The sequence below is a fragment of the Liolophura sinensis genome, chromosome 7 (assembly GCF_032854445.1).
Source record: "Liolophura sinensis isolate JHLJ2023 chromosome 7, CUHK_Ljap_v2, whole genome shotgun sequence".
Lineage (NCBI taxonomy): Eukaryota > Metazoa > Mollusca > Polyplacophora > Chitonida > Chitonidae > Liolophura > Liolophura sinensis.
In genome coordinates this window covers 34,071,223-34,132,170 of record NC_088301.1, presented here as the reverse complement: position 1 = coordinate 34,132,170, position 60,948 = coordinate 34,071,223, and the positions used below count along the sequence as shown (strand labels likewise).

General features: G+C 37.5%; 1 protein-coding gene across 1 annotated transcript; it reads right to left on the bottom strand.

Annotated features, from left to right (window-relative positions):
* Positions 1–6,764: 6,764 nt before the first annotated feature.
* On the bottom strand, positions 6,765–25,187 carry LOC135470863 (orexin receptor type 2-like). Its single transcript, XM_064749910.1, is given in 5 exon segments — positions 6,765–6,825; positions 10,421–10,556; positions 13,117–13,456; positions 24,839–24,913; positions 24,915–25,187. Coding segments are annotated over 5 exon segments (885 nt in total).
* Between the last annotated feature and the right edge of the window lie 35,761 nt (positions 25,188–60,948).

Here is a 60,948-nt window from a genome sequence, read left to right as displayed (position 1 = left end):
CTTGCCAGGTATTATTATAATTTATAATAAAGGTCTTCCCGTGCAAGGACTACACCTATCATCCACCATAAGTAAAAACTTCGAAGACAGCATGCAAAGCACATTAAATAAAAATAGACTTATATCACGGATCTTGAACATTAAGATGAAACAGGCAAATTTGTATTAATTTAAGTGTGAATATGTTGGGAGTTTATTATAGAGAAGAAATAGCTTCAGACAGACAAGGGAACATGCCAATTTCTCAGCATTTAATATGTAATGCCCTTTCTTAATGCAGCAAAACCCATTCTGAGGATTTATTGATTGTTGCCACTTTACACACCATAACCATTTCGACATTACATAGTTATTCTTTCCGAAGTGCCGCGCAAATTCAGTTAGTTGTGCGAAATTGTAGCTAACAAAGCCAAATCTTGTTTAGCAAACATAATTAAAGCAAATCAAATTCTTCGGTTAACAAACAAAAATTAAACAGAACCCCATTATCTTGTTTAAAATGATGTCAGTACGAGTAAATTCCAGAACGTCAAATGCACTCATATGAGGACTTTTTACCCGTTCTTTATCCTGGACTATACTTTGAAATTTACAAGTAAATGAATGAATTTGACGTTTGAGACACCAGCCAAACAAGTTCAGCAAGGGCTGAATCTTACATATATATAAAGCAAAACGTAAATACAGGGCATGGTTTGGGATAACCAGTTAACCAGTTTCAAACATAAGTATACAATGCAAACACACACACACGCACATATATATATATATATATATATATATATATATATATATATATATATATATATATATATATATATATATATAACCAGTTAACCGGATAACCAGTTAACCAGTTTCAAACATAAGTATACAATGCAAACACACACACACGCACATATATATATATATATATATATATATATATATATATATATATATATATATATATATATATATATATAAAACTTATTACTGCTGTATTAAATAAGAGCCAAGCCAAAAGTTAAAACCTAAAAACAAAGCAAATCAATAAATACAAGTGTGTTTCACTGAACCCACTTACTTGTATTTATATGTGACAATTAAACTGGTGGATACGTTAGTGTGATAGTTGTACATGTATTTGTGTTAGATGTGCAAACAGGGGGAATGCTAAAAAAAAACGTTAACCAACCTTATGGAATTTACTGGAAAACTAGTTTCTTGAGAGAGTAAAACATAAGCATAAGGGAACAATACACATACATATTCCAGTTTCTGGAATATATGCTGTATCTGTTGACATGTACTACTCTTATACACTTCGTACACAAGTGGAACAAGAGGGGAATTTCTGCACATATAAAATATCGTAACCATCCAAAAGAAAATTGTAGAAGATTACTGTGTTCAGGAGCAATACTTAAGTGGGTTATTATTTTGATTGTGTTAGGTCAAATAATTTGCCAAAGCAAGCGGTATACTTACTGCCAAGAAGATAAATGTGTATGCTCTGCAATAGAAGAGGAAAACAGCCACTAATAGCCTCAATCATTACACAGTTTTTTATGTTGCTCAGTGTGCGGTAAATACATGTATGTTTACCTTTTGCAACTTCGAATGATAAATATCCAAGATAGCGTCAGGTACAGTTTATTGAGCCTTAATTCAACATTATAGCCTGATCGCATCTGTAGTTAGAGTGTTCGCCAAAATAAACACATTTTATAGTATGCAAATAGGTTTTAAAAGCATTTTCGATACAACACATGGAGCATTTCATTCTTCATTTATACATATCTTTAAGCAAAAGGTCATTTCATATCCTCATTAAATGGTGTTTTACCAGTATTTAAGGAATGGGGTAAAATGAAGTAATAGGCAGACAGGAAAAATAAATTCACGTGGCCTGTATTATTGGTGTAATAAACAGTCTGCCATGATGGTATATGCTGAGAGGGTTAGAGAACTGTCTAGCTGTATCAGGCCTTTGACCAATGAGGTCGAGTGTTAGAATCCGACCCTTACTGTTTCAGCTGCGGCTCAAAGTCAACAGGTTCGGTTCCGACTCTCTGATTTCCTCCGCCAACCTGAACGCCGTAACGAAAGTGAAAGTTCTTGCGGACAGCGTTAAAGACTGATCAATCAGTCAATCAATCAATCATATATGTGAATGAATATATAGGTAGAGCTATAGACATTGCCTACCTGTCGGTGGTGTCTTGCATCGCCTGATGCAACTACATACATTTACAAAACCCGCTCTGAATTTCTCTGAAACATAAAATGCAACATTTAAAATGAGAACACGGTCATATATATTCACGTGTGTGATTTAAGTTTACCGTACTAAATGTGCGTAAAACCGTTAATCTGAATATGACCACATGGTTTCTACCGTGTAAATGTGGCATCTGCTGGCATATAGTGGCTCCAAGAGCTGAACTGGAGATTATACTAGCCCTAGGCCTAGCTATGTATTTAGTCTATACGAATGTTATGCTGCTTGGTTGTTTCGTTCTTGCTGGGGTCGTCATGTATCCTTCATCCACGAAGTATATAGGATTCGTATATAGTAATCTGACCTTGAGCTTCCAGTAAATATCGAACAAAAAGTAAATGATGCACGCAAAACACTAAAGTAGTATGACTAGCGTCATTGCTTATTATGCATGTTACACATTTTTGTAATTATTTGCATATACATGAGGAATGATGACTGACACAAAGGCGTAGCAAACAAAAAAAAAAACACCGCGAATCCATTGCGGGACAAAATGATATATTAGTGCGGAGTAAATCATAACAGTACTATGCCCTGCTTGAGATAAAAACTTTCAGGTGGTAACGTGGGTATGGCAATGTTAGTGTATTACTTGAAGTGTTCCTCTTATTGAACGTTTTTGTTATTATTATTACACACGCTGTTCATACTGGCATAACGCTGTATTGCTTAGACGAAGGAACAATTACAGCCCTAATACCCATAACCAGAAGATAGAAACGTTACCAAATGGTCTCAAAGGCTGTCCCTAAACTTCATTCTTTCACTCAAGAAATAGCAGGAAACTAATTAGCAGTTGAGATATGGGTAATTTATACATATTAAAATGATCATAAGGGAAGGTGAAGATTTACGATGGACAATAATATCCGGTTTTGTATATCCTGAGGTAAATGGTATGGTACAGGAAAAGTTACAGCTCGGATACAGCTCGGAAATAATTTTACGACCATTTTAAAGCTTAATGAAGCGAGTCTCCTAACAATACCAAACTATAAGCACTTGGAAAATAAATCTTTTATCAAAAAAACTCACCGCCCGTAATGTTATAGATGATGGGATTGGCAGCGATTTTAAATTCGTTTTTGAAGCTTGATGAAGCGAGCCTCATAACAATACCAAACTATAACCACTTGAAATATATATATTTTTTTTATTAAAAACTTACCACTCATAAAGTTATAGATGATGGGATTGGCAGCGCTATTAACATATACAAGTAAGTGCCCAGTTGTTATCATTGACACTATAACATCTTTATTCAGCAGAAGAATATCCGAGTGTAACCTGAAAAATCAGCACAATAAACAACATTGCAAAGTCAACAATGTAAGGTATTACGTTAAAAGAAAAGATGTAAGCGTATTGAAGGGTGTTTGCCTACACACGGAAAGCTGGCTATATGAAAACAATTATGTCATTGAATAGCATTATCTCTATTCATGTAAATATGAAGAGGGTTGTTAAAGATTGGGACGAATCTTGGCTTATATCAGCACATCTAGGCTTGTTTAGCGTTGTTTCTAATGCATTTTGTATATTTGTAGTCACAATTATGGCACTTGCCTTTATTGCATGCTTGACAACAGTGTAAATATGACACACAACATTGCAAACCTATTCTTTCTTCTCTGAACAAACACGGTTGATGAAGCTTCCACATGACAAAATCCCCTCGCTAAGAATTGCATTCTCAGTCTCCTGTATTGGCATGCGAGTTCTGTTACTCTTATTGTTTAATATGGTAATATGTGTATAAAAGCACAAAAACAACCAAATACAATTAATAGATCTAACATTTCATCTCAAACAAATATACGTTGAAAAGCTAACCAGCGTCAAATCATAATGATAAAAGTCAAGGGACCGACTCCTTAAAGCCGTTTTTGACCTCAGACGAAATTTGAAATTTCATTTGAGAGATTTTTTGAGGCCCCAGAAATTAAGCTTTTTGTCATCTCTGTGACAGACTGTGTTTAACCAGCTTCTAAGCCTAGATACAACTCCAGAAGTTTTCTTGCCCTGTTTAGTGATCTTGTAGGAGGATGGTTGTCAGAGATTGACTGGCCATCAGCGATCCTCGCCAGGAGGTCGTGGCATTTGATCGATGCGTCGAAGCTTGAGGTGTACTAGTTAATCCATGGATTAAGTCAATCGAGTAATCCAGTTGCAGTGGTGATTTGCTATGAAGCAATGCTCGATCGAGGGTGTCACATGGGTCATGTAAACAGACAGACTGAATCGTGGATATGGCTTTGGGGCGAATCTTTGCCATTCACGGAGCATGCTGATGTTATCGGCATGTTTTCAGAAGGACTAGTTCAGCAGGGTACATGTGTCGCTCACTGGACTGTCTCATAAAACTAGCATTTGACCAAGGAATGGATGTATTCGAATTCAAGCTTAGCTGACAAGGCTGCGATCCTACATCAGGAGGTTCGTCCGCTCAGGCTCTCACGGCGCCAAAAAGCGTTTGCGAATCCTTTTTAAAATACTGCATTAACTTTTCTTTGAGGCACAATAGCGTAAAAAGTATACGATTGCTAACATTTTAGAACTGCAAATGAATCGTGCGTCTGCTTAGATGCCAATTTTGATGTCTTAATAAATAATGTATATCTTTTAAGGGATAGAATGGACGTTCATGTTTCCTCTATTAATTGTTGTTCTGATTCTTAGCTTTAGTTTTCTATATTTAATTATGAAACAAATTGCTCACTGTTTGACAACTTAAGTTTATTTTTGTGGCAGAACAAAAACATAAAAATATATGAAGATGTTTTAGCATTATATTTTAGCATTGTATTAAAACTAGCCGACGAACGTTGACACGGTGTGATTATTCACACTTTGCATGCAAAATGCTTATTAGAAAAGAAAACGTGATAATCATGAAAATGCAATTAAATACTGTTTGTAATGCTTGGTGGTAGATATTGGTACTTTTGGGACAATCACGAGAAATAACTTGTTATTAACGAAAATCCCGCGTTAACCAAACTTTATGCTTTGATAACAATATATACATGGGCGATTCTCGGTAAACGTGTTGTGAGGTTGTAAGCAAAGCTAGTAGAAGGCATGGTCTCAGTGGCGTTTTAGCGCACACAGTGGCCTCATATGTGTCCAACTACATGACGAATTAGGCTATAATAATGTTTTCCACATTAGATTGCCATACTTAAAGCGTAGACAATTAGCCATACCATAGAAAGCTCCCTGCGGTTTGTAATTGAGTAGGGCGTTAGTCATAAGATGACCGATTTCGCAGAAAGATGCCGTGGAGATAGGTAAGCTGATTAGAAACAAAGGCGCAGTGTGGTAATGTCGGACTACTGAAGCCATCTTCACAAACCAAGGCTTTTCTCAATATTAGCGTTTCACTTCATCTGATAACTTTCACTGACATGATAAGGTTTTAAGCCGAATTTAATGAAAACGCCAGAAGACCATTTTGTACAGGCATCGGACGAACCTAGCACAAAATTAGTTTTGCGACAAATGAATTCCTAGAGTAGGATGTCAACTTCATCGTCTTACAATTGGGTTGTCATTGGAACTTCTGGTAATAAGGTACTGCTTTAGGAAATAAATATAAGTTAAGCGGTTTGTTAGAAATTTTTAACTAAGCAAAATATTTCAACATTCTTTGTTTGTTTTGATCTGAAATATATTCTTCTTGATTGATACACTGTGGAAATTCCTTCGAAATTTACTTTCTTGTTGCACAACGATTTTTCCAGTTCCTTATAAAATACACGACAATAAACATACTTTACAAAACGACAACTGTAACAGTAACTGTCTCGTGTATTATTCGCCAAAAGATCTACTTTTGGTTGCTATGTTATTGTCTTATTTTCGGTCAGTTAGCTGTTGTTTTTCTGGTTCTTTTTCTTATGACGTAATGGTTCGTTTATCTTGTCAAAATGGTTCAAAAGCAAGGATGTCTTCGCTGGTGAAATATAAGAAGTTTGTGGATAAATATATTTTCTCTAATTCTTTTCTCATCTTGCTTCCTTCACTGTTTTAAATTAATCTATGATGGTGTTTTAAAGTATCGATAATCACCTAGATCAGTCAGTGATTTTGAAACGTTAAACGAGTCCATTTGTTGTCGAGTCTTTGCTTTGTCAAATAACAAGCCGTCAATTCTTTCAGGCCAGGTTATCCATGAAGGTGTCTAGCAAGGCTAAGGCAATCCGTCGTGAAGTATATGTTGGGCAGTTCACTCGTTAAAACATATCTTCTTACTTGAGGCTTGTTTTCATTGAATAAACTTGTCATTGTTCATAGTGATATCACCTTTCCATATTAATGAACATGTTACTGGACGGGACGGGATTTTGTGTATGTTCACTGACAAAGTTTTTATTTGTTACACAGGCAAGGATTATTTATGGGCAAAGCCAATTATATGTATTCCAGATTCAATATTTTTCAGTTTGAGTTTAAAGGTTGCCATTTGAGCCTGCTTTTTTAATACTCCAATATCGACTTAACGATTCAGAGATTCGAAGCTGATCAACATTTCATTGCCCCCAACATTGGCCTCTGGCCTAACAGGAGCAAGAGACTGTTTTTAAGTGGTTGATATATGAGCTGGGGTGGCATTAACAGCTAGCTCTAAAGGTTTTCGATTTGAAACGTCGATTTGCGTTCCAAAAGACTGGGTACTGAAGTGTTGAAGTTGCTATGTGGGGAAAGAAATGCATCAGACTGTAGCCTTGGAGAATCTAGTAATCGTTACACCAGAGGAAATAATGTTAGGAAATAAGCACGCGCTGGAGAGCCACTCTACTGAACATCTGCCACCGTATATGAAGACAGGATAATGCGACAAATATTCAAATAGCTCCAGGCGTTAAATTTAAGGAGGCCTAAGCGTTTTAGACGATTTCAACTTCTAATCCTCAACCAAGTATCACACTGTTGTCATTGTATTGGATTTTCTCTGTATGCCATAAGTCTTTTGTTATACAGGTCAAAAGATGTGGCTCAAGTTGGTTGTTTCGTCTTTAGTTTCCAGATACCACACATACGTGCATTTAAAGAACCTGACGTTTAATTACAATTAAAGTTGACATTCCTTTTCAGTTACATCCTGGAATTGTGAGTAATAAACTGGAGACTACACGGTTACTGTTTGAAATTGGGAATAGAAGATGTACACTGATTATTTTGTTTAGAGGTCTGGTTATATTCTATAAAGAAAATGTAAAAAAAAGGTCGATGCCATGAAACCATTTCTTATGAAGTCAAAACTTCATACCATACTTGCTTAGGGCACTGCCCTTTGAAATTTTGAGACATTTTTCTTAAGATAGGTCAAACATTTTATTAAAAAAAAAAAATAGCGTGTGAGATTGTAATTCAAAGTTTGAAGTCAGTAATGGCTTTGCCGAAAGGAACCTTTCTATATAATGATATATGCGAGAAACTGCTGGCGGTACGCATAAACGTTCGCATAAACAAAGCGGTTTTAGGGTTTGTCTAAGCAACGGCCTTTTCATGAGCTTTTTTGGACAGGAATTGGATTAATGTGTGAAGTATCAATGCATTAAATGTAAAGGAGAAGTCCTTGATGTTTGTGTATAAGTAGCCTTTCAGTAAATCATGAGAATGGCATTCATACACAATGGGATGTCTCATTATAGGTAGTACTGAAACAAAACTTACAATTTATACCAGTTGCTGTGGAAATCTATATTAATAGGAATGGCAATAAAATTTGTGTCAAAATGGTTCTAGATTTTTACCTATAGTGGAAGCATAAAGTTCAAAAACACTAAAGCTTTACCATGTACATACACGTATGTTACAAAATACGTATATAATAAAAGACGCACAGCACAGAAAGTAAAACCAGAGCCGCGACAACACTGTGATAGCTGGCAAATAGTCAAACGTAACCGGTGAAATACGGCCTACTGTAAATTTACCTCAGTCTGGGTTATATTCTAACTGTTCATGTAAATGCATAAATGGTAGCAATTTACATTTATTGATCAAAGTTTTAAATTCTCGGCGAGAGGACACAAGGTGTGAGATAGTGATGAGGCTGCGAGTGACGTCCCCTTGGCGTCGCTAGGCACGTCTCCCAGCTGCCGGCATGGAAAGGTCCAGATTTGAACGGTCAACCTATGTCAAGATTTTTATGGCTTGTTTCTCACACGCTGGGCCAGGTATGCACCAAAGCTTGTTGGCTAATGTTTGGGACTGAGGTACAGAGGTTAACATTGTCGCTTATGGAAAATTAATGGGGGTCTGAGACCTGTACGGTGATTTCGTCTAACGCTTAAACTGATAGGAATAAACTCCTATGCAGGTATGTCCACGTGTAAATTTCATGTAGTCTTCTCCCTGAGATCACCGTTTACCTTTGTATGTCAAGCTTTGCTAGTGTCTCACACAAAGAAGTGTTAAAGTTCTAATTAAAGTTAGCGTTTATGCAAACGATGAGTACGTCACATGCACCAGTGTGCTATCGAGCGCTCATCGCTTGTTGTTATTAGCTTTTTGCATGTTGTGGTCACTTAAAAGATGATTTTATAATAAAATTAATGGTTTCCTGCAGATAGCAGACAGAAATGAAGAGTTAAACTTCTGTTAATAGTTTAAATTCGATATTTTCATCTATCCTAACCATGCAGTTGTGCATGTTTAAATGTATGGTAGCCCGTTTATGTCCAGAGTTCTTAGATACTGTTTAACGAATTTAAATATACTAGCCTGTAAGTTCGTGTGGTGAGTTACCATTTGATATTATAAACATAAAAGATAAGTGTATTCATGGAATTATACCGTTTCTGTATGGAAGATCGATATAACCATAATGTCATTACATAAAATACAGCGACATGACTATGGAAGATCAACGGTGCCGTATTGTTAATACATTTAAGTCAAGTTGTAAAATATGGAAGTATAGCTGTAACATCATATATATTTTGTACTGCCACACGCAAGGACCGACTCAAATGTTGTACGGTGATTTCGTCTAACGCTGTAACTAATAGGAATAAACTCCTACTTGCAGAGTTCCTACATGTCCTGGAGTTGGTGTTAGTTCCTTCCAACCATCAAACACATACACTAGCACCATGGCTTAAGCAGCATAAGGTTAATAAACACGCAGTGATGTTAAATGCAATTCATTAGACGTCACTGGTATAGTATTACTCAAAATGCTGCGTTGTCACCACAATTAACATACGATCACATTTGAAAAGTGCAAAAGGACCAGGCCTTGGGGATGCTTAGTCCGCCAATAGAATTCTATTTTATGCAGAATACAATATAGTTAAAAGCGCACAGTACATAAGGTAAAGCCAGAGCAGGAACAACAGTGTGATAGCTAGCAAATGGTCAAACGTAACCGGTGAAATACGGCCTCTTGTTGGTTCACCTCAGTTAGTGTTTTATTCTAACTGTTCACGTAAATGCATAAATAGTAGCAATTCACACGCCCCCTAGCACCATGGCTAAAGAAGAATTAGGTTAAAAAAGCATGCAGTGATGTTAAATGCAATTTATTAGACGTCACTGGTCTAGATTACTCAAAATGCTGTGTTGTCATCACATTTAACATTCAGTGTGATTCACATTAAAACAGTGCTAAGGGGCCAGGCCTCAGGAATGCTTAGTCCACAAGCAGAATCCTGCTTTATGCAGAAATAAAATATCTGCCCACAGCACAGAGAGTAAAAACCAGAGTACTGCCTTCGTCTAAAATTTTACCAAGTGTGGCAATTTGAAGCTGACAGTTGTTAATTTAGAGCAATTATAAATTTGTTGTTGTTTTCTAGGTTGGGATACACTCCAGACACGGTCTGGTGCATTGCTCTTCGGCTCAAATCTACCGGAGAGAGCTCTTTTCTGTTTATAGAGCTATGTTTTAAAATAAATTTCCTGGCAAACGTGACTTAATGTCGGATCAAACACAGACACAGGTACAGGCGTAGGCTAGTAATAGGATATTAATTAAACAATAATCCAAGGTGTTTACCATGACGACACTTAAAGTTCTTAAACGTCAAATACTCAATAAGACTGTGATTTCTTAAATAAATGATGGAGCACCTTTCAAAAATTACCCTTAAATAGAAACCCACGAACTATGATGAAGTGAAAAGCATTTTTTCTAATACTTACATAAGCATAACTATTATGTTATGCATAAAGTAGCATAGAAAAAAACAGACGACCACAGCTATGAGCATCTTGGCGGCTCGTCGTCTCTGGATTAGCTGTGAGACAGCTCCTTGAGAGCCAGATCTGGAACGACTACCTTCAAAGAGCCAAAAAAACAGTGGTTACACTTACATACAGAGAGCGGAGATAGAAGAATTGTTGAAGATTTGGTTTGGAGCCGGACCACGTGTGTTAGCCATTGACTGAGTCGATGTATGCTTGAGTTTTTACGTCGTACTTTTTAGTCTCATAACGATGAGGAATCGTTAGGTGTTTGAACATATACTGTGTCTTTTTGTGGTAGGGCGAGTTCATAACCCAAAAGTGCTGCGACCACTGATGTATTATCCTGAAGACCCCAGGCACATTATACTGACATCGGACCAACCAGTCCTGTTTCCTTCCTCTAATCTCTCAGTGCCTTTGGTATGAGAAGACACGGGTTTGATCCCAGGTCTTCCGACTTCCAGGTGGACGCTCTAACCATTAAGCCACCGAAGCGGTTTAATATCGATTGAAAGGTAATCTCTTCTAACCACGACTCACTCTCCCATTGGTTATGGTTCGACGTACTTCAGTTATTATGACTGCATTTTTTAACATAATTTAGCTTCAGCCACGGTGCTAGAGGGTGTATAAGTTACATTCACATGAACTTTTATAGTAAATCCCTACGTGAGATAAATTGATAAGATGCCGTATTTCACCTTTTACCTATGGCCATTTGTCAACTATCATACTGTCCTCGCTGTTCTGTTTTAATATATACGTTGTAAGTCTTATGTTTTTACTCGAAAGGAAATGCTTAATATATTTTCAATGTTTCATGTCACACGTTTAAAAGAAGATAAGGTTATTTACATAATATAAATGAGATTTTTCTGCGTTTTCTTCCCATCTAAATGAGGCATTTCACACTTTGTAATATTTGTCTTTTACATGTTTTGGCTCTTTCACGGTTGAGAACATTCGCCTGTAACCCAAAGCTATTTTACATACCCTTTTAGACAAAATTTTGGTTATAAGTTTGAAATACATTTTGGCATGATTGAGTTGGAACACCATGAATATTGTTATATGAACAGAGAATTCGACATTTCTCGCTTGCATTGGTTATCTTTTGACTCCAACTAGAATAATATCGATGGTATTCTGATTTTACGCTGCATTAGTTTATGATTATTTGAGACACATAATACCTCAAGCAAATCTGCTTCAACAATTGACACTAGAATGTGCTCACAACATCCTGGGGAGGAATTCCCGGGGGAGCTGACTGGAAAACGCGTTGTTAATTGGCCCAGTACAGGTTTTACCCTACATTTCAACAGTGGATGGTGTGGAAGATGAAAATTTTCAAAGTATATATTAATACTATAATTGAAGTTAAAAATACTATTGAAAATTAGATGAACACTTTATCAATGTCAAGTCTGCAGAACGCAGAATAAAATCAGAGCAGCAACGAAGGTGTGATAGTTGGCGATTGGTCACGCGTACATCTAATCGATGAAATACAGTCGCTTGTCAGTTTACCTCAGGTAAGGTTTTATTCTAACTTTTCATGTAAATGCTTAAACAGTAGCAACTTATATAACCCCAAGCACAGTACCTTCACCAGAATTATGCAAAAGCTTGCAGTGATGTCAAGTACAATTTAGGAGACGTGACTGGTCTAGAATTTCTATAAATGCTATGTAGTATTCACATTTAATAAACAATCACATGAAAACAGTGCAAACGGACCGGGAATCGGTGACACAAATCCTCCAGCAGAATTCTGTTGTTTTTTTTTTTTGCCTGCATACAATATATAAGTAAATGCTTAAATAGTAGTAACTTACATCTCCGTTATACCAAGGTAAAGTAAAATTAAGTAAGAAAGTCACATGACGATTAAGTTTAAATGCAAATTATAATATGCACCTGAGCCAGATACAAGTATTTATCATGCGAATCGTTTTTACGATTATGACAGATCGTGAACTGAATTTATTTTATATTCACATTTATACAGCTATATTTTCCTAACGTCAATATGTTTCTTTACAAAATTCACTTAGTAAAAGAAGATTATGTCGTGTTACGAAGATTGCCCCTCAGTCACATCAGGTATTGGTCCACTCATGTCCTCGTCAGACAGGTAAATTTTGACACTCCGTTTTTTATACAGTTCACGAGGCTTTGAATGAAATAAGCGGTTGACAGAACTCGTGGGGGAATTCATTTGGTAAATGACACAAAAATTGAGATCCACCTAATTCTGAATATATTGGCATCAGGTGCTTCTCCAAAGACAGTAGTTCACTCCATAAAACAGCACTCACCACTAGCCAATGGAATCAGTGCCGTAGCAGCAGCATCCTGGGAATGCTGCCTCGCCCCAGTTTTTAGAAAAGTATGTGTGAAATCACATTATTAAAACGCCTTCACAATAACAGTTCTGTGTAAAAACCCGTCTTGTTTCTGACAGCATGACTATGGAAACGTTTCAGTAATCGCCAAACAATTTTTGCTTCTTTATAAGTTGTTAAATGTTTATAAGCTATTAAAGTTTTAAGATAACCCAGTAGAGTAAATTCGGTAATATTTTTTGTACCCATAACTGAACAAATAATTAACTGATGTCATTTATTGAAATAGTTAAACGCACTTACCCGTGGCTGAGAACTCATCAACGTGCGAAACCCATAAAGACATGGCTATCTTTATATAAGCTGCCGTCAATATTAGAAACGGCAGGACGTAAAAGGCAATCACGAAAATGTGAAAATAGAGGTGCATATAACCATGATCTTCGTGACCACAGATGGAACTGGAAATTCCCAAGAAGACCAGCTCCGGAGAGGCGAAGCCAATGGCCAAGGCCCAGATCGCAACTATAATGAGAACCACCCTGGTTGGTGTCGTGTTGACGCTGAATGGGTGACAGATGGCATAATATCTCTCCACAGATATAACGGTGAGGGTCAGGATTGATACTATAACCGAAACTCTCTAAAATCAAAAGAAAGAATGTTCAAATTAGTCAAATGCATATAGAATGACTACTGAATGAGAATGACTTAATAATTAACAAATTGCTAAATCACTCAGACATCAAGTGTAATATACGTTGACGGGATAATTGTCCAATACTTAATGATCAAACGTAGTAATGATGAGCATAATGACCATACCGAATCAATATTTATTATTGGTCCTATGCAATGCCTCGTTTAAATACACGTCTTTTTCATTCAAAGTAAAAAATGATAATATGTCGATTTTTTATTTTTGTAAATATTGGTTAACAATGATGCCCCAGCTGTATGAAATCGAAACATGTTGTAAGAAAGGTTAGATCTGTATACTGTCTTTAAAATATGCAATAATCAATAAAATGCAAGGAAGTCTGTTATACGATATAATGTATTCAGCTCATGCTACGAGAGACAGTTATCTTGTTTTGGGCAACACGGTTGTCATAATGCCAGGCTACACGTCCATTATTTATCAGAAAACCTGGCTACCTCCAGAAAATGTCATGATTACAGGTATTATATGTTCAAGATGTCCAGACTACTAAGGCTATAAATGTCATGTGTAATTTTCCCTAGGATAAGTTATACGCATACCACTAAAACATTTCTCGGTTTTGGTCGAAGGCAATCATGACATATACATCATATATAAAACCCAAACATCCACCCGCTGGTCCGTTAAAAATGGTTTTCCGTTAACATAGTTATTCTCCACAAGGACACATTTGACACATTCAGTATCCACAGTGGCTATTTCAGTATTACAGCTCCTCATTTTACATACTTCCTACACACCAAATACGTTACGCACGAAATCATCACAAATACTTAATTGAAGTCATAATCGTACCAACACCGTAGCAAACTGTGAATGTAGAATACTTGAATTTTTTGGAGATGTGAGAAACACATTGAGGGTAGATGGCATCCTATACATCGTTGGCAAAGTCCACATGTGAGTATTATGAACTCTAGTGATTTCTGCACGTCATGACTGTCTACCCTGCGTTAAATATATCAACAATAAAAACCCAGAAAGGCTAATCTCACAGTTTCTTGCACATGTTAGTCACTTTATAGTGATAGAAAAGCCAAATGATAGTGACATGCATTGTGATATATATATATATATATATATATATATATATATATATATATATATATATATATATATATGAAACCGATGAAATCCGTTCTCTTGTAAGTTTACAATTTTCAAGCATATGCTTTAAAATTAGCAACATGTACGCCTCTTACACCCTATCACAATGACTTAAGCTGACTTACATAAAAATTAATTAGACGTCACTGGCCAAGATTTGTTCAGGACGCTTTGTTCATCGCATTTAACATACAAAGAAATAAGTCATATCAACTTTAATAACCCTTAAATAGCCCTTCTGTCATGAGGCATAGTGTTCAAATCTTGCAGCCAACTGCTTGGAAGCCTTCTGTTTTGCTTTGTCAGGATATTTGCCAAAGTTCTTGGCAAGGTGTGCTAAATTTTTCGGGCCTCTAAATATTTTTAGTGCTACACATCAAATGGAAAGTCGTCTATCGCTGGAAAGGAAGAGGAACCGGAAGAACAACTAGTGTCAAGTATAAAGAAGATAATAAACAAACCCGTTCTGAAGGACTAACTGAAGGACTTTTCCATACATGCACATCAGCTATTTTAATAATATTAACCCATTACATGTAGCAGCCGTGCATTCTTCTTGAGAGGTAACATGTTGTCTCTTGAAGAAGAAGTACACACGTGTGTTGCTAATTCGAAGTGAAAGAATGATGAAAGCTGCAAAAGACAAGAGTTCTAAAAGGGACCCTGGAAAAATGTCTGCCAGGTTAATTAAGCCGACAAGCCAGTGCCCTCTGACAACAAACCTTTCAGGACAACGTAAACAAAAATAGAGACCCCTATCTTCCCTTGTGTTTATCGTTCGGTACAAGTGCATTCTTCATTACTGGACGAAAATAACCGAATCTGAAGATTTATTGTTTCAAGATTGTCCAGTAGACACGGCCTGGTTTTTCAAAGTAAACGTCTCAAAAATGCGTCAATATGGTCAAGGTTACTATTAAGCCAAAATGGCAATAAACGATACCTCTGTACTAATGAATAATCCAAGTTCTCTCTTGTTCTTGTGCTATACGTCATACAACACCCAAAACAGCTGTTGCCAACCGCTCAAGTTTCAAGTTAGCTGCGCTGTAACTAAGTTCAGTGTTCCAGTTTCCACTAAACCTTAGTGATGTGCAGGTGATTCTCTGCCGCTTCCCACTCTAATTGCTCTTGTAAAAACACTGAAACAAACTTCTAACTTCAGAGGATGGTTTATTATGATAGTCACACGCCGTTGTGCTAAGTATAGTAACGGTTTACATGTCTGACTTCAGTAGTATTCATGGTCTGGTCCCCAGATTAGAGTACATAATTAAACACGATAGGATTTCCCCACAAATTATGCCAGGTAATTTTTATCGTGCTTCTTTTCAAACAATATGATATTATTGTAAGTATATGATGTTGGATAGCCTAGTAGTTGCTTTTTTTCAGATCGGGAACGGAGGGGAATTCAAACGAAGTCTACAGCCTAAAAAAGGGACTAGGACAGCGATGGACTTTGGGATGTGGCTTGAAAATCACCAATGGCATTACGTAAGATACGTCACCCTACATTGGACAAGTGCCCTATAGTCATTTGTTTAAAGTTGGTTATAGCCAGTCAATAGAAATTCCTTCAATAGGAGATCAAGGTTAACTGAACAGTTCTAATATGCTTATAGGTTCATGCTCTGAGTGGCTCATTCGGTTAGCGCGCCGGCGCAGCGTAATGACGCACGAGCCTCTCACCAATGCTGTCGCTGTGAGTTCGTCCAGCTCATCCTTCCTTTCTGCCAGCAACCTGCGAATGTCGTGGGTTTCCTCCGGTCTCTGCCTATGACAATTAGGCCATAAACATTGTCGCTGCCATGTCACATATATCCCGAACTTTTGAACTATGTGACATATTGTAGCAGCTATTTGCGCTATGTATAGAACAGGCATCGAAAATGTTAAATACTTTAGATAATGGAAAAAATAAGTCATATCTTGTTGATTAAAAATATTTCCATAGGTAAAAAGTGGATTGGCACCCCAATGCTTTAGTTGCTTACACTGCTAAAAAAAACAAGAATGAAACAAAAGTGGTGCAATTTAAATATTTATCCTTTTAACTTCCCACCGAGGTTTGGATGCAGTCGGTTGCCACCGAATAATTAAATCCTTTATTGTCCCTCCTCGCGCTGTACGCGCTAATGGCGATGAGCTTACGGCAAGTTCAGTGCATCTGCTTCCTATCTACAACACCATCGATTCAAGTAGTGTAACATAATCACGTTCTGTTATGTACACGCCCTATTCACTTTACGGACGGCGCGTCATGAAACATCCTTTCGTTTCAAGAACAGATGCAAACTAGTGGGCCCGGGGAAATGTTTTGTCCGTTTTAATGAAATTAATCCCTGTGGGACTCGCCTGTACATGAAATAAACCGAATGAGTGGCTTTGTAATACCGTATCACGTACTCAGTATAACATCAGTATAACATCTTTGTGTTAGACATTGATTATCTCCGTTGTATTCAGACCTAAAAAATAACTAATCGTAACCACCTCACGTCGGAAAGACGTAACGCTTAACATACTGTGAGGACACCATCACTAAAGATTTATCATCTAGGATAAATTTTGATAACTTTTTTTACCCGATGTGTAAACATGCATAGCTGTGCTTGACCCTTCAATGATAATTCACGACAACTGTGTTGATTAATAAATCAAAGGTTTTAAGGTTTTTGGCAGGTGTTAATCTGGGCATAAAAATACAAACCTCTGTTGGTTTTGAACATTTGACCTAATTAGTCAAGTGCTAGCTGTTTTCTGGTAATACCCACAAAACGGCACGAGGTTCCCATCCTTCCCTCAAAAGAGCATAATTTTTTACATCAAGCATGCAACACCTGACTGAACGCCAGATATAAAACTCCCAAAACATTTGCCTTTCACCACATTTATTATCTTTTGTGGAAGCGCGATAGGTATTAAAAACATATTTTCACTATGTAATTACTGACATGAGTTCAGCGAGTATTAAAACACTGAAACCTATGATGTATGATACATTATCCTAGGTAAAACAAAGTCCTCAGAATGTTAATTGGACGTACAAACCATTACACTTCTCCAAAGATATCAATTTAAGAGATTTTTTTTTATTTGGCGTGTATGTTGCGTGCGTGTTTGTATTTTCATTAACGTCCAGGAGATCAAAACAGCATTGGACACATCTTTAACACTAGTATGGCGTTTAACACAATTCACATAAATGAATTTGTTAATAAATAGCTTTGAGATTTATCTGCTGGATACAACGAAGCGCAGTTTTTTTTCCAAATATCAGCAAAATCAGATTTGCCTTTACTCTAAACTTTGTTATATTTCTTTTCTTGCTTTACATAGTGTTCATTCCAGCGACAGTAGTGACCAGTAACTTTGGTCATGTACGGTGTCACTCAGGAGTTCTGTTGAACTACTACTTGTTACTTCATACCAAGATGAATTAAGATTGCTCTCTTTGGTCATCTTAATTAACTATGCTATGTAAAAGGGAAAAGCACGGTTTCGGGTTTTAAATTGTAATCTGGTTTCGCGGAATGTTACCAGCCTGGCATCAATTTTTACTGACAATAGTTTAAAAGTTGGGATCCGAATAAGTCCAAAGCTGTCCATCTCTTAGGCAGCTCATATTCGCCAGGCGCATAGAGTACCGTGTTGATGTTTGTCCAATACAGAGTTCTACTGTGTGAGTTTAGCGACCTCAGCTGGATTTTCTCTATCCAAAAGCTGTAACTTATATAGCATTTTTATCAACCAGGCATCAAAGACCATAATTAGACCATGAAAGATTAAGCGCTGAAGAGATATAATTCCACATGGATAGTATGCTGACATGCGGAGTCGTCCACAACTCGAGTTATACATATCAATCATTCCTCCAATATATGCGTACAAAACAATGAACCGTTTACCAAGATTGTCTGGCGATCTATACGCGAAATATTAAACCTCTAAACACGATTCTTCGTCAAAGAGAGAGACAAAAACAGGACGTACCGGTGTAATGAGAATTTCTGCATTCAATACGCAGACAATGCTGGTCTCAGTGGAGTTTGAATTATAGTTAAGCCTATCGGTAGATCGTCGTAGTAACGTGACATTTAAGGTTCCCGGCAAAAATGAGTAATCAAAAATATGCCATATGTCATTTTAGTGGAAAAAAAAACAAAGGGCAGATTTAACCACGGTTTTGTCATTCTAGTTGTGGCTGTCTGTTCCTGTCTAAAAGTTCCCTCTGTGCATTTGTTTCCAGAATAATAACGCAACATACAGTATAATATAAATGAAACGACTCGATGGCATTAAGCCAAACGTTTTTGAGATAATTATCCAGTGCTCATCTTGGAATTAGACACATAGTAGAGCCACAGCATTTGCCACCACATCACAGATTTTAAAACCGTTTTTCTGACACTCATTTCCATCCTGAAGAAAAATGCCTCATTACATCCACAGAGTCCTCAACTCTAAAACCAACGGGCTTTCCTCCACAACTACGACAATAAAGTAGTAAATAATGTTAAACTTTCTTTGGTTTTACGTTGTAAAGACGATTGAGGCATTCCTTGTCTGAAATCATACGGCTGTTTATCACACCAATCAATATATGCCTAGTATCTCCTGACGATATAAAGTGGAATAGTTTTCTGACGGTTCTCTTGGGACTATGCTTGGAAAGTCAGCAGACAATAACGATAATATCTGATCCAGTTGACTGTTCGGCTCTGTCGGTCGGTATGTTAAATTTTCACTACAGTCATGAGCTAGTAGAAGATTATTGTTATTTCAGGGGCCTTTTTGTTCGAAGTATTCTTCACTTGTATGCTGCCGGGTAACTGTTGGTGATTAAAACACCATGTGAGTAACCACCTTCATCAAGCTATGTGACCTAATATTGCCACGAGAACTACCCTTGGGCGACTGAGACCCCGGCAGACCGAGTTTGATATGAGTGTTGAAAATACCGCCTTTAAAGAACCACTGTAGACAATAATGCCTCAAACATCTCAAATATTCACTTAAAAACTGTAATGCCCTCAGGTTTTGAAAAGCTAAATGCATGACGATGAATAATTTTTCTCATCAACACCATCTAGATGTGAATTGTCTGATCAAAATGGGAGAAACGTTAAAGAGTACGCAGAGTGAAGAGTGACATTAACATCGATATGACATTCAGTATTGCATCTCGTTTACATGTAAAATGAGCCCATTGTCATCTAACTGTATTTCTGGGGTTAAAATGTTAGATGCAATAACCATACTGGACATAACATTTTACATTAATCCTGTAAACTCATGGGAATTTTGAGGTGATGTCTGTATCCCAACGTTCACATGTGGTCGAAAGATAATGCATTCTGGTTAGTTACATGGCAACTCGCAGTAAAAATCTTCATCCAAAAGACAAATTTATTGATTAAACTAAAAAAAAAATCGGGCAAGCCTTTCGTTAGTAATTAGTGTAAATGACATGACAGGGATATAATTATGGAAATTGGCGACGAATCTAGGTGCTGCAGTTATGCTGTCGTGTTTATGATCTGTGTCGTTTTCAATCAATCTGCGATAACTAGGAGACCTGATATGTTTCCTATCTGAACACAGCACTGTGTTAAACGCGTGTGTTGGTTGCTCTCACTTTACTAATGCAACATTTTGAACGCATGTTTTGTAAATGTGAAATCCAAATTTTTTTCTACGGTGCATCGATATATTTACCATCAAAACAAATAAAATATACACACGCAGTATACATCCATGATTTTGATTGATTTCTGAAACAACTTACATAAAATGCAATTTAGCTGCGTTCAATTCCTTACTGACAAGTTTTAACACATCATTCTGATAATTTTGTACACTGTGCTAAACGTTCCTTTAAATGATTGATCTGAACTGTCGAAAACCTTTGCATGACATGGCATTAAGTGTCTTCAATAGGACCACAGAATAGATATAATAATTATAAATAGATATATAATTTTAAACTTAATTTGATAAACGAGCATTTCATGCCCTGTTCTGAACCACACTTTTAGAAATCAAAGACGTGTGCTATTTGAACTATCAGAGATTACTTAATAAAGAATCACACAGGTTGCTTTTCACATACAGGCGGGCTTTACACATTCACGTTAACGTCGTGAGGCATGAATAATTGTAGAGCGCTCGGAAACCAAGACAGTCCGAGGTAAAGATTCCACACTGTGAGTGATTGTTCCATGCATGGACTGACATGTTAACTTCGACTCCCACAGCGTGTTCCTCTATAACTGTCAATGCCTATGCTCCATACAGAATAGATGTCAGGTAACGGGTCAGAACACATGTTATAGTTGCTAGAAACAGCTCCTAGATCTGCCGTGAAGCTTTTCGCACATGTGGTGTGAACGGAACTCCATGCATATACCAAGTCAGAATGAAATATATGCAAACCCTGTTGTGACGGAAACAAGAACACGTTTAACGTTGCCAAGACAAAAGAGATTCTTTTCTCCAATTTTTTTATTCTCCTAACCTTGAGGAAAAGTCGGCGGGGTCAGTTATGCACGGTGCTATGCATGGTTGTCAGTAGTCACTTGAATTGTTGATCTCCTTCGTGAATTGTTGAGAGATAACTATATGATGTGATCTTACAAGAGTCATTTTCCCCTCCCTGCTCTATTAAAGACAAAATCCACGAATGATTTCCCCGGGGAACTGTTCGGTCGCCTCAATAATCTTATGGCCAGCAGTTTGTAAGTGAAATAATGATGAACAAAGCAATTAGTCAAAGCATTTAACACATCGTGTTTCAGAGTAGGTGACAAGGGCCTGCGGGTAAAACGAAACTCAAGTCGCTTATACACTTAGTGCTCTGAAATGCATTGCTGCAGCCAATTATATGTGGATTAATACAAATATACCGTCAGAGATTTATCTTCAACTATGCATTAGCAATAACTTTAGGTAAACACCACCATTATGATCATAGATGGAGAAGTGGTACCTTCGCCCAAACACGTAATGCTTATAATACAACAGTTATTTTTAATACGTTGTTAAATATATCATTAAATCAAGTGTTATGTGCAGGCTTTCAAAATATCTGTATATGCAACTACATGCAGGGCTTTCCATGAGAGCTGACTTTACTGTCCAGTTATTAGATTTACCTTGTGGCTGTTCAAATGGAGATGAGCAAGATGTACTGATATAAGGTGATCTAGAAGCGATAACGTAGACGCTGCCCACGGTGGTGCCAACGCCTATTTTGGCAGTCTGTAAGAAGAAACGTGCTTTTGCTAACCTATGAAATTTTTCCTTACCGCATTTCTCCGTCAAATTCCTCTGTGACCCTTCCATTAATCCATCACAATAAATAATAAATCCCTATCCGTTTTAAGTTACTCAAGGCAATACTAGTAATCAGTTCACGGCAAGCCAGTGTTATCACCTTAAGAACATGTTCCGTAAAATCCACAACTTGCTGCAATAGACATTTTCTGCATTCTGGTAAAAATAAAAAATATTTTGAACTAATTTCGAATTTTTGTCATGAAGCGTGATTTGGTTATAGACGTTAGTACTAAAAAAGTTCAAAATCTAGAATTCCCCAATGAATACAGAAATATCTTTGTGCTGGCATGCATATCCATCATCTTATACACACAATGTGGAATTCAGTCAGGCTTCTATACTCCCGGGAAGGCTTATTGCAAGGAGAGTAGGAGACATGCTTTTTTGAAAATCTTGCATTCCTATTAAAACAAAAGACTACATTATGGAAGGTAAAAGTAGTGACGACATTGTGATAGCTGTCACGTAACTGGTGAAATAAAGCTTTTCGTCAGTTTATCTCAGGGTTTTATTCTAAAGGTTCATGTCAGCTTAAAGAGTATCGTATACTTACATAAAGCTCTGCAGATGGTTTCCCCGAGACTTGTTTGGCATTGGTTTTAATGCAAATGTTTATTTAATGTGATGATCAAAATTTCAATGTGTAATATTACAAGTGCAGGTGCTATGACGAGGTTTTATACCGGTACATGTTTCATCTGTAGAATTAGTTATCGGGGAAAAGACATCGTCTAAAGTAAGTGACTTGTTCGCACGAGTGACAATTATGGTATTTTTTCGTTGTATGTGCTAAAAACTAACACGCCTTCGAAATGAATTCCTCTAATGAAGTGGTTTACAATTCATATCGAGCTTGTTCAATCACAACTCCTTTAATACGCAGGACAGTCATAGCTGGCAGACACATGTCTGCCTAAATTGATACACATCCCTCTCAGTGCTCTGGTTTTCCACAACCTACAATGAACACATTGGGAAACCACGGGCCTCGGACAACCAGTAATCAACATTCCGAAGGCAAATCACCAACAGCTGGTTGGAATCGTTTAAGGCTCATGAATAATGGATCAGTTTCAGGTGAAATCGAGGCAGAGCCCCCTACCTTTAAACACCATTACCCTTGCTCTAAAAGTTTGCGTTATTACAGATATTATTCGTGATGACATTCTAATGATCATAGACACTGCACAGTCCGTCCACAAAAGCAATTCATTTGAGGCTGCGCATAACATGGTCATCGATTTTTGTGAAGTGGTGTCTGAAAAATGCCGTAGGAAAAATGATAGGCACGTATCGACCTCCACAACCTTTCCTAGCACAATTGTCTCTCCACAGGGTATCACTACACAATTACAACTTATGTTTTCAAGAATTACAAAAAGGACCGGAATTATTTGCACTTCTTGATTATAAGTTACTAATTCATTTGCCTTTCACTTGTTCCTTAAATTTGGCTGCACTATTATGTATTCATTATGACAGTGTTCGATTTGTGTTCTTTTAATGTTATAGTAACACATTAGGGATCTTGTTACTGGCTTCAAAAGACGCAAGAGAATTAGTGGTGCAAATGCAGGAATGATCAGTGTGATAAACTGCTCTATCGGTACGTAACACTGAATCTCGTTCCTCTTGAGGCCACACATTTCATCAAGCACACAAATGTTTCACAGAGCCCCACATTAGATAGCGGTTTGCTCTGATCTGTCCTGGTGGAAGGAAGGTCATGCTGGCTGACACAGAGTTTGGAAGCTGGGAGGTTTCCTTAAAATAATAATATACTGAACCCATACACTAACTTTTCCTAATCTTTATGCAAAATCCGCAGTCAGTGTGCCATCCCCAAAAGACGTAAATGATTAGCATACGTTCATGGACGCCAAAGTTGTTTACCGTTCTTTCTGTCAAATCAAATAATGCCATTGTTTCTATTTTCGAGACCTTAAGGTGTGTGATTGTGAATTCCCTGGATCAATTAGGAAACGACTTTGGCTTAAGAAACGTTTCTTCACTGATAATTAGATGGTTTTTAAATTCAAGTAAGATTATAATGCTCGTTAAGCTCTTAAGTATCTATCCGACTCTCTCTTTTGACATTAAATTGCAGAAAACTTACAACACAAAACACACCATGAGACCTTTAGTTGACAATTGTTAAAAGTTCTGGACAGCATCTTTCTCAACATTTACAACTTATAATTCACATCCTTGTACTAACGTTTTTGTGTTTACCACCACAATGCTTGCTTCTGCCAGTTCGATAAAATCCAGCGCTTCTTAGCTACTGTTCTAAAACATATTAAAAGAAAGTTTAAAAAAGTTAAAAGATTGTGGTGTGTTGTAATGTGTTTTACTAGGAGATGATCGAAATTAGCACTATATCGCAAAATTGCCATAGTATAGTATTTGTGAATTATTTATCGGATGCAATTAGGTAGCAACATACGTTAGCTACAATACATATCAAGGTCATAAGTACTGATGCGACTTTTGCTGAATTGTTAAGCACACAACTCTGTATAAATACGTTAAATCTTCACGAACCGATGTCTCGTGATGTCTTTTCGTCAAATCACATTCCGTCAAATCGCCTTTATCCAGATGGGAGCGTAACCACTCTATGAGATTTGCGAGCACTGCTCTACCCGGTGGTATCACATCAGGTATAATCCGGTTCCTAAGGTCTTGAAAACAGCTGTTGCCCACGTGATGAAGTAACGATGGTTTAAATTTAGTGTGGTGTGGACAGAAATCTACGCACTATGAACACAACAGTGCTACTTTTATTCTTCAAGCTACTTGTTACAGACGTACTAATCGTTGTAAAAAAAATTATTAATAAAGGGGTCTTACCTGGAAAAAGAAGATTATTTTGCATATTGCTTCTCCGAAGAACCAAGTCTCAAATATGTCCTGAGTCATGGTAGGTTAGAACAACCACAAACAGTACCAGCAAATCGGCAATGGCTAAATTCACTATAAACACATTGGTAACGGTCCTCATATGCTTGTTTTTCCATATTACCAGACACACCAAAGAGTTGCCAACAACTCCACACACGAACACTATCAGAAACAGAACAAGAAATATGATCTTGAACCATTGGAGACCCTGGCTTAATTCATCAACGTGGGTATAACACGGCTCTGTATCCGGCTGACACTCAGATCCATTAAAGAGGTCTTCGACTTGACTAACCATCGTCGCAAGAGTTAGTCCACCAGCGGATCTCTGGCTTTGCTTGTTCGCCTGCTATCCGGCGTCTGTGTCTGGCTGAGCTGTAAGCAAGCCTTTAATCGGCTGGCAGTCCTCCGCCAACGCTAAGTGGCCGAAAGAGTGCAGCGATCAGCAGAAACCTCGGTAGATAGAGGGCCTGAACCAATGCAGTCGGTGTTTAACTTTATTGTAGATCTGTCTTAGCTGAAACCAGCACTTGCTTCCATCGCACCCGATAGGTAAACACTATCCATTTTATTGTGGTTAAGCCTCCACTCCCACGAAACAACAATTCTGGCTACGTCAAAGCGGTAGTCAGGACTATCGTAGTTAACCGACGTCATGCGTGCCGCATTCACAGACGTACCTGTCTATCTCATTCAGGCGTTGTTTGAACTACGGCACCGACTTCAGTGCCTCGGAATTCAAGGCGCACATTAAAACGCAAATAGATGAAAACAGATAAATACAGCGGTACCTTCCCAGTTCATGGCATAATTTTCTTATATATATACGCTCTGTTATCCTTGCATGGACGACTGTTATCACGTAGAACTATATATTATTCACAGGAAACCATAATCGGCATAATGATTCATTCATTTATTCGCTATTGTTTATCATGGTTTTGATTTTTTCAGGAAAGTTGTTCCGACACTCCGACATCAAACACAAATATAAATTAAGACGTCGAAACAGACCTTTGTATACCAGGCGACAACCATAATGGACGTTTAAATTCAGTCAAATAGTGCACGATGCTAGTACTGAGCTATCGTAAATCAAAACAGGTATCTCATTTGCGCTTTGAATCCAACTGCTCATATAATCCCACGTGAAGGATTTTTTTGAACATGGTCCGTGTTATGCCCCCAGCTCCACGCGAAGCGGTAATAGGCAGAATTATGGAGCAAAGTTCCAGAGCTTCTGGACATTCTGTCCACATTAATATTTAAGACAACTGCACTCATTGTAAAGAAACTTAGAGTGAAGGTGTTTTATGGAATACACTATTAGTATACTAATAGCTTGTGACTTTTAAAATCGTAAACTTTATAGAATTCTGCTTAAATAAATAACATCTACAACAAAGTACATGCTCCATGCATGGGAAACCCATGAGAAACTTCGTACGGAGATTATTCCATTTGATTTAAACATACAGTATATATTTCTTAACAACGCAAAATACGAATTCTCCAGAACGTCATTATATTCTAGAGTACCAAAGAACCCAATACAATTATTACACAATTTGTGCCTTTAGGTACAACGTTATCATGTATATCTGAAACCGATTACTCTCCCTTAAAACGAACACGTTATATCATATTCTGTGCTTAGCATCGCGGACATTATTACTATAGAAAATCAGGGGCCGAGATATTTTATCTTATACATAACACATCTTTATTTTAAAAACATAACATGTACAAGAACATAATTACATCACACTCGTCCGTAAGGTTTTCTCTGTTAAGTGTTTACAGTGATTGGTGTCCGCCTCTACTATGAGATGAACCAGCTTGCATGTATGATAACTATAAGAGTGACATGCCTTTAAAATTTTAATATTTAGGAGGAAACTAGTGAGCTCAACACCTCATGTGTTGTGTAGTTGGAGTAACAGAAGCAAGACATCTACTCAGGAAGGCAATTAATCTAATACCATCCTACTACATCTCTCAGTGACTCTGGGCTTGAGCATTCCATATACATCAAGACACAACTTCGCTTATTTTATAAAAAGTAACCGCTCACATTGGTGTAGTGTCTCGATTGCTCCAGAGGATTAAATTGGGAACACAGCGTATAGTTTTCGGTGCAGACCCACTGAAGAATGGTGTTTCGCGATCATGAAATCTGAAGGAAGATTCAAGGGTTTGCACAAAAAGTTTAAAAGTTAAAAAGATCTGACCTAAAAACCAACACTTTTTGCACTGTGATAGAACTTTTATTTAAATACTGGATTCAAGATTAATGAAATGAACAACCTTGGGAGATTTCAGGGGAAAGGAAAATCTCTCCGATACGTTGCATATTCCTTGTGGGGTTCTCTCTCAGGTAGAAGCCAGTTATTTGATATAAAATATAATACAAACGAATACAACTTTGAGAGTTCTGGAGCATCGACAACAGTGTGACAATTGGCAATGGCATAGGGTACAATTTTAATCAAGCATTGTTCCATTTCAACGCAGAAGTAATACGTCAAGTTTGCCCATAAATCGTAATGCACATATTTGGGTACGAATTACTTAAACGTTAAAATAGCCCTAGTTATGTACCTCAATTACATACGATTCCTAATGAAGAAACATTCATTGAGTCTGATGGATCTTTTGTAACCCTTTCCATAAAAGCCCACAAAGGGCTATAATACAGTAATAATGTTCTTGAAAGAATTGCAAAAAACAAACGGATAACAAAGTGGTACTTTTTCACAAAACATTCAAGTTTGCAGGTGTTGAAAGATTAATTAAGGCTCACGCAGACAAGAACATGTCGTTAATATTTAAGTAGAGAATGTCATCAACCATTTAAGTTTGTAGTTAACAACTTCATAGGCCAATTGCACTGGCTTCATAGAGATGACAAGTTTGACATGCTTAAAGTGAGTAATCGCAACATGAAAGACGCTATGCGTATTAGAGATAATATCACGTGCTCTTGTCGAGAATTACAAATACGGTACATTGGCAGATAGAAATATGACTTCAGAACCTTCTAAATAATCTAAATTTAACACTAAATAGCCAAGATGTCCTGCAGCAATAATGTTGATAAATGATATTGTTAGGTGATTTTCGTTATGTCCGTTAACTTTAGTTGTCTTTCGTTATAAAAGACATTCTAACAGTTTATTTTACAATACAGATGATTTTCACGGCAAGAATATCATGTTAGAATCCACTTTGTCTCTTTGATGCTTAGTCTTGCATGTAAAACTGAATGGAATAGAATGAAAGGAACAACTTTAGGCATTGTTGGTTCTGTCCAGTATGTGTACTGACTTACAAAACAAAGAAATTACCATGTTTTGGCTTCAGTTGCATATAGAACAAGAAGCCAGCTATCGCTATGATACACCAGGGGTCGGTGGTCTTCAGCAGGCAATTTGTAAATGTCCTTGTTCTTAATTTTATGGGGTCTTGGTGATAAGTGGTCGACCACTACAGAATTGTGTGCCACACCAGAGCAGCGACGACAGTTTGATAGTCTGGAAATTGTCTGAATACAACATGCCTGCTACCAATGTGTTGTGCACACCTGTACGTCACATGTATGAAAGTTTGTAACTTATTTACTTGCCACAAATCGAGGCTATATGTAAAATTATACACGTTCAACGAAGTTGCGTGAGGATGGGGGGTATACTTCAATCACACTTTCTGTCTGTCTCTAGACATTTTTTTTTGCATCATTACTTTTATAGGTACATTCATCAAGGACTTTGCGCACTAGTGCTTTTCCATGTATTCAAACTTTGTCCACGCAACACTTCCTACAGTGCTGAACCTATTTCCGTGAAACTTAGCATATATCTTCACCATCATCTAAACTTGTGCATGCTTAAATGTAACTGCAATCGGGTAATTATTTTCATAATTATTCCTGTTCAGATTTCATGTACACAAGTTTTGTTCATGCAACTCCTGCTAAAGTGTTGCACAAATTTCCCTGAAACTTTGTGCATATCTGTTATATTTATTTAAACATCTACATGCTTAATAATAGTGACAGTCTTATTTATTTGACTCTTTGTTTTCATAGTTACCTCTATTCAGGTCGAAGGCGAAATAATGATTTTCATGCATACAGCTAAATGGGCAAGAAACATTATCGCGATGTTGTACTCAAAGTTCTGTATATCAGTATGTATATATTACTATGTTTTTATTTATTTTTCGAAATGTTGGGGATGGAAGTGGAGTACTTCGGACATCCGACTTTGTGAATATTCTAGCACACACAATAAACAGAGCAATACGAGATTCCAGATCTCATTTCAAAGCATAAATTAGAGAATATCACTCCAAATTGTTTGTTTACATTTGTCTTTTATCATTAGGCTATTGGGGTTATATCGTATCGCTCAAGGAATCGCTTGCGAAAAACGTCACAAATTTCAGCTCTTCCAAATTGCCAACTGTGTGGGTAAGCTGGCAATGGAAACACAGCTTTCATTTTGCTCTGCTAGTGTTGTTGCAACAATCCATTGTGCAATTCCGTAGGGGAATATCGTTAACGTTGTGGCAGGAGTCTTTACAATGCATCGCTATACAATGAGGTTATGGGTAAACAGGATTCCTATCCATAACGGTGTGACCACGGTATCAACACTCGGTATCTCGGTACTCGAGTACAGGGTGAGCTAGAGATGAAACGTGACGCAATATACAAAACAATTATACTGTTATATAATAAACATACTTGTAGACAATAGTTATCCTTAGCAAAAATAGAAACAGGCTTCAATGAATGGGTGAGAAGTTCTCCTAGGTAGTAAACCTGTTGATCTCCTTCCGTGAACAAGTTATGATCTCACAATCCACCTCCACTTTTCATGCGCACCAATATACAAACTGGAAAATAACATTTTTATAACTGTACGGGCTCTAGAGAACCTACATTCCTTAAAGACTTGACACCCAACGCCCAGCTAAAGGGCGTTTTCAAAATGGCCGTTGAAATGGGCTGCGTTTAAATAAGCTTAGTGCATCTATAAAGATCACTTGATAGCGCCGTTTGGCTGGGATATTATCATAAAGGGGTCAGTGTTTCATACTATTTTTAACAAGCCAGAACCATATGTTCTGTTGCGACAAAAGAGACCTCAGGGTAAACTGATTTTTTGATCCAATCATTAAATGAAATCAATTTTTACCGACTGGTCAAACAAAAAATAAAACACCAGCTGGTTCAGATTTTAAAAAATGTATGGAAATAATTTAAGTATAATTGCATTGCTTTACAAGTTATACAGGAATATATAAAGCAAGTAAAACAATAGTTTATTTACAAATGTATTTACTTAATAATCTAAATATATACAATTTTAAAGAAACACGCTGTATAATATAACGTTAGAGAAGGATAAAAACTGCAGGCACAATAAGAGTTTTTTTGCATGGAGTATCCTAACACGATTAAGTAAAGATATTTCCAGTCTTCCTGAATATGTTACTTCAATCCCCCTGTATACACCTGGTCAATCCACCGCCCACCACCATTAAAGTATCCCGTAAAATAGCCTGCAATTACACTGGCACTCTTCAATCCTGTTGGTTTCTGGTGCAGCATAATATTACTAAAAGAAAATACAACTTCCAAGCCAGACTGTCCGACCATAATATGCTTGAAGTATATCCACCAAAGACAGGCCTCCTTTGAGACCTGCCCCAAAACACGATGCCAATCACAAGTTCACAAGATATTACATCCTTGGTATTATAATAGCGTCGAGTCGGTTAAAACGCTTTGATACCCAGTCACCAGGTCCATATAGCAACTATAAAAACCGAAGCATCTTCGCATGTTTACCCATAACCCTGCTGCGGCGGAAAATATCAAAGGACATTTCCACCATCAGAGCATTGGTTACGGTGATTGAAAGGTCAACTGGCTATAACAACCCTTAGGCTATGAGATCAACAAACATTCACTGTATAAATACGCCAAATTTACTTGGTAATGACGTAATACCTAACACTACAAACCGCTCCCCATCGGTTCTGTTGCCTGCAGACATAGGAACATTCATGTGTATGAGGTTTCTTCTATTACCTCCTTCAATTTATGCTTCGGGGAGGGGCCACCCTTTATGATAAATGCACAAGCAGGCGTTGTAAAATGTCACTCTTTCCAACTGGCTATATAACATGTAATTTAACCTTATAGCATTTATAGATTTCATTGAGGATTCGTGAAAAAATTGATTATAAATGCTTCTTCTCATCCCCAAAGTAAACTCCAGCAGATTAGGGTTAATCATTACGGCTCAAAACACCTCTCTTTGACTTTACTAAGTGTGTTCCCAATATGTCATGCAACCTTATCGTTCATTTCCGGATTAATCTTTATTTGGTAGTTATATGAAATGTAAAAGAGCAGAAAAATTCCATTCATGGATGTTTATGAAATGACTTACGAAAAAAATCATTTAACCAAAACTTATCTTTACCAATTTTTTATCGGCAAAATATGTTTGTTAAGCTTTCATTTAAAGTCATACCGGAAATGGCCGAAACAATATAAAACCTTACTATAGAATATAGCCCTATACACAACACAGTAAGCGTTCTGACGCCTAGAATATTCCTGTGACCCTTTCCGTCATTATTGGAAGTGTTGACTTGTCTTGCTTATCTTTATAAGAATCAGTCCTAATATTATTTGTTGGTTTATGTTGAACGTTGTTTGCAAATTTGTCTTGCAATTATTGACTCGGATTGGTTGACGGCTGGTATACGGATGTCTGTATGAGTCTTTGTGAGATCTGCGCTTCGGATGGACGGACTATACGTCGCCATTTAGCGTATATTAGAAATACGTATAAAGAAACCAAAATTTACAGGGATGTTTGTCCATAAATTTATTTTCCAGTCTCCCTAATCGTATTACAACTACTGGCATTCACCCAACACACTCAACGTTAAATCCGAGAGTTTACAGAATAGGGACTGTGCATCTCGGTAAAGATAATGCGAAATACACACAGGCATAAGGGAATATAATATTATCCACTGAACAAGGGTTTCCTGCTACAGGTCAATGGTTTCCTACTACACGTCAGATGTGTTTCAGAACAGTATCGGTCAGCACAGGAGTTTTTTTTTTATCCATAATTGGCCTAATGGATGTTCGTCTGGCTGCGCCGAGTTGTTTTCGGTAGGGTTTTCCATACATTGCTTCACTTCGGGTTATCTTATTTTCCTCGACACGTCTTCTGAACACATGGCCATCAGTTAACGTGTCACTTGGGATACAAGCAAGTAGAAATCAAAGACAATTAACTCCTTGCTCATATGAACACAAGGGCTAAAAGCTGGAGCAATATGTGCTGTCTTACTGGCGGTCTATGTCTCATCAGTGGTGGCAAGAATCCATCCACGCAAGAGACTATGAATAAAGAGGGAATTACGAAAATGTGATGACAGGAATCATGAGCATTAGCATTTAGTCACTCTACTCGACTTCACAAGCAAGGAAGAAGTATCGCGTAGCTATATTTTTATACGTGTGGATCGATGACCTCATATCCTGGTCCATGGAAAATTTTAAAAATAAAAAAGGATATCAAGGTTGTAAATTTATGCACTACTGTCTGTAAACTTGACAAGGATTTTATTAGAATGTTACTGATCCCCTGAAAGCATAGCATTAATTGTGCGGAAAAATGACGAAGCACCAAGTCTGCTGTCATTAAATCTATATTGATTTTATAAGGGTGGTCGAAACACTTTTGAACTATGAGCCGAAATACTTTAACTTGATCAAGCTTCTGCCACACTAAGCCATCTCAACGTAAACAACGTGATACATCCTGTTGTATAAATTGATTTTTCCTCCTAGAAGAGCCGGATATCCAACCCACGGCTTCTTTGTTTTTTGTCTTTGTGGTTATTTCCTATCATGATGTACAATCCACGGTAAAAAAGGACCACATTGTCACTAAACACGGTCGTTAACACCAATCAGTCCTGGAGTCCAGTTTCGATCGGTCTGTTAATGAAGAGTCCAACATGGCATTGATCACATAAATATACAAATAGGAAAGCCTATGACCATTGATGTCTTGAATTCCAATCCGTGTCTCAACGATTTATCCCTGTCCTTACTATGTAAAGACCGCGGGGCAGAAAGGCAGGAAATTGTCAATGTGTGATCGGCTTCCTGCTACATCGTTGAACTGCGCTAGTCCTAGTAACAATCTCAACGGGGAAAGTTGTTCGAAAACAAAGATATGATTTGACGTTAAACATCCAGTTACAGTAACACGAAATGCAGAAGTATCAAACGCGAGTTCACGGTAAGCCCACTCTCTGAATCAATATTTAGTCGAATAAAGCTAACTTAGAACAACACCATACGGATGATTAAAAAACAATTGCACAGATTTATAGGTAAATAAGAAAAAATACACAAATACATACAACAAGAAAGCAATATCTCGGTTATAAATGTGCTTGCGCAACAGACAGGGCACAGGAAACTCATACTGAGTATTTAGCGTAACACTGTTTATACTAGAATATCACAAGATCGTTAAGAAGATATTCAATGACTACCCATGAAGAAAATGTAAATTATTCAAATTTTAGTTACACAGTATCACTGCAGATGACTTAAAACTGGATGTACTTGGCGGTAAACATCAAGGGCGCTTTCATATCTGGAACACTTACTGTCTTCACTGATAGATCAAATGGCTAGATCACGCTTGAATTAAATGAATTCAGGTAACATAGTATACAGCGAAATTATGCAAGAAATAAAATTCCTTATTATCTGGGACCATATATATTGCTCATTTTAACGCCAAACATGTGGTGAACATTATAAACGTTTATGGAACAAATGGCATTCTAGACGTGTACAAATACATTGTCTTGGATTTATTTACAACCTTTGCCTTGTAGTGTCTCGTTACACGGCGAAGCAGTCAGGAAGACCTAAATTTTGAAAATAGATGCTAACATACGTAACCCATGCATTAATATTTTTAGTAGGTAGGGAGCAATAATAGCACTCTGGTTAAATGGAAACAAAAGTATTTGATATGTGTAATGCTACAGCTAGTACGCAACTGCTGTTCAAAAACTGCACATAGAACACAGCTGGGCATTTGAAAATTAAACCTGATAGCAAAAAATACGTATATACCAATGAAGGTTTAATTATTGTTTATATGGTATAAATAATGAACATGTCGATGGCACTAGAACACCATGTTCTAGTATATCCACTCACGCCTTAAAGGGATATAAGTAAGCATATCTATGAATTCTCGGTAACAATTATTTTCGAGAGAAATATTAACTTTTTGAAGCTATAGCATTTCCTTGGATGAGGATATATAATTATTGTTAGTGCGTGGCGGAATGTTACAGTGATGTTTCAAGATGGTATATAGTCCAACATACGCTATACAGCAGTTTGCAACGGTCATGGGTTAGGGCCAGTTTATGGGTGCATCGATCGCAGAGGGACAAACATCGTTGAACTGTTTGCATGGAGAGCTTAGTTAAGGCTCCGAGGTGTGATAACTTCGTTAAAGCGCCAGCTACAAAGTCCAGGGTATCCAGTTTTATTACATTTCATTTACTAATAGTCTCCGGTCTTTTAAAAAAAGGGCCAACAAATCACGGCCAATAGGGCATAGCCATGGGGTTTGTGAATGAACGGAACACTTTCACATAACCTTCCTAGGGAATCAACCTCGCTGAAAGTGACTTTGGCAGAGTTTGTATTAAGATGGTTAGTTCGTTTATTCCAATATTGTGAACTATATGGTCGAAGGCAAGCTCAGTTCTACTCTTTTTTTCATATGACGATACTTAGAAAATTTTTATTTAGAAAATGGACCACCAGAGACTCCATGCTCCGCTAAAACGCTTAATCGTTATTAAAAATGCTTTAAATACTCACAATGCTTCGTTATCGACTATTCAGCTATGTTTTCAAATAACGGCCATGAACGATGACACCCTTAATTCCAGATGTAGAAATCGTCGTGTGTTATCACGTAGCATTAATAAAAACGACTCACCTGGTTTATTTATTCAGCAAAAGAAGATGTGGTCCTGTCGCACGGGACAATGGAAAATACCTTTGTTCAAATATTAACAAACATAATGGAACAACAAAAAAGGAAGTGAAATAGCCGTTAAATCAGTGGTTTCGTTTTCGTTTTGCTTTTATAGTAACACTGATCTGTACACAGCTCTTGTGTCACAAATGCACTTACTGCTTGTACAGGAAACAGTACAATATTTATACAGTGTACTGACATAAGGGTTATACTTAGTGTTATGAAAGAGCGCACAATGGATTGTGTGGACTTCATGATTGCCGACACTAAGGCAACCGGCCTTTGAACTCCAATAAAATGTATCAGCATTAAAGCCAACTGAAAGCAACCAAGGTAGTGTCAGTATTTGTAGATTTTCCAGGAAAATCTGTACATGGCCGATTTGAGGAAATATTGAGAAAGTACATGCATCTTTAGTTTGAACACAGGTTAGATCTGAAACTGTAGATTCAGTGCTTAATCCCAAGCTACATTTATCAGAACGTGTATTATTTTATAATATCAGGATGGAGGTTGCACATACATCGTCCCGACATTGTAGTCGGTCTGTTTTCTGTTTCCCCAAAATTGTGTGGCTGAAGTAGATGTTGTGAACAACAAAACAGAATTCTCTCAAACAGGTCTTCTCCATGCGTAGTCTAAACATGGGACTATATAAAACGGGCAAAATATACACGCAGTATAAAAGATCACAGCATGAAGATTAAGATATCCAAGACTTATTGTAAATATATCAAAACAAATGTACATATATGAAAAAATTTCTACATGTCACAATGAATTCATATTCTATTTATCAACCGGAATTCCTTTCCTACATAACATGCGGACATTAAACAATGATATTATCTTAACTTTTTAAAAACCCATTGGTGAACAGTAAATATTCGTCGTCATGGCGTCGAACGCCCTGACTTTTCTGCGGGTTAAGTGGCCTACAGTCAAACTGCGTGGCTATTACACTCAGCTTATCATACTATCGCATGATTACCCTTAACTGCAGTCGCCCCGAAGAACCAAGAGATCGATCAATTTCGGCGATCGCGCTAGAAATCTTACATATAGTGGTTACTGCCGGACATCACAGTGTCAGAAACTAGTAATCCAGGCAGCCAAAAGGCGATATCTTTCCAAGATATCTCATCTGACAAAACCGGTGTTTAAGATACAATGACTAACACCAAGAGGTTGTCAGTTTTTCTGGTCAGTTATCGGTCAAAGACCAAATGAAGACTACTGGTCATTTTAGAACGTCGACATGCATAGCCGTTGGCCGAATCCATAAATATCTGTAAGCATTAATTCTTGCCCTCTGTCTAAAGCAAGCCATAGGGTTCAAGTTATTAAGACCGAATTTAAAAATTATCAGCCTCCTTCCTATCCCCATATTTAAAAACTTAGAGCGGACCTAACTATACACTTTTGGAATATATAGGCTTAAGGTGTTCCCGGTTCTAGAAGCTTCCGCAAAACCTGACTTCTACCTTCAAAACAACAAAAAAATGACTTGAGAAACTTTTGCGTCTAGTTGTTCAAAGCCGTATTAGCATTTGAACCCTATAGTAGCTTTGGTCTGAGCTAAAATCACATTTTTTTTGCTTTATGATCACACTTGTATTAAGATTTAAGACTTGCTTGACTTTTGTCAGACTTTCAAACATCCTGCCCAAGAATCGCACTTTGAAACAAAGTGTTGTTCACAAGCTAAACGTAACATTTATGTGTTATCATCAAGATCAAATATTACATGGTGATATAGTTTTCAATTTTAATGTAAATTTCGTTTGAGTAACAGGTACATTTACTAGTTAAAAAAGGCAATCTTTCCCAGGTACTCTGTGCTTATATACTAAAAGCAAAATAATGTTTATCAAGGAAGTATTTATTTATAATTTCAAAACTGTTCAGTCAACCAAAGGCATTTATGAAGATTTTTCATAAAAAATAGCACAGTAATACACGGTCACTTACTCAAGTATAAACAACAATTATCCTTCGTGACACATTTGAAAAAAAATGATTGTTTGAAATGGTAACTATATAGTGTTTCTTGCCAAGTCTTCACCATTGTGCATGCTGTTCACGTTTGCTTTGTCTAACAAGAAGTCTCTCGTTCGCTTTATTACTGCTTTATTAGCCTGACTGACCACTGTCCGACGACTATGTTGTTATCAGCATGCCTCTACGCAGTTTTCCACTTGACCACTGGTCTCTGAAATTCAATCAGTGCCAAGCTGTGTGCGTTAGTAAAAGGCAGGAGCTAAGAGAATAAACCTGATCGTGCAAATCGATAATGCTGAGGATGTCATTGGAACTAGCAATGGCGTTTAGGAGGAGCTATAGAGATACAAAAAATACTAACATTGTCAGAGATAACCCTTTCCACCGTTACAACCGCAAAAAATATTTTTCTTGAAAGAAGCATTTTATCTGACCAGGTGGACTTCACTATCAGTTTTGAAGATTGATGATTTACCTAGCTCAGAAAGCGAAAAGGTTAAGCACAGGCGTACGTGCAAATCTACGACATACCTGATGAATACACAAGGCAGATGAATCTACCAATACACCAAGGAGAACTTCAAGAGATATATCTTATTTACAAATAAAGTTTACATTCAAACAAAGGCATGATATGCTTTTTGAGATCACAGTATGTGGAGACATGGTTGATCAATGTTGAATAATTGAATAATTCAAAAAGTTTTTTTGTTATTTACAACTGTACAAAATGAGATGGAACTATACCTTCAGACTTGCCTCAGGATGAAATGTTGTCCTACATGGAAAGAAGAAAAATACTATTCATCTCTGAACATAGGTGATAGAAAAAGAATTATAGGGCGAAAGACATGAACAAAAAAGCTGACAGATAAACGATTAAGTTTACTCTCTCTTTCACGAAAGCTTTATGGCAAAGAAATAATCAATTACTCAGTAACTACTGATACCGTTGAGAGCAGTATGCAAAGAAATTTTACGTCAACAAAAATAACCGTTTGCATCAGTTAAAGAGAAATGCACTGTAATCTCTGGGCGCATGTCGACTCAGCTGAAGACAAAGCAATACGATTTAAATTCTTTTACAGACATTCGTACATGCCTTCTCTCTCATTCGTTCCTGAAAGAACTAAACAGGCCTTCAACAAACCTCAGCTGCATGGTTTCACGCAAAAAAAAAAAAATTCAATAAATAATTAAAAGAAAATAAGAATTCTTGAGGACCGGAATCAAATGACATAATTTGCCTGTTTCTGATTCTATACTGCTTTTTGAGTGACAAGTTCGTTATATTAATAAACAGTCACAAAATAGTCAGAATATAAGATAGTCGTAGCATGGTAATTAAAAATCATATACAACAGGTATAAAAAGTTTGGAATATATATTTTAAGAACCTGTCGCTTGACGCTCTTTTTGACAACAATATATACCGGTAGAGAAAAGTTACGCAATGTAGACCTCAACACATTTCATCATAGTCGCACAGTTATAGATACTTTTATCACCTTGAATGCAATGAAGTGGTACGACAAGAAAGAACATTTTGGAATGTTTTGAGGTGATACGACAAGAAAGAACACTTTTTGATATTTTGAGGTTGCACGACAAGAAAGAACATTTTTGAGTGTTTTGAGGTGGCTCAGAGGTTAAAGTTCTTGTCTTTCAATCGCTAGGACACAAGGCGTGTGGGTTTTATCCCGGCCTTAGATAGGTAGTTTGTGGATTATTCTGCTCTTACTGTATGAAGAGTCTTGATAACAATAAGCCGTCGACAACTCTCGTTTGTACTGGCGTACTTTGACTGAACTTTAGTCTGTATGTGCGTTTATCACAGGACACAGGTCGTTATTCTTTGTTTAGAGGGAGACCTACTCTTTCCGCCATACATCGGAAGTGGTGTACACTAAGTCTACTGTGGCAGCCTCACGAGTTATGCATAATGCTTCACTGAGATACTTCCATCATTAGGCCTGCTTCATTACTCAGCATTCTTACATGCTGACTCGCCTTACAACCAACATCTACAGTCTACAGTTAATTCATAGCAAATTAAAGCATGTGAGTGTATTATTGCCAGAAATTCTCTACAATGTAAATCCTGAGGTGTACATCGTGCTTCTATGTCTGTTAACCTCATGAAGGCAAATGGATACTGGATGAAACTGCTCGCGCCCTGATCAGTAAATACATTTCCTGTTTTAAGATGGATAATACAACTAACAGGTGTTCAACATATCCATTTGGCATTTATCACTTCGGATACTCAAGAGCCATCCCCGTGTCTAATGGACACTGGCCTAGTTCGTCGATAAATCTTGCTGTTTACCTCAAGAGACAAGCAAGGATTAATTGGCAAATTAGCCGACTGCTTAACGCGTCCCCGTTTTTTTTAAAATAGATATCAGTATATTATTACTCTCTTTAAATGAACCCCTCAAACCCGCAATGCCTACACATTCAAAACGTTACAGCGGTAAATTTTGAACAAATATAGTAGAGCACATTAGACCAAATTGTGGACGACGGGTTTTTGTGATTTATCGGCGAAGACGATGAAGGTGGAAACTGGCAATTCATCAAATGTTCTGAAAGACACGTGAACTGAATTCACGACTTCAATTTTCGAATTTCAATGTTCTACTTAATAAAGAGACAAGCTGTTGAAATCCTTGTGTTAATGGTAAAACATTTTTGCTCACTGTTTCATTTCATAAATATTAATTAGTAAAGATACCCTAAGTACTCTACGACCTCTATTCAATTAATCATCCACTTTCTGTTTTAGTTCAATGTATGTCCTGTATTATGCAGAGATCCTGAATTCCTTATGGCAATACTTCTCTCATCAAAAGCAATACTGAATATACCAAAAAAATGCGTCAAAGGTAGATATCTGTTTGCGAGAACAGTAAATATACATATGACACCTAAATAATAGTATACAGTCCTATAAATGGTTTATTCCCCAACCGCCTGTGATGTGTAACTTCTCAGGGCGACGGGTTGACAGTAGCCTCCGTGATGCCGAGCTGTCGATGTATGTTTGGGCGGAAATGCACACAAAGTCACCCTCAGGGTAAACTGGGATGAAATGTAGGTAATAGCATAAAGAGACAAGAGCGATACAAGCTCCAAAATAACGTCTCCAAAAAAAATAGCAAGTGACGAAACACCAGCTTACAAAGTGCTCTGTATAGACAATAGAGTACAAATGACGAACGGCGTGAAAGGCGATATCGCCACACCCAGCAAAATGCTTCACAGTGAAAGTCGGTAAATATGACTGCTCTCAAAGAGAGAAAATGTAGGTCAGACACTGACAAATAAAAAGTATAATACAATGTTTACAGACGGGGTTCTTCACGTAGGGACAACAAACTACCACCTGATCCCCAGGAGAGAAAAAGCTTAACCATCTTTTCGTTGTACAGCTTCATTTTCTACTGCCAAATTAGCACGGTTATCCCCCAGGCTTTGTATAACCTGCCCCAAAACTGGGAAACACACTCTAATAAGTTTCCTTCTGCTTCTCCCTTCATCAAAGCTAAAGGAATTCCAATCTTCTGGCCATATACTAAATCAAGTAGATTAAACTCAGTGGACTCAATGGGAGTATCCATGGTGGCAAACAATACAAATAGAATCCGTTTGTCCCAATCTTCAGGATATTCCATACAATATGGTAGTAAAGCACTCTTCATGATTTGGTGATATCGTTCCTTTGGGATGTGGGTGGGGGGGGGATATAGGTGTGGATTTCAACTGCTTAATCCCCACCTGATTCATGACTTTCTGAAATAAGCCTGATATAAAATTTGACCCCTGGCCTGAGTGTATTTCCTTGGGTAAGCCATGCCTGGTGAAAAACTGACTAACAGACAATTAACTATCTGAGGAGTACTTATCTGCTTCAGCGGGATTTCCAAATCTCCCAAAGACAAAGGTATGTAAGAAATTATACAAATAAGAAATAAAGCCGGTAACACACAAGAGAGAAGCGGTCATCAGTTTTCAATAATGCAGGGCAGACAATGAATATTCCAGGCATGAATTCCATATCAAAGTTCAAATTCGTAGTCCGTGAATGAGTTCCATGTCAAATAACAATTAAACAAGTATCTCAGACGCGCTTTAATTGCAACTGTTCATGAAGACATCAGGCTGATGTAATGAGCATGGCCATCTCTACGGCCCCTATCCCCAGGTTAAGCGTTATTAGATACAGTTTGAAAATGACGAGCGTTACAGACCCTAACCGATCATACTGTGATTCAAAAGTAACGCAAGATTACGTCTTTCCCGTCTATGATGTTACACATGACATACAAGATAGACGGTTACACTGGGCAACCAGCGCCATCTATGTTGTTAATACCATGTACGTGATAGACATTTACATAGGGATAACAGCGCCGTCTGTGTGGTTGATCACAATGCAGATCGCCAGAGAATCTGAACCCTTTGTCCATACTTGTCAACGAGAGTGTTATCCTCATTGTAAAATTTGAGAAACTTAGAATGAAGGCGTTTGATGGAGTATCCTTGACAAACTAGTTTTTGAACCAGCAACTTGTTACGCAGATTAAAGTCATCACAATTAACGCAAGATCTGACAAATGCTACAAGGCGAGATATGTATACGCCATATGCAGGACCCTTTGGTATATAGCTATCTAAATAAGGATAATTCACAATATCAAAATTGAAATGATCCCTTTTGTCGTAAAGGCGGCGTGAAAGGAGACCTTGTTCGTCTTTGTACAGATACACATGTATCCTGATTTAGTTCTAAGTAGTGAACCAACGCAATCAATGAGTACCTTACGAAAAGGTTCACCGAAAGCAGGAATTGGAATTAATCCTGCAGGTCTACCACTATTCTGGGGTTTTCCTACCAGCTGACAGATGTGACATGTTTTACAGAAATTAACCACATCCTTGTGGATCTTAGGCCATTAAAAATGGCTCGTGATTTTACTTTGTCTTTCCAATGCCTACATCTCCATTTATTGGAATCTCATTAGCCATACTAAGTACTGTCTGTTTCAAACTTGGAGGTAAGACCATATGATTAAAAATTGCCCAATCATCATTAGCTAATGCATGAGGGTGTATATAGTTTGTTATCAACAGCTCATCCTCCATGTAATAACCAACAGGTACATCAGCTATTTCCTCCAAAGATAAATCAGACTTAATTCACTAAATTTGGGATCTGATTTTAACTCCATCAGATAGAGAGAGCACAGTCTAATTCACGACCATCCTTTATACCATCAATATGATGAAAGAAAGTTTCAGCCAAATTAATATTCCCCGCTGAATCCCCAATTGCCCGCTTCACCCAGTCTCTTTTATGTGATTTGGCAATCCCACAAGAGGAGAAATATACCTAGAAACTCTTCCTGTATGTCTGCATTTCCGTCCAAGACCGGAACACTACGAACACGAGGACTCACCTTAACTTTATCTCATGCTAAGTCATTACCAAGCAAAAAGGAAATACCTTCCACAGGCAAAGTATTAACAACCCCTACAGTTACTAAACCGGTAACCAAATCAGAAGTAAGGGTGATGGAACAGACATAAACTTTCCGTTGATACCCTGGATCAAAGAATGACTGGTGGCCTTATAAGAAAGTGCAGGAATCACAGCTGCCAACATCAGAGAATGACTAGCCCGAGTATCCCTAAGTATACGAACAAAAGCTACTGACTTTCGCTCGTCTTTCCTCTTCAGGACTTAGCACATGGCTAGTAGGTGTCCTGAACCCTTATAATAACGGGAAGAAGGTGAACTTAGATCTTGAGGTGTGGGCTGGAATGTCTTCTCCTCAGAAGAAAAACCCACATTTGGCTCGTGCATTTCACCTGTCTGCTTGTCAGTACTAGAATTTGAAAAATTCTTATCAGAATTCTACTTCTTCTCAAATTTAGGCTAAAATTTTTGCCGATTAGTCTTGTGATTTAACGAATATTTATCAACCAATCCAGCTGCGATTTTGACGTCCTTGACTTTTTGTTCACCTAAATAAACTTTGACCTGATTGGGAACACTGTTCTTAAATTCCTCCAAGAGAACATCCTCCCTTAAATCCTCAAAAGAATGATCTAACTTCAGACCCCTGCACCAGCTATCAAACCGTGTTTCTTTACCCCTGGCAAACTCCTCGTAAGTTTCACCGCACTGCTTCCTTAACTTTCTGAATTTCTGTCTACATGTTTCCGGCACAAGCTCATAAGCAGACAACTCCACTGCCTTAACTGTTGTGTAATCTGAACTGATCTACCAACGAAGCAACATAAACCTCTGCAACTTTACATTCAAATGTACTCTGCAACAACATTGACCAGTACCTGTTAGGCCACTCCAAGCTAACAGCAACTTGCTGACTAGGACTAACAGCTTCATTATCACCACTTTTAACCTGAAGTTCCTTCAGTTTAAACTCCTGTTCAAACTCTATTTCTCTCTGTCTCTTCCTGTTCTAATTTCAACATCTCTGACTCAAACTCACTTTCTTCTCTTTCTTCCTTTCTAACTTTCTAACTTCCCATCTCCAACTGAAGTTTAATCAACTCAATGTCACCACTTTGGCCGGTAATAAGTAAAATATTACCTAAGTTCAAGTGTTTGCTAATAATATCCACCATTTCAATTTTTCTAAGACTGGCTTAAGTCTAATTCAAACTTGTCAAATATCTTCCTTAAACGTAAATACAGGATTCCCAGTTAAGATGAATTTCTCAATCTACGCATGGCAGTCCAGTAACTAGTTTATTCCCCAACTGCCTGTGAATGTGTAACTTCTCAGGGCGACAGGTTAACAGTAGCCTCCGTTATGCCGAGCTGTCGATGTATGTTTCCGCGGAAATATACACAAAGTCACCCTCAGGGTAAGCTGGTATGAAATGTATGTAATGGCACAAAGAGACAATGAGCGATAAAAGTTGCAAAATAACGCCACCAAAAATAGCAAGTGAAAAAACACAAGTTCACAAAGTGCTCTGTACAGAGAATAGAATACAAACGTCGAATGGCGTGAAAGCCGATATCTCCAAACCCAGTAAAATTCTTCACAGTGGATGACAGTAAATGTGACTGCTCTCAAATGGACTTGAGTAAATAATTGCTCACAAGTGGACTTGAATGAATGACTCATATTTATAGACTAGCGTAAAAGAAAATTGTGGATAGTTTGATTGTAAACATGTTTACAACACCGATAGATAATTCTAGAATGCACACTCTATTAACAATGATGGTAAACTGATAAACACCAAAGCCTCGAGAACACTGGACTGAAGTAGAATGCAGGCTATAACGTTCACAAAGAGAAGAATGTACGTTAGACACTGACAAATAAAAAACTAAAAAACTATAATACAATGTTTATATAACATTAACGAGTAGCCCATCAGCACCATAGATGTTGGTGACATCACTGGTTTAGAATTACTTAAAATGCTGTGTTATCACATTCAATATGCCTTGCATTAAGCACTGCGAAGGGACCAGGGCCAGTATTTATCGAGCATTTTAAGATTTTAAGATAAGTCACACATCGAAAGTCCTTAAAAAGCAAATCTCAAATTGTGGTTAACACATTGTTCTGCTGTAAAAAATAAGTAAAAAAAACTTCCTAGTGCAAAACCTTTCAATTGTAGCTGCGTGAGAATTTTTTAATTAAATCATAGGAAATCGATAAATACGATCCCTGGCTCCGGGGATGCTTAGTCCTGCAGCAGAAATCTGCTTTATGCCGGGTTAAAATACAAAAGACTACAGCATAGAGAGAGTAAAACCAGAGAAGTGACGAAAATGTGCCTGTGGTAAATATGGTCACATGTATTAGCGGTGAAATCCGGTCTATTGAGTACGGTAAATTGTGGTAGAACTCTGACTCCGGTAAACTGACGAGATGCCGGATTTCACTGGTAATACATGTGACCATTTTCCACGTACTACAATGTCGTCGCTGCGCTCTGGATTTACTCTCTGTGCTGCAGTCTTTTATATTGACGTTTAGCTCGGATTGAAGACAATACAGCATTAACAGTTCAAAAACAGAAATCGAACGTTTGTGGTGTGAAAATTATAGCGAATTTAATAATAATCTAATTATACTGAACAATAAAACTGATCTGAATCACTTATTGATTTTTCTTAATTGTTCCTGTAATGAGTCTCCAGTGTCTTATACGGGCCTCCGTGGCTCAACTGGTTAGCGCGCTAGCGCAGCGTGATGACCCAGCAGTCTCTCACCAATGCGATCGCTCTCTGCTGTCTCTCACCAATGCGGTCGCTGTGAATTCAAGTCCAGCTCATGCTGGTTTCCTCTCCAACCGTATGTGGGAAGGTCTCCAAGCAACCTGCGGATGGCCGTGGCTTTCCTCCGGGCTCTTCCTGTTTTTCCACCCACCATATTGCTTGCCGCAGTCGTATAAGTGAAATAAGCGGAAAGTCTGGGATCTCAAAGATCGATGAGACCTCTTCCGAAAGCAGACTAAGAATGGAAATAACACCAACAACACAACCCCTTTTGTGGATATACGTGGTTACGTAATGTAAAACGGACTAAAAAGAACAGGCCGAGACATATACGAGCATTGCTGAAAGCATTGTGGTGTGCTGGGTTTTTCAGTTCCGTGTGCCAAAACACCTGTGTAATCTGATGATAAGTCCATTTAACAAAACAGGCCTACAACACCCTTTGACTACTGAATAAAAATGAACAATTATCGTTTTACGCCATAAGAACATCATACCCTTTCGAAATCACAAAACTGCATAGAAGTTTTGAAAATTCAAATATGTAGTTACCACATAAGGGTAGGACTCAAAGATTACGTATGGCATAGAAAAGACTGGTATTGTGTTCACTTTCATATGTGAGTGCGGTTTATAAGCTATATAGTGCAAAAAAGTGTTAGCTGGCAATACGTGAGCAAGCTAATATGAATAGCAAACTTGCGATTGAATGAAGGAGACTGTGTATCGGCAAAGATATCAATTCTAGTAATAAGTGAGCAAGCTAATATGAATAGCAACTTGCGAATGAATAAAGGAGACTATGTATCGACAAACGATATCAATTCCGGCAACGTTTCTCATCATTATTACAATAACCTCTTACATCGTTCATAGAAAGCTTTTATGAAATAAAATTTTTTGTCATGAAAAAAATCCATTGAAAACAAAAATTGCGATGGCATAACCGACGAGTTTGATGAGATATGTCCAACTGTTTGCATACAATAAATCATTGGAGTAAATGGAATTATTCTGTACTTAGCTGATGTCCTACGCACCTTAGAGACTTTCCTTCGTAAAAAAGTTCAGCTACGTCAAATGAAAACAGCGAATATAACAACTGGATATTTTAAATCCTGTTTGAAAGAGGTAAACCATGTTGTGTCTAACGGTTAGACAACATCACGCAAATTCCTTTGGCATGAGAAATGTATATCGATCCATGAAGTAGAAAATCTTCCTAAATGAATGAAAAATCTCTTCATCAATAAATGAAAATTTTAAATGGAGTGAAGCCAAGGAGTCAATTGTACATCAGAGAAATCCTCACAATAGATTGCAGTAACTATTATATTTCAAACACAAATAGTTAATTATAGTGTCTTTTAGCAATCGTACGTCTCCTATGAACAATGGAGGGATTCAACCAACTCGTACAACACCATAGTGATATTTATGGTGCTTGGACTACACAGAATCCAGGTAACACACAGAGGTGGGTGGTGCAATCAGTGCGCATGACTAGTCCGTGTCGCATATCGAATTCTTTAAATCCACACGTACCCGTACATTTATTTCTCCCCATTAAGCAAGAACAGTGGAGAAATCAATGTATGAAATCGCACCTGTAACTATGGTGAACGTGATATTCCATTTAGATTACGCATTACATATTCCACAACGATTACTCCCAAGCTGCTCAGTTCCACATTCAAACTGCCTTTCCTGGAGGTGAACTATAAGAAGTTCACAAACAACAATTAGGTATTACAACATCTGTTTGTTATGCATAAAATTAAACTCACCAGGTTCCAATTAACATTGTTTGCCGCTACTGAGAAAAAACAAATGTAGACATAATTGTATAACTTACGGTAATGGCAAGTAGTGAATAATGTAGAAAACTGCACCACTTTTCCTGTGTTTCTAAGTAAAATTCGCAGACAAAAAGAAATTACATCGGGACAGTGCCCATCATGATGACACTAACACAGATTCTGATGATTTATTGTTCGCTATATGGCGCACTGTGCAATGAATAATGCAGACAGACGCTCATTTCCATGGTTCCTATGACATTTAATAAATTACAAGGAGTGTTCAGTTAGATTCAGATGTTTGAATGAACTTTTGATAGATACAGTTATGACTTTGAATCGTCTATCACCCATGCCAACATGTCACAACTGGTAACATTAATATTTAAAATAATGATGATCTTCGAAGTCTGCTTGTGAAGTTCCAAAGAACTGAGAGCCGAGAAACATAAATATACATCTAATAAGAAATTTGTCCTCTCCGTGTGTAAAATGCTCCCAAAAAAGAATGATATAAACGAATGAAGGTTGAACCTTCAGTCCACACTTGGCTTCCACAGCACAGAAAAAGGTTGTATATACAATCTACCATATCAGCACTGGCTAATGTTCACATAACAGCCAATCAACAGCGAAATATACTTGCTGACTTTCAGAGACAATGCGTTATTGTCCCTCTGGATAAAGCTCATAACAACATTATATTTGCCTGCAAGAATTATTACTACGGGTACCGAGTTTTAATAGAGCAGCCAAATATCGCTACAATAACTGTTGATACGTCAACGAAATGTATATAGACCTATACTCTCGAGGAAATATTTAAAAAACATCAACCCTATTTAATCCGAACTTTCCGGTCACACCGAAAGACCACAACCTCATTGAATTCCAAACATAAATCATACATGAATCCCAAACAAAGCTTGTTTCATTCCGAGTTCCTTTGCGCCTTTTCATCAACATTAAAAACTGTTGACCGCTTCTCTTTGCAAGATTCTGTTCTAATTTATATAAGTAATTTATATACTTTCTTGGTTTTTTGATTGTTTGTGCTGACGTCGTTTGGGTATTTGTGCTTGCTGTTATTGACGTGGAACGTCGATTTTGTTTGACGGCTCGTAAACAAATGCATTTCGACACTTACATTCTCGTCCCAAAAGTAGAATTATGTCATATCAAGATAAAAATATGCACTATAGCAAAGTAAATTTTTGCAAAGGGAAGGCAAAATCAAGTTGTATGATGGTAGTGTGATAACACCACTATGAATAGTGGTAATTTTATTGGGTGCACCAAAGATACCCATTACATTTGAAAATAATCCTATGTTCCTTGGTTTATTATTGCTGTGGAGCCTTCCACCAAAGTGGTTTCTGTTAGTTCAAGTCCATCTCATGCTGGATTCCGAACATACGTGGGAAGGTCCCTCAGCAACGTGCCGATGGTCATGGGTTTCTCCCGGTTTCCTCCCATCATAATGCTGGCCTCCAAATACGACGAAATATACGGCGTAAAACACCAGTGAAATAAATTGATAAAAAATAAATCAAAGTGTCATTCGAGATGTAAACTGCTCTTCATGAACTGTTATTTTGTCATTTAAAATTTTAAAGGAGTGGTATTCTGCATCGATTCGTAAGCCTCTAAGGAAAAGATATAGAATCCACGTTAACTCTTTATTAAAGTAAGTTTTCTAGCACCCCTTGCATGTAGGTATACATGTATTCATCTTCGTCATTGTTCATGTCATGTTGGAGATATGAAGAGCGGTAAATATATGATTGCAACTAATAGATTTGATATTTTATTTTATTACAATTACGTTACTGAATCAAGTGTTTTTAAGTACATCGGACTATGCTTTAGGAAGGTTGCATACTGTTGATAAATTGAAATGTGTTAGGCTAGTATACACCTCGTTCATTATTTGTTCCATTATTTACTTATATATATTCAGTACTCATCTTCGACTGAAATCATTGTCTCCCAGTAAGCCTTCTTGGACTGTCAAAGATACGTTTTTGGATTAATTTGCCCTTACTTTTCTTTTGTTCTGAAGCAAAACCATTGTTACTGCCTACGTATCAACAAGAGCTTGCACGTATAAGAAGTTTGCGATTGTGAACTGAGTCATGGAATTAGATGTATTAAAGTAGAAACTTCGGTACTATGTGGATAAACGTGACAAAAGTGCAATATAAATAAATCAAGAAACTAGTGGCTCCAGTTACTAGGCTATGCAAAAATGCATGTCATGCCTTAATGTGTTAATGATTGACACAAACAATTCAGGTTCGGCCTGGGTTCTGTCGCCTAAATCATTCTTTGATTAGATCATGTTCGATTCAACTCCTTGGTTTTGAGCTGTTATTGCCCATATATAATTCTCTAAAAAATAATTCAACATTAAGAGTTTCTCACAGCTCAACAAAGAACTCTGCATTTCTGTCCTATTCTTTAAAAAACATGTAGACAGATTTGAACAACTACCATTTCATTCAATTAAATTTAATTTTTGGGTCCTTAGGCCATGGAGATAGCATAAAGTTTTGTACTGATGTGTTCCCGTGAAGTAGCTGATGGTGTAAGCATCCCACTATCGGAGACTAAAGATGAGAAACAAGTGACCTTTTAAACTTTCAGGTAAGAGATAGGCCTTACACAAAATCAAACAAAGAAACATGAAGACGCTTGAATACCTTCAATACATATATTTTAACAAAGTAGACAAATTACACAACTGACAATAATTTACAAAACAATACAAATTATATTATAGCGTCCAAATCCGGAAAGTATATTACGACTTCCAAAGGCGACTCAGTCCACGTATATACAGAAGTTAAGATGAATTTCTCAATCTACGGATGACAGTCCGATAAGTGGTTTATTCCCCAACTGCCTGTGAATGTGTAACTTCTAAGGGCGACGGGTTGACAGTAGCCTCCGTGATGCCGAGCGGTCAATGTATGTTTCCGCGGAAATATACACAAAGTAACTTTCAGGGTAAGCTGGTATGAAATGTGAGTAATTGCGCAAGGAGACAATGAGCGATAAAAGTTGCAAAATAACGCGACCAAAAATCCTTCACAATGAATGTCGGTAAATGTGATTGCTCACAAGTGGACTTGAGCGGAACTGCGAGCTTCACAACTCAGTAGCTCATATTTATAGACTAACGTAGAAGAAAATTCTGGATGGTTTGAACATAAACATGTTTACAAAACCGATACATATTTCAAGAATGTACAAATTATATGCAATGAAACTAACTGACTCAGGAAGGAGTAAGAAAAATGTAATACAATGGTTAAATACCGGGTTCGTAACAATAGACATGCAGGTAGGCCTACAGAAAGCGTCGGAAAACACATAACTTCGTTGTTGGAGGTAATAATGCAATTACAATTCATGGTTTGACCACTTTACAGCATATTCCACAAACTGGAACTATAGCTTCAATTTTAATGAAGATCTGATTGAACTGCTGTGAAACAGGAAGTCGTCAGTTGACAGTTATTATGCAAACCATATAGATGCATTAAACTCTGGAATAGATGATAGTCGAAAGTTGTTTCAAGAACAGCATGGATGATTTAGTGACCATTTAGCACGTTTTTGGGTACTATGAACCATGTAGGAAAACATGTAACCTGATTAACTGATGTGTTTGTGGGTGTGTATGTGTAGCACTGACAGAATAGACTATTATGCCGTAGTACATTGGCAGGTTGTCAAATGACAATGCGTTTTTTGATGTTGGCCTACTTTATATTAGTGGAATTTCAGGCCATAGGACACAGGCTGATTATCTCTTTAACTTTTACCACACAACACCTTTGTTCGACAAAAAGTTCCATTCTTTAACAACGGCGAAATAATCACTCATTAATTTGTCCCTTTTCTTGTCTATTGACGTTTGGAAGTGCCGCTATAATGCGAACCTCTCAATCATCAAACAGCTCGTATTAGTATTAAAGTATTTGAGAACCTATTTCTAAATACGTAATTAGATCACACTATGTGACAAACCTGGCAGCTTGGCGTTTGTCTCTACTGGAAGAATATATAGATAAATTGGTCACCACTGACCACTTTCGCTCAGCTCGAGTAACAAACGTCTTTGTGCTGAGACAACAGATAGTCCTGATTGTACATCTTATTTGGATCTATATCTGAACAAAGACGAACAAAAGCTCCTTTTACGCCGCCTTTACGACAAAAGGGATAATTTTGATATTGTAAATTATCCTTATTTGGATAGCAATATACCAAAGGGTCCTGCATATGGCGTATACATATGTCGCCTTGTAGCATTTGTCAGATCTTGCGTTAATTGTGATGACTTTAATCTACGTCACCAGTTGCTAGTTCAAAAAACCAGTTTATCAAGGATACTCCATCAAACGCCTTCATTCTAAGTTTCTCAAACTTTACAATGAGTATATCACTTTCGTTGGCAGGTATGGACAAACCGTTCAGAATCTCTGGCGATCTGCATTGTGATCAACCACATAGACGGCGCTGTTATCCCTATGTACATGTCTATGATGTACATGGTATTTAACAACATAGATGGCGCTGGTTGCCCAGTGAAACCGTCTATCTTGTATGTCATGTGTAACATCATAGATGGCGCCTCTTGTAGCATGAGACCTTTATATATTAAGGGGAAAGACGTAATCGTCCGTTACTTTTGAATCATAATCTGATCGGTTGGGGTCTGTAACGCTCGTCATTTTCAAACTGTATCTAATACCGCTTAACCTGGGGCTAGGGGATGAAAAGGTAGCCATGCTCATTACATCAGCATGATGCCTTTATGAACAGTTGCAATGAAAACGCGACTGAGATACTTGTTTAAATTATTATTTGACATGGAACTCATTCACGGACTACGAATTTGAACTTTGATATGGAATTCATGCCTGGAATATTCATTGTCTGCCCGGCATCATTGAAAACTGATGACCGCTTCTCTCTTGTGTGTTACCGGCTTTATTTCTTATTTGTATAATTTCTTACATACCTTTGTCTTCGGGAGTTAGTGTTATCCGTTGTTCTGGAAATGGATCTTGCGATTATCGACTTGGAACGCCCTTTATGGACTATAAATGGTATAGGAATGTCGGACTTGACGCTTATATTATTACGGACAACCCTTTCAAATCACTATGACAATATCCTATATGGTGAAATGAATATAAGTTTCTTTCCGATAGAATACCGTTTCCTTTAATGCAGAATGAATATCTTCAGTGAAATGACACGGGTTCTCTCAGTTCAAATGTCAACAAAGATTATTGAATCTTACTCATGCCTGAGTTTCAGTAAATTTGACGGAAATACCTAACATACTAAGAAATGGGGTAAATGTTCTTAAAACCGAGTTATATGGGTTTTTCCTTCAGCAATAAGTTTCCATTTTGTCGTAATCTTTTTTCTGTGGCTATGTTTTGTAACGTTTGTTAATATCGTTTATTGGTTGTTAATTGTACCCAGTGTAGGTCATGATCAAAATGAAGTAGATGAGCCCCAAGGAAAGCTAGTGTCGTTCAGATGTCGACGAGTTTAATTAGGAACAAACTGGAATCTGCTGTAGCGGGGTAATTTTTATAATGTCGATTTTTTGTCTGTTTTCCATGTGTTTTAATTTAGTTTTTCGTGCAAGCCGTAGAAATCCGAAGATAAACACAACAATATTTCTGAGTACTAAGAACTTATTGTCTAATTTAGGGAACTGTATAATGATCAAAGAAATGATAATATACTCTTTATGAAATGTTTTTGGAAGTTGTTTTGTCATCCATCAAAAACTTTTCAGGTTTGTTCCGCTATAAATGTTTATGAAGATACAATATGAAGATTCTAATTTGTTCTTTGGGACATTACCATTCTCTTTGTTTCATTTCTTGCCGAAACAACGGTCTATCCTCTACTTCTTCAGCATAAAAGGTTCTGACCAAAGGATGCCATGGCAACGATATCCTAGTAATTGAAGCATTTGTAGTATTCTATCGACATCAGAATTGAATCATTCCTCAATTTCAGTCCACTAAATGTAATTTTCCAGACACCTACAAACACAATGAACTCCTGGAAAACAATTTTATCTCAATGTTTCTCTTGATGTCGCTTCTCGTTTGACTGAATTTATCTCTCACACAAAGAGCTTGCGAAAAGATATATCCCTTTTTATGCTTGCGGCTGTGTGATGAAGCGGTGTATGGTCTACTTTTTTCAACAGGATCTTGCCAGCCGCTGAAATATAATCCTTGGAAGGCCATGCACAGTCTTGACTCGTCTTCCTGTCAGAGCAGCTATTAGGCTTGTAGTGAAGAATTGAGTTTTGTCTTTTATCAAGCTAACGCTATCGCATTACGTTGAACAAAAAGCCATCTACCCAAGGGTGACTGTTTTTTTTTTTTGAAACATGCTTTATCTACCACTAGAAACGCTCCAACAATCCCATGATACTGTTGAAAGGCCATTAGAAAAAAAAACCTTTCAAAGGGGGTCACTATGGAAACGTAATACAGGTATTGTACGTATGTGCAGCCATTAATTGGTGTATATGCTCGACTATAAACGATGGTGCAAAGATCGGCCAAACTACCAGCTAGTTATCATCATTTTTACATTCCAAACATAAGAATGTCAATTTCACTTGGATATGTGTGCTATCAGTTACCATTTTGAGTTGCTGCTTTTGAGTTGTTGTTTTTTCTTTTTATTTTATTTTATACACAGCTCAATTCGATTCTTTCTGTTATGTGACTTCAGTTATACAGAACCTACGAGGCCTTATTGTTAGCTTGCAAATGCAGCACAATGACTCAGGTCTCACCAGTGCGGTTGCCGTGAAATCTAGTATGCCTCATGATGGTTTCCACTCCAGTTGTTGGAAAGTCTAGAGCACGTTCTAAACAACGGTGAAATTAACAAATAAATGAAAACTTCAGCTACACGAAGTTATCGGTACTTGAGAATAACCAAGCTTATTTGTACGACTTTTATGAACAGTCAAAGCAAAATCTTGACTAATGGTGAAAATGCAAATTGGTCATACTTCACTCGCTTAGCTGACGTAGGAGCTTTGTCTTTATACTGGATTAAATCAGATTTGATACGGTAAAGCAAATGGCCAAACGTATACTTGGACCTATAACACATCTGTACTTTCATATTCAACAATTTGTATTTCTGGAGATTGCTTTTCTTCTTTTGAAGGTTCCGACATTTTTCATCTATCTAAAAGTTTTAAGGGTTCACTGGAAAATATATTTATCAGGAGAATGAACTAAAAATGGATACAAGCGTTTTTCCCCATCCATAAATCCCCATGGATTTGTTGGAAGAAATATGTTGGAAGAAATATATTTCATTTCATTTTATTTGACAGTTTAACTGCTTATGAATAGGACAATACAGCTGTGCCTCCAGACTTGTTACAGATTTGTACACTGTACGCAGCCGTGAAGCGAGCGTAATATCCAGTGGGAAATTCCATACTTGTGGATATATTTTTTTGGTGACAATAAAAATTCCGTCATCAAAATATTTCATGTGGTTTAAAAATATTTCCTGACTAGTTTGTCTTTTTTGTATCTAAAAAAACATTCTCTTGATCAGGGAATGTACGAAACCACCTTCTTTGGTGTGCAATGAATAGCTCCTCGAAGGGAAACATCAGCATATTAAGGATTACAGCATAGAGAGTAAAACCAGAACAGTGACGGCAGTGTGATAATTGGCAACTGGTCACACGTAACAAGTGAAATCCGGACCATCGAGAGAGAGTCACAGCGTTTGTCTGTGTCACGACTGATTCCATTCCCTAAACTCACAGGTGTACGCGACAAGCAGGTCACTCTAGACGACTAGTATATAGGTCGCAATGGTGTGTTGAAACTGTTATTGGGTCCATATGAGCATGTTGGTTTTGACAAGAAAAGAAAAAGCAAAACAAAACAAATGATAAGTGAACTGATTATGTAAACTCGCATGACCATTCCTAAGTCGAGGCCTTGGACCAACGCCCCTTAAGGTGGTGGTGTGCCGCTTTATTATCTAGGCATCGGAGATAATCAGCAAACAAAATGATCGCTTTGCAACTTCCAAATATCCCTAATTTATTATTTTTACATCAAAAAAAAAAGATTTGTATTTGATTGCAATAAATTTCTTCATTTTCTTCCATACCATCTGAGATGCCAGCATCCTTTCCTGTTGGATTAAGGGGATCTTGTGTCCTTTTTAATACAGAGATAGGGAAAACAATGTGCAACTCTGAAACCCCATCTAAATGTGTTGTAATGGTGTTTATTATTCATGTTGTGTATGTCACTAATTTTGACTGCGGTAGATCTCGGAATTGATTTAGTGCTGCATTTTTGGTGAAGGTACTATAAAATGCTGTTATCAAAAAAATGACATCATTCACTTGATAATATCCTGAAGAAATATGGAACGAAGTAAAGCCTGTGACGTTATCCATGAGAAAAATGGTGATTCTTTTGACCTCCACGCATCTAAATGCCATTCAAAAAAGCTAAAATAGGCCGACACCTTTTTTAGACTAATACCACCTAATTGACAGGGCTTTAATGTCTTATTCCATGTGAGATGCTGTTGTCATGCATTTTACCGCATCCGTATCGAACGGAACATTATTTCGCCAGTGTCAATTGACCTTTTAAGTACGCAATTTACGACATCCACGAAGTGGCATTCTAGCCCAGTGACCGTTGCTCTGGTTTAATCCTGTATTCTTATGCACTCAGTAACAAGAAGTAATGAAAATAGTTGTCATCATAACAATTAAACAATTCGATTGAGCGATAGACCCGTGGGGTGGGGGCGATGAGGGAAAGTGGGGTTTTGTTGGGAAAGAGTGCGCCTTTCAACAGGCAACAAGCAGGTGAAGGAGTGGTGATATGTAATGGAGAGATGAGGCAGTAAGTTGCAGTGTTCGGGCAATGGATGGAAAGTGGGCATGCTTGTTGAACAAGTCCCGGTGTGAAAATTGCAAGTTAACTCACAAATAGTTAAGATCAGACGATATTTTAAAGTCATTAATTTAGGCGATTTCTCAAAATTCGGCCTGTTCACAAGCAGGAAATGGAAATGCTATTTTGGTTTCTCTCAGTCTCCGTAGTCTGGTCCAAACATGAATAAATCATTAAGGTTTTAGGTCACATTACTGATACCACGTGTGTACACTGGAAAGATGTTAGTTCCTCGAGTGCACGATTTTCCACGTTTGCAGGAATACAATATACATTTTAAACAATAAAATTTATACACTCTGGAACTAAAGCCGCTATCTAATTGTTGAGTCAATTTAAAATACTATATCATGTATTTTAGATATTAGAATAATTAACCATTTAGACATTTAAACATTTTAAAGATAACACTAAACAATCTAAATCTAAATATTGATTTAGTATTAAATCTAAATATTGATTTAATACTTTAAATGTCTGTAAAACAATCACTCTGATTAAACAATTAATTTCCATCACTACATCACAGCCCGCCTAAGCCCCCGTCTTATTAGTTCCATTGCTCCATTGCATATATCCATAGCTCCATCGAATTTCTCCATTCTGCCGCCTCCTAGTATTCTGTCTTGGCATCGCTTTATGGCATTGCTACATGGCGCCATCGAGATGTTAAAAAAAATGGCCATTGCGCAATGGCACTTCACGGCAATCATAGTAAATCTCTACACCAAAATCTTATTGGCATTACAGCTGGCCTTGAGTTGTGTCTTTCACGGCAGATTTACATGGCGGGATCCGCACATAATTATCTCTTTAAGTATCTTGGCTGATAGCCCTGAGATTCCAAAAGCTAATATAAACATCTACAAGAAATACAGAACCATTTTTTTCCAGAAAAGATTCATTCTTACAACTGTTGGAGTAAATTGACAAGAATCAGGATTTCACCGGTTACATGTGGCCATTTGCCAACAATCACCCTGCTTTCGCTGATCTAACTCGCTATGCGGTTTAACTCGCTATGCGGTTGCCTTTTATATTGAAGATAGTGAGACCGTACTGAAGAAAGGTTTTATTATTAGTCAAGCTGTCCAACGATGCATGAAAACTGTTGGAGAGCCAGAAGCTGGTGTAACTATGATTTGCATTTCATATTTTGCATCGGAATTGAAGAGTATTAGAATTGTGAATTTATTGTATTGTGGACCAGGTTTCAGAGTCTGGCAAATTGTGCTCTAATCAACGTTGTTGTGCTTCATTCGAAGCGACCAACATTATTTGCCTTTCTACGTCTAGTAGTCTAGTACCCCAGCTAGGTTGACAATATACTGTAACGGCATTTAATCGGAAATAGTGTTAAGTAAAACCTTAGAGAGTCTTGGGTGGTGTGGGCTGGATGTATTAGATGTTCATACTATAGTAAACCTTCCAAGGATTAGAATGAATTATTCTTCTTGCTATATCATTGAAATTTATCTGTGTTCAGGGAGAGGTGATTAGCGATTTATCGATAATTCTGGCGTGCGTTACACATGTATACTGTTAACTTTTACAAGGTTCGGAAGACTAGATTACAAGCAAGCCAAATCCTCTAATTTCCGCTGGTAGAAGCTGTCAAAATGGAACAAAATTAAAGCCACACTATTGATGGGAATGTTCAGGGTATATGTATATCAATACGAATAAATTTATGGATATTCATTATTTTGGACGATCCGATGTCACCTTATGCTGTAATTTTGTCATTCCAGTTATCGTGTTGTACTCACTCTTTGGTTAGAATGGGTGGATTTAATCAACTTTTTGTCAGTATCATTCACTTTACTGACATTAGACATGTTTTGAAGACGTTTGTACACAGCATAAACGCACAGAAAAAGGGTTCCATGCAGCATTCATGTTATCGTCGCGGAAGGAGATCATAACTCCTGGCTGCAGGCAATGTCTTGATGCATGAATGACTAGTTTACAGTATTCAGTCTAAGTGCCAAGTCCTAGATCCGTATATCTCTTGCAAACTAGGAAAGGACGTATCAAACGCAACATGATCACAAAACTTGTTTCCCAAAAAAAACCCCTACAAACTAAAACCCACTTCCAGAAGGAAAATGTGTGTGTATATATCCTTGGGGTTTTACGTCGTACTTAACAATTTTGCAGTCATATGACGACGAGGAGTCATTAGGGATGTGTACATATACCGTGTCTTATCGTGGTTGTGCGAGTCCATGACTGTGGTTGGGCGAGTCCATGTCACCACTGAAGTATCATGCTAAAGACACCGCACCCAGTCACATTATACTGACACCGAGCTAACCAGTCCTGTTGCTCTCTCAGCGCTGTGCCAAGCGAGGCGGCAAGAAGTACCAGTTTTAAATTCTTTGGATTGGCCTTCAGGCGTTAAGACTTCGAGGCGGACGCTCTAATGCATTAGGCCATCGAAGCCGTCAAAAGGAATATGTGAAAAATAATTAAGTGGGTAGTACTTTATCACCTAAGCGCGAATTAGCCAAATGTTTTCGTTGTTGTGAGACTATTCTAGGTATAATAACATCCAAATCAAATTTCCAACATGGAATCCGTGAATAATTTCCAGGCCAAATATAAAGACAGGTATCTCCGTAGCCCTTTGATTGCAGCGTTTCGTGAAAAAGATGTGGTGCAATGAAAGTAGATGCATTGATATCTGTAGACTGTTAGTAAAGTCCTCTGCTACCGCTTTAGTGGTGAATGTTCATATATTATTTTTCACGATATTCCTCAATGTGCCATTATGGCTGTTATTTTCCAGTGAAAATTCAAGGCGCGTGTGCGTGTGTGTGTCAAGGTTATTCCGTCAAACACCTTCACTCTCTTAAATTTTACACTATTCCCTGGAATGTATATTCACCGTGTTGAAATAGACCGTAACGTTGGATAAAGGAACAGTTATGATCAAAGCGCAACTGACATTGTAATTCTATATCAGTGTCGTGATCAATTAGCACATCTGAATTAATTCTTTCTTGATTTATATCATCGGTTTCCTGTCTGGTTATCTTTCCGACAAGGTTGCTAGATTCAATGTATGGTTACTTGGACACCAAATATTCCGAAAGTCATATATATACATGGCGTGTACACATATCGCCTGTACCATTTGTTAAATCATATGTGCTGGGCGCTGGTTTCGAGTGAAGTTGCAAGTTATTACCACAAAAACTGGTATGTCAAAGACTTTCCATTAAAAGCATTCATCAAAAAGTTTCAATATAATTCTGTTGTGAGTATATATGGAGTGTATAGAATGTCTAGTGACCTGCTGCAAAATCCTGCGGACAGGGGCATGCATCGCGCTGCACCCAAAGTGCAACTGAAATACAACTTACAAGCCATGGCATAATAAAATTTGGATACTGACTAAATTTTCGTTTGTCTTAAAGGTTGTGTTGATTATTGACATGGAACGTGATGTTAGCCGACTGGGTTACGGATTTAATAAAGACCAGCTATGATTTGTTTGTATCGTTATTTTCGTTTACCTATATGACCATACTTTCATGATAACATCGTAAAGCCTACATGAAAATATATAACCACGCTGAAATATGTGAAATTATCTAAATAAGTTCTCGGTTCTGCTTGAAAGTCATCAACTTTTCTCTTCATCTTTAACTAATTTGGGCTGCAGAATGACTGTAAATCAAATGTTGTTGTGTAAAAGTAGAGAGAAGTTTTGACATAAAATTCCCATACTTTATTTCAAATTCGTTTGGACAGGATTGTTGAGTTATATTGTTTGTCAAGGAGGGTTCAGCTTTAGTAATAGGCCAAAATATCAAAAAATCTCAATTCAAACTTTGGTTAAAATCACAGGATAGCCCTTTATACCTTAGCTAAGAGCTAAGACAATTCCAAATGTTCAACAGTAAGTCATTAGAATATGAAATCATTTGTTGCAATAAGAACTTAAGTGTGGTATTTCTGATTTATCTGCTTGTTTGAACTTGCACCTTGTGTGTAAATCTTCCATCGCCTTAATAAACGGCATTATACTGCGCTGTATATGCATTGTACAAAGACAATTGCCCTTCTTTATATGGCTTTGCATATACCTTAATTCTTCGGTCAAGGGAGCGGGAATGGTGCTACCATTAGTCCACATGATGATGCTGGAATTCCAATTTCCTGGCACAGCCTTTGATGGCTCGGGAGGGTGTGCAATCCGATGATGAACGGCTTTTCTGATTTGTCGTGACACTCTTTCTAAATGTTCTCCACGTCATTAATCGGACTGGCGGGTTTGCGAAACCCTCTATGATTAATACACCTCAGAGGTGGCCGTCAAGGACTGAAGAAGGATTGAGGTCAGAAACCCCTGTGACGTCACCGCGGTGGAAATGAGGCCACTCTCCACGGATGATGGCTGGATGTCAGGTCAAGGAGACTCTCGAATGCCCTTTGGGCAATCTGTCGTTTTTGCCCATATGCTACCAGCCTAGTTTGAATATCGTCACCTTTTTCTGTGAAATCTCGCCATAGGGGAAAGCAGAAGCGTGGTAATTAAATGACAGCTGAGTTCGATATCCTCGTCGCATTGGCACACATGGATGATACAATCTTACCATTCTCTCGTCTTTGTATACAAAAACAAAAGAGCAATAAAGCAAAAGTATTTATGAACATGTTTGCTCCATTTTGTGAAAAAGAACCTTGCAAACGTGTGACACCGGTTTATCATCATCGATGTGCTGCTGACACAGAATGCAGCGCCTTTACTGTAAAGATCAGTTAGAGAAACAAAAATGCAGCATTGCTCTTACAAATCTAGACGCACAAAGGGTTGTGAGGTTATTAGTATTTGATT